The sequence below is a fragment of the Dendrobates tinctorius genome, unplaced genomic scaffold (assembly GCF_039654945.1).
Source record: "Dendrobates tinctorius isolate UK_male_01 unplaced genomic scaffold, ASM3965494v1 ptg000196l, whole genome shotgun sequence".
NCBI classification, from domain to species: Eukaryota; Metazoa; Chordata; class Amphibia; order Anura; family Dendrobatidae; genus Dendrobates; species Dendrobates tinctorius.
Window position 1 is genome coordinate 4921652 of NW_027361863.1, and position 72089 is coordinate 4993740.

A 72089-nucleotide genomic window follows, 5' to 3' on the forward strand; every position below is an offset into this window, starting at 1 on the left:
TTGCTTTTAAAGATATGTCAGCTTTTATTTTTTCTTCCTAAAAAATGTTAAAATGTAAGACGAAGCAATAGTCTTAATTAATAGTCTCCTAGTCGTCTGAGCACTGCAGTCAATCACAGGCTGCAGCGGTCCCATTGAATTCCGAATGGAGCAGATCTTCGTGGCAAGCCTGCACCGGATCAATGGGAGTGCTGGATGGTGAGTATATACACGCACACCTATTCCCCCCCCCCCAGTGTCAGACAACCCGTTCCATTCACAGGTGATTGTTATATGTTTATTTTTTGCTTAAGTGTGCTCCCAGGATAAAACGTGATAAGGACGACTCCGCATAACAGGTTTTCCCACATAGATGAGAGCGCGGGCGATGAGTCGGCTACTTTGCTTTAGGTCAGGCACGTGCCGCAGAAGGCGGCTGTTTACTGTGCTAAATGAGGGAGAATTCGCACTTCACCGATTCCTCCTCATTATAAACTACTCGCTGGAGAAAGTCGGTCATTTATCACTAGAATGTCACACTGGATCTCGACTACCAACACATTATATGACAACATTAGGAAAATGTGCAGAACTTGCTGCTAAAAATCCTTAAAATGCCACTGACGAAGGATGAAAAAAAAAAAAAAAAAAAAAAAATTATTCATCTGTGGTCTGATTCATAAAAGTCTTCAAGAAGCAATTCAGCATAAAGGCTGATATACATTATATATATCTCTCTATCTATCTCTATATATTGCAGCTTCCAGTCCTAAGGCTTTATACACACCAGTATGAGAGTTGGGCTCCCTGTCCGTCCTTAGTTACCAGAAATTCAAACCTGGCTTCCACATTGATATTTCATAACCAAGAGGGTTGTTCTAATAAATAAGCTCATACTTACCACCCTATAAGCCCCCCCCCCACGATCAAGTGCAAACGATTCCAAAGCCCCCACCAGTCTCTGTTTACATCACTGCTGCGATGTCGAGACGTACTGACATATAACTGCTGAAAAACATCGCTGGCACAGCCGCGCATCACCGCTGCAAACTGGAAAGAATGGGAACCCATGGGAGGAGGAAGGGCTTATTTGTCACTTTAGCTTATTCGTCCAGTATATGGATGGTGAATTCCGGCCTTTCGCTAAGGTCTCATTCGTGGTACTTAGGGGCAGAGCCCAAACACAAATGTGCATGCAGAGAATGAGAATATTTTGATGCTACAGTATATATCTAAATTGTACTTTTTTTTTCTTTTTTACTTATCAAGAAAACAAAAAACTCGTGGACAACATCCAAAAATAATTTTTAAAAAATGTCTTATTCCTGTGCAGAGTTTTCAGATTCTTTTTCCCTATGGCAAAACTTCCGCTTCGTGTCTATTCAGTGTTATCATTATCATAAGCACCGGGACGACAATCATCGTAGACACGTATGTACTTTTTTTTTCTTAGGATGTGAGAACTAGAAGTCCTGATTATTTACTATGCCATTGTGCCTATGACGAACTTCATAGAAACAAGAAGTGTTGTCATTGGGACAAAATGAATGTTTAAGGTTCCAACTTATTGGACAGGAATAAGCTCCATCATATTAGAAATTGGAAGAAAAAAAAAAAAAAAAAAAAAAAGAATAAAACGCTTTTGTAACATTTTGCTTCTTATCCAGGCCCATCCTGGATGATCTCTGTAGCTTCATTTTTTCCCTTCCAGCTCGACTGGTAAGTGCAGGACACAATTTCAAGCGTCTGTTCTGTAAAATAAACTCTTTATTCTCCACCAGTGGAGCAAAGGGATTTATAAAAAGGTCACCGGTGCATGCCCTGGCCTCTTCCCCGTGCTACAGAGACATGTCTCTCCCCCTGCTGCGCTCAAACACCGCTGCCTTCACCTTCCTTCCCAGGCATCTTCCCGCTGTTTTGCTTCAAGATGCCTTCGTTCTGTAAGAAAAAAAGAAAACAACATGTAAAATACACAAAACACGGCTCCGTTTTTCTAGTGTTACTTACCCTTTTTCCAAAAGGGGCCCTAAACTTATGCTAAATACTAAAAGGCATCGTTTTCTAATATTCCCTTTCATTTTGCCTTGTCTTGCCGTTCTATGTTTGCAGCCAGCAGCGTAAACAATCGACACTCTCGTTCAGGGTGCAAAGCCTGCAGCCAGGCCAATGTTATATATAAAGGTGTAGGAGTTAGAATCGGTCACTTTCCATAAACACTGTATTGGTTTTATTTTTACCCGATGTAAATGCCGCTGTTCTCCTGAATCTGGCTATGATTTTCTTTTGTTCCTGCGCCTCTCCGTTACTGAGATATGGGTCCTTTTATGTCTGTAAATCTGTTTTTTTTTTTTTTTGAGTGCCAAGTGGGAGTGGTCCTTAATTCTGCTCTGTGGGAGTGGTCTTTTTGACCACACCCAGTTAGACAACAAGGCTGGATTTATATAAAGGAAAAAAGTGTGTCATATCTAAAGAACGGAGAGTCACAGAAACAAAAGAAAAACGGCTCCAGATTCAGGAGAACAGCGGCGTTTACACCATTGTCTAGTCATGGCAAGTGACAGGTCCTCTTTAAATGACACTTGTGTACTGAGATTTAGTATCAAGATTTAAAGAACGCAATAGATGTTACCGTGTCCAAGGTTATGTATACAAGAATGAAAATGCAAAATATATATTGGGTCATATTACAAAGTGACCATTTCCTATCTTTGGAGATGTGTTTTATAACGTGTATTGCTGCACACTCTTATGTAATAGCAGAAATAAGTGACAATTTGACTGGGGTAGACCAAAATGTAGAACTAATTCACTAATAAGAACAGATTGCTTTAGCTAAAATCATGCATTATTTGCATTTACCCTACAAAGGTTTATTCTGGAAACGTAAAAGGAACCTGTCACCCGAAAAAATGCTATTACGCTGCAGGTTAATCGCATTATTATGCTGCCCAGCACCTGCACTTACAGCTGCGGGGAGAAAAACTTTATTCTCCCAGGCAGTGTAACCAGTTTTCGTCACCGCTCTGAGTATAGAGAGTTGTGGCTGTAACTGCTACCCTGGTATTAGGGCCAGCTGTCACTCAGGACTGGGGGCGCACTTAGACCAGCCGCTCTCTATACACAGATTGGAGACTGAACCCGCAGCGGCGCCGTTCCTATGACTAATCCAGCACTGCTCCCATGACTAATCCAGCACCGCCCCATAACTGATCCAGCACCACCCCCATAACAGATCCAGCACCGCCCCATGACTGATCCAGCACCAGCACCGCTCCCATGACTAATCCAGCACCACCCCCGCCCCCATAACTGATCCAGCACCGCTCCCATGACTAATCCAGCACCAGCACCGCCCCCATACCTGATCCAGCACCGCTCCCATGACTAATCCAGCACCAGCACCGCCCCCATGACTGATCCAGCACCAGCACCGCCCCATGAGTAATCCAGCACCGCCCCATGACTAATCCAGCACTGCCCCCATGACTGATCCAGCACCGCCCCATGACTGATCCAGCACCGCCCCATGACTGATCCAGCACCAGCACAGCCCCCATGACTGATCCAGCACCAGCACCGCCCCATGACTGATCCAGCACCGCCCCATGACTAATCCAGCACTGCCCCCATGACTGATCCAGCACCAGCACAGCCCCCATGACTGATCCAGCACCAGCATCGCCCCATGAGTAATCCAGCACCGCCCCATGACTAATCCAGCACTGCCCCCATGACTGATCCAGCACCAGCACAGCCCCCATGACTGATCCAGCACCAGCACCGCCCCATGACTAATCCAGCACTGCTCCCATGACTGATCCAGCACCAGCACCGCCCCATGACTAATCCAGCACTGCCCCCATGACTGATCCAGCACCAGCACAGCCCCCATGACTGATCCAGCACCAGCATCGCCCCATGAGTAATCCAGCACCGCCCCATGACTAATCCAGCACTGCCCCCATGACTGATCCAGCACCAGCACAGCCCCCATGACTGATCCAGCACCAGCACCGCCCCATGACTAATCCAGCACTGCCCCCATGACTGATCCAGCACCAGCACCGCCCCATGACTGATCCAACACCAGCACAGCCTCCATGACTGAAACTTGAACACTGCCTGGGAGAATATAGTTCATTTTCTCCCAGCAGTGTGAAGTGCAGACGCCAGGCAGGATAATAACGCTATTAACCTGCAGACTGACCCCATATCTGCAGGTTAATAGCGCTTTTTTCCTGGTGACATGTTCCCTTTAACAAGTGTTGACCTACCAATAGGATAGCTGATTAATATGCAATCAGAAGGGTTTGGTCACCCGGTATCGCCACCGATCAGCTGAAATCTCCTCCAGCAATGGCTGAATATAATGGGTGTACTGGGAGGAACACGGCAGCCTCATAAATCACTTAGCGGCCATTGCAGATTATTGCACTTTATTCCCCCTCCTCAATCTCATATTGATGACCTATCAAAATGAGGTTAACCCTTGCTCCCCATTTTCAGAGAACTTCTGCAAATAATTATTTATTTTAAATAAACACACTGATATTTACCTGCGCTCCCCGGGTCCAGCGCTGCGTCTTGGCCAATACTCAGTGTGTTATTGTCAACTGCGCTGCAGCCAGTGTGCTCTTCCCACGCTGCTCAAAGCCGCTGAGCTCACTAATTGGCTGACAAGATATTAGCGCTGCAGACAAAATATATACTGAAAAACAGTGGTGGAGACTCAGTGTTGGACCTGGGGAAGGTTTTTTTTTTTTTTTTAAAGAAACCCGTGCCATGAAAAAGCGGCTTCCCATAAAACCGTCAATGACCACACAGACGATTTTTCTTTTTAAAATTTCTCTTCCAACATGGACATTGAATATTTTCTAGTTGGACTTTCAGATTTTAAAAAATAACAAAACCGCAGAATACAGGACCAGCAAAGTCCACCACCTCCACTGTTGAACTTCCAAAGGACAAAATGTCACCAGTGGGGGCTGAAAAGTTCCCAGACCAGCATTGAAGCCCTGCTAAGAATGGAGGAACCACCAGGAGAGTTTTTTTTTTTTTTTTTTTTTAAAGCTAAAACGTTGCAGATTCAAAACCCTGATTACACCCGTGAGATCTGAGAACTATTACCGGTTCCTCACCTTCCTAGTACTCTCCTCTATCCGAAGCTGGACTAAAATAATGCTATAAAACGCCAGGGGGATGAATAAGCTGCGTCTCATTCATACGTGCGGATGTTGAGCGCTCCCATATATCCTGCCATGTTTTATTATTACACCGACCTTAGTGCTATAGGAAAACATGTTCTCCATATACTCGATTGTGCTCACCGCATTTGTGAAGATCAGTTCTGCTACTTCTCGGTTCCACTTCACTAAGTGTGAATACATAATTGCTCTCAGGAACATCTTTTGTCGCTCCGTTCTAAATTATTCGTATCGCATTAAAGCAATCTTCAATATTCTTTATTTTTATGGCCAAGTCCCTTACCAGTAGAACTGACGTAACAAGACTAACCATCACTGGTCATACTGCAATGTTCACTTTGGACAGCTTGGACTTCCTACATCTGTCAGCGGTTACATTTGATTAAAGAAAGTTTTAGTCTTCAGCCATTCATTTTATGCAGTCTACAACCTGCTCCAAGCATCAGACTATTTTCTTGTGAGAATGTCTCTCCCAGTAATGCAGGCAGGATTTGAGCTGTGTGTGCACAGGGTGTCTAGTCCAGCCCTCATGTACTAGCACAGCTTCTATCCTGGAGTGATTTCCTCACCATCTATAGGCAGAGTGAGCTGCCTTCCCTAATACCTTGGATACTTTCCTCCTTTCTGAACTGCGGTGTACAACCTCCTCACCCAATCTGCTGCCATTTCTTTGACTGACAGAAAGGAAGGGGAGGGCAGAAGGAGCCAGGTTCAGAGTTCTGATGGATTTCCAGCTGCCCCATACAGGATGTTGAAGTTCCATTACAAATAAAGAATGAGGGAGAAAAGGTTGCAGCTGCAGAAAGCTGCCTCTCAGCCACAAAAATGGCAGCCGAAGTCCCTCATCGTTTGGAAAGCTGTTTCGTATGCACTGGATGAGGCGAATAAAGTCACAGTTAAGGAAACACTGATATTGCTCATTTTCTTTCACCCTGTGAATTCCATGGCGCTGATAATAGGACCTGCCTGTATAAGTACTGAGCCAATAAACAGCCAGCGGCACAGACGTGATGAATAATGAATTAGGAGCACAGCGCTGTCGAGCAATAACCTGCTAGAAAGAATTCACCACTGGTAAAAAGAAAACATATTTCCTCCAAGATAAATACACTTTCGCACAATGTTCATTTCGTCCTTTCATTCCTCGGAAAGTTGAAGCTGTCAAAGATTCACAGCTTCTCGGCATATGTGACAGTCACAATGACAAGTTCATAACAGCAGCCAGGCAAAATAAGGCCAAGAGCACAAAGCGTGCAGTGACTCAGACCGAAAAGAACGCCACCGCCAAGTCAGCGTACGCCGTGCACGCACTCTACGGATCAGAGCGATTATGTGTGTTCTACCGGCACGATACCCAGCGAGACCAGCTGGACTGTCACAAAGGTTCCAAAAAGGGGACAATGGAAACAAGGTATTACCAGTCTGAATGATTGGTAATAACTTGGTAATCAGCGCATGTTCTGCGCCGATCGGCACAATGGGAACTTTTATCACCGTAACGTAATGAAGCGATACCACACCATCCATTCTCTAGGTGGCGGCTGAGTGCTGTGCCCGCATTTTTTCTGACAGTTGCGTAAAGAATGAATGGAGTGGCTGTCAGGTGTTCAACCCCCCACTCCATTTGTGCAGTGAAACTCCATTCTAACGGGGAGAAAAGTTCCCATTCTTCGATCAGGGCCATTGACAGCGTTAGGACCCCTTACAAATCAAACAGTTATCACCTATCCTGTGAATTAGTGATATATGGTTTTCACTGGAGAAAAACGGAAACTTAAGGAAAGCTAGAGGCAATATTGACGCCGACGTAAAAAAAAAAAAAAAAAAAAAAAAAGTTGCAGATTTTTCTGCAAGGAACATTTGCAACTTTCTGTGATTTTGCATTTCTGGGAGTTTAGGAAGAAAAGCAAGAACCAACAGTTTTACCATAATGCACAAAGGAAAACATTGTGAATAAAGGGACAGATCTATACCTGCTTACAGTGGGTACGGAAAGTATTCAGACCCCTTTACATTTTGCACTCTGTTTCATTGCAGCCATTTGGTAAATTCAAAAAAGTTCATTTTTTTTGTTCTCATTAAAGTACACTCTGCACCCCATCTTGACTGAAAAAAAAAACAAATGTAGAAATTTTTGCAAATTGAAAAAGGAGATTTTTGTGTACTCACCGTAAAATCTCTCTTAGCCTTTAATTGGGGGACACAGAACCGTGGGTGTTATGCTGCTGTCCACTAGGAGGCGACACTATGCATAATCTGAAAAAGATTAACTTTGGCTCCTCCTCTGCAGTATACACCCCTGGACGGCGTCAGCCTTCTCCAGTTTTGTGCCAAAGCATAAGGAGGAACGTAACCAAATAACATAACCATGCCTGTAAGAAGGCTACTATGTACGAGCTCAAAGAACAATATGAGAACTCAACAGTAAACAACGGCCCGTAAGGGCAACAGGGTGGGAGCTGTGTCCCCCAATTAAAGGCTAAGAGAAAGATTTTACGGTGAGTACACAAAAATCTCCTTCACTCTGTCGCCTAATTGGGGGACACAGAACCGTGGGACGTCCCAAAGCAGTCCCTGGGTGGGAAGCAGTGGACGAATATTGTGTTGACAGTTCCCTAGACTTGGGGTACCGCCGCCTGCAGAACCAGTCTACCCAGGCTCGCATCCGCTGAGGACTGGGTATGAACACCGTAGTGTTTCGTAAACGTGTGTAGGCTAGTCCAAGTGGCCGCCTTACACACTTGTTGTGCCGAAGCCTGATGCCGAATGGCCCAGGAGGCCCCTACTGCCCGTGTAGAGTGTGCCATGATACCGGCCGGAAGAGGGGAACTGTTAAGTCGGTAGGCCTCATGTATGGTGGACTTGATCCACCTGGCAAGGGTAGCCTTGGAAGCCGGCAACCCCTTGCGACTACCTTCCGGAAGAATGAAGAGGGAATCAGATTTCCGGAAAGGTGCAGTCCTGGACACGTAAATCCGCAATGCTCTGACGAGGTCAAGCGTATGCAGAGCCTTCTCCACTCTATGAACCGGAACCGGGCAAAGGGAAGGCAGTGAAATCTCCTCATTAAGGTGAAAGTTGGACACAACCTTCGGAAGGAAGGATGGTACCGTGCGGAGAACCACCTTGTCCTGGTGAAAGGCTAGGAAAGGCCGTCTGCAGGAAAGTGCTGACAATTCCGACACTCTGCGTAACGAGGTGATCGCCACTAGAAAAAACACTTTCTGAGACAGAATGGAGAGTGGAACTCCTCTAAGAGGTTCGAAGGGTGCAGCTTGCAATGCTGTCAGGACCAGATTGAGGTCCCACGTATCCAGCGGACGTTTGTAGGGAGGAACCAATCGGGAAACTCCCTGGATGAAAGTCCTTACTTGCGGTTTAATAGCAATGCGCTTTTGAAAAAGGACTGAAAGCGCCGACACCTGACTCTTAAGCGAACTTAAGGATAGCTTGGCATCTAGGCCCGATTGAAGAAAACCTAGTACCTTCGGGAGGGAATAAGGGAGTGGGACTTGTCCATGAGATTCGCACCAAGAAAAGAAAGCTCTCCAGGTACGATAATAGAGCTTGGCGGAGGCAGGCTTCCTTGCCCTGATCATAGTTGCAATGACTGCCGGTGAAAAACCTGCCTGGGTTAGAATCCAGGTTTCAAGGGCCATGCCGTCAAATTGAGAGCCCCTGAATTCTGGTGGAAGCACGGACCTTGAGACAGAAGGTCGTGACGGTCGGGTAGACGCCAGGGGGCGTCTGCCGTAAGTTGGACGATGTCGGCGTACCATGTACGTCTGGGCCAGTCTGGCGCGATGAGGATGGTCGGAACTCCCTCTTGCTTGATCTTCCTCACAACCCTGGCGATTAGGGGGAGGGGTGGAAAAATGTTCAGGAGTCGGAACTGGGACCAGTCCTGGACCAGGGCATCCGCTCCGAGCGACCGCGGGTCGTGTGTCCTGGCCATGAAATTGGGGACCTTGGTATTGAGATGGGATGCCATTAGGTCCACCTCCGGGGTTCCCCAGCGTTGACAGATCTGGTAAAAAATCTGGTAAATTGCACTGTCTGTCTGTGGCAGGGGACTGCCCAGGAGACCTGGAATGACGCTGTCTCTCCTTTGAGGGGGACGACCTTGTGCTATAGTGCGACTCAGGTGATCGAGACCTGTGGGTCCGCTTACGTCTGTGAGAGTCGGAAGCAGCATGTTCCTGAGACAAGCTGTCCGTTTGTTGTGTACCATAGAATCATAGAATCGTAGAGTTGGAAGGGACCTCCTGGGCCATCTGGTCCAACCCCCTGCTCAAAGCAGGATTCGCTAAATCATCCCAGTCAGATGTCTGTCCAGCCTCTGTTTGAAGACTTCCATTGAAGGAGAACTCACCACTTCTCGTGGCAGCCTGTTCCACTCATTGATCACTCTGTCAAAAAGTTTTTTCTAATATCTAATCTGTGTCTCCTCCCATTCAGTTTCATCCCATTGCTTCTAGTCTTTCCTTGTGCAAATGAGAATAAAGTTGATCCTTCTACAATGTGACAGCCCTTTAGATATTTGTAGACAGCAATTAAGTCTCCTCTCAGTCTTCTCTTTTACAAACTAAACATTCCCAAATCCTGCAACCTTTCCTCATAAGACAGGGTTTGCAGACCGGTCACCATTCTGGTCGCTCTTTTCTGAACTTGCTCCAGTTTGTTGATGTCTTTTTTAAAATGTGGTGCCCAAAACTGGACACAATATTCCAGATGAGGTCTGACCAAAGAGGAGTAGAGGGAAATAATGACTTCACGTGATCTAGACTGTATGCTTCTGTTAATACATCCTAGAACTGCATTTGCCTTTTTTGCTGCTGCATCACACTGTTGACTCATATTCAGTCTGTGATCTATTAGTATACCCAAGTCTTTTTCACATGTGCTGTCACTTAGCCCTATTCCTCCCATTCTATATATGCTTTTTTCATTTTTATTGCCCAGATGTAGTACTTTGCATTTCTCCCTGTTAAAAACCATTCTGTTAGTTGCTGCCCACTTCTCCAGTTTATTTAAATCTTTTTGAATCCTCTCTCTCTTCTCTAGTATTAGCTATCCCTCCTAGCTTTGTGTCATCAGCAAATTTAATCAGTTTACCCTCAATTCCTTCATCTAAATCGTTGATAAAGATGTTGAACAATACAGGGCCCAGGACAGAGCCCTGTGGTACCCCACTTGAGACATTCTTCCAACTGGATGTGCAGCCATTTACGACCACTCTTTGGGTCCGATCACTAAGCCAGCTATGAATCCACCTAACAGTTGCCTTGTCCATTCCATACTTAGTCATTTTTTCAATAAGGATTGTATGAGAGACTTTGTCAAATGCTTTGCTGAAGTCAAGATATACTATATCTACAGCATTTCCTTGATCCACCCAATCAGTGATACCGTCATAGAAGGAAATTAAGTTAGTCTGACATGACTTATTAGTTACAAACCCATGCTGACTCTGTTTGATCACTTCATTCTTATCCAGGTATTGACTTACATGTTGTTTAATAATTTGTTCAAAGATCTTTCCTGGTATAGAAGTCAGACTCACCGGCCTATAGTTGCCTGGGTCCACCTTCTTCCCCTTTTTGAAGATAGGAACAACATTTGCTCTTCTCCAGTCTTCTGGCACTTCTCCTGTTCTCCAAGAATTTTCAAAGATTATGGAGAGGGGTTCAGAAATTTCTTCTGCTATCTCCTTCAGTACTCTGGGGTGTAATTCATCTGGACCTGGAGACTTGAATTCATTTAGGTTAGCTAAGTGTTTCCTCACTATCTTTCTGTTTATAGATATCCTGGATTCTTCTATTCCCTTAATAGGACAGTGAATAACAGTTGGTGTTACATTTCCTTTCTGAGAGAAAACAGATGCAAAATAGGAATTTAAAAGTTCAGCCTTCTCAACATCCTGTCTTACCATTTCATCATTTTCATCCTGTAAAAATCCTATAGCATCTTTGACTTTTCTTTTACTTTTGACATATCCCCAAAATCCTTTATTATTGCTTTTGACATCTCTTGCAAGCCTCAATTCATTTTCAGCTTTAGATAATCTGATTTGTGCCCTGCAGATTCTGCAGACAGCATTATATTCTTCTTTAGATATGCCTCCCTCTTTCCATTTTATAAACATTTTTTTCTTCCTTTTTAGCATGTGCTTAAGTTCTGTGTTCACCCATCCTGGTTTCCTTAAATGCTTCCTATTCTTCCCTCTTTTCGGAATTGTTAACAACTGTGCTTTGAGAATTTCATTTTTCAAGATTTCCCATCCTTCCTGGACATTTTTGTCTTTAAGGATATCCAGCCATTGGATCCCTCCAATTATCTTTCTGAATCCCTTAAAATCTGCCTTTCTGAAATCTAACCTTGACGTCTGAGTCTTCACAGGTCTTCCGCCTCTAGTTATCCAAAATTCTAAAATAGCATGGTCGCTACCTCCTAGGGTTCCAGCCACTTTTACCTCCTCAACCATTTCCTCCCTGTTTATAAGGATTAGATCCAAGGTAGCAGTTCCCCTTGTTTTCTCCCCTACCTTTTGGAAGATAAAGTTGTCAGCAAGAGAGGATAAGAATTTCCTTGACCTGTTAGTTTTGCCTGAGAGAGATTCCCAACAAATGTCTGGATAGTTGAAATCTCCCATGACAACTATGTCATTTTTTGGAGAACTTGGCCATTTGATGCATAAAGAGTTCATCCATATCTTCAGCTTGCACAGGCGGCCTGTAGTAAATGCCTACAATGGTGTCCTTTCCATTGTTCTGTCCTTGTATTCTTACCCAAACAGTTTCCACAGAACTCCCAGTCTCTGAAGCTTCAATCTCTGTGCAGATATACGCGTTTCTAACATACAATGCGACACCCCCTCCTCGTTTATCAAGTCTGTTTCTTGCAAATAAGTTGTATCCTTCTAGTCTTGTATTCCAATCATGTGTATCGTCCCACCAAGTTTCAGTGATTCCAATGACATCATATTTCTTTTCCTGTGTTAGTAGTTCCAATTCTCCTTGTTTGTTGCCCATGCTTTGTGCATTAGTATAGAAACATTTTAGTTTGTGATTGGTTTCTCTTTCTCCAATATTTTTATTAATTAGATTCTTTCGTCTTTGTTCTTCCTTTCCACTTCTATTAGCAGAGTTCTCAATAGCATTTGTCAGGTGTATGGCTTTTTCTGGTCTTTTGCTTCCCTTCCCATGTTGTTCTAGTTTAAAGCTCTCCTTACAAGTGTAGCAAGGCGACTTCCAAATACATGCTTTCCAGTCTTCGTAAGGTGCACCCCATCTCTAGCAAGTAGTCCATCGTATAAGTAGTTCACTCCGTGATCCAGAAATCCAAATCGTTGCTGACGGCACCATCGACGTAGCCAGTTGTTCACCTGCAGAATCTTATTCCACCTCCTTGTTCCATGGCCATCCACTGGGAGGATGGAAGAGAAGACCACCTGCGCTCCCAGTTCTTTCACTTTCATGGCCAAAGTCTTCAAAGTCTCTGCAGATGGTTTCCAGGTCGTTTCTTGCGGTGTCATTTGTCCCCACATGTAGTAGCAGGAATGGGTAGTCATCTGTAGGTCTGAAGAGTCCTGATATCCTGTCAGACACATCTTTAATTTTTGCACCTGGAAGACAGCACATTTCTCTTGAAGTTATATCCGGTCTGCAGATAGCGGCCTCTGTTCCTCTCAACAGGGAATCCCCCATGACCACCACTCTCCGTTTCTTCTTCACAACATTTTTCTTTCTCCATCCAGGAGGACTCTGAAGGCGTACAAGGTTGCTGTTTGTTGGCAAAGTCTTATCCTGATGTATTTCTTCATCGTTTTCCTGCGTGAGAGCCTGGTACTGGTTTCTGAGCAGTATGGGTGCTGACTGCCTCCTGATCCTCCTGCTTCTCTGGGTCACATGTCTCCATTCCTCTGTTTCTTCAGGTGCACTTCGAATTTCTTCTCTTTCTGTAACATGAAGAGATAATTCTGCTCTGTCCAAGAACTCTTCACCTTCCTTAATGATCTTCAACGGAGCCAACCTCTCTTCGAGATTTTGCAACTTTTCCTCCAACAGGGACACAAGCTTGCATTTGTGGCATGTGAAATTTGGCTTTTCCACTGGTAAGTCTGTGAACATGTAGCAAGAAATGCAGCTCACCAAATGGCTCCTGGCCTCTTCCATCTTGAGATTTATGAGCCAAAATTGATCTCCTCAAGACTCTTCCCCTGGTTTTCCGATTTCCTCTTTTCAGCTGCAACGGCCAAAACCCAGTGATCGTAGAGCTCGCGGAGACTCTTCACTTATCCCAGAAGGCACTGGGAATATGCAAATGATCTCCTCAAGACTCTTCCCCGTCCATAGCCGGGGCCCGACTCTGCAGAGCTTGCAGTAATGTAGCAGTTAGGTTGTCTATGGACTGTGACATAGACTGAGACATCTGAGTTGCCCATTCCGGCGTGGCCTGTGACACTGAAGCGTCAGTAGGGACTCCCTGGGGTTCTGACCCAGAGTTCTGGATGCAGTCCCGGCAGTGCGGATACGTGCTGCCACTAGGGAGCGTGGCTTTGCAGAATGCATAGAAACATTCCTGCCTGGTTCTCTTCCTTGAGCCCGGCATAGTGCACAGAGGCTGGCTATAAGGGATCGTACAGGGGTGGCTACGCAGAGGGAACCCACAGAGAGCCTTATAGGAAGTATAGATTCACAGCTGAGTAATGAGAACCCAGCTGTGAGCTTACCCCACCGGTGTGCCCCTAGGTCCAGCGCCGACAGATCCCAGTTCTGTGCCCCCCCGGAGACCGCTGTGATGCTCCTCTCCTGGATCTCATCCAGAAAAAATGGCCACCGGGACTCTGAGGAGAGGGAGGAGGGGGCGGAGAGCTGAAAAGGGCGCGCTGGGCTGTGTAAAAACGCGCCCTTTCTGCCTCAATCCGCCCCTTCTATGACACTCCAGCGTGTCATTTTGGTCATCCGGGGGGCGGGGAAAAGGCGGCGGCTTCGGCTAGGCCGAAGCCGCTGTCTAAATTAGAGGCCTGATGCCCAGGAGGGCTCCGGAGCGGCGCGGTAGTCCGGGGGGGGCCATTTGTACCAGACCCCCCCAGAATGGTCGACTGGATAGCGGTGGGGGTAGCAGGGGTAGCGGTTTCTGTATGGGGGGCCCCTGAAGCGCTATGGAGCCGCTGCTGTTGCAGAGACAGGGACGCAGAAAAGCCCTGTCTCTGCTGTGCCATCCAGTCCGCACCCTCCTCCGGCCCCAACAGGATCCCTCAGCCGGCCTGGGGTCCCTGGAAGCTGCGGAATGCTGCCTGATCTCCGACCCTACCTGAGGCGTCTCAACCTAATGCCCCCTGCGGGGGATTAGGGAGGGTGCGTCTGTCACCGTCAGGGGGTCTTCATCCTCGCCTCAACCTCAACTCAGACCCCTTAAAGGGGTTGGGGAAGGAGGGGGGTCTCGACCTCGAACCAGGATCCGAAGGACTGGGGAGGGAGCGACATGGGGAATAGCCACCTCGATCTCAACCGGGTACCCCTAATAGGGGACCGAGGAGGGAGCCATGCCGGGAGTCTCGCTGGAGACCCACTTTTCTTCATCTGTATTTCCGGACGAAAAAAGGAAAAAAACGGAAGAAAAAAGGTGTGCCTCCTTGCGACACTAAGCAAAAACTGGAGAAGGCTGACGCCGTCCAGGGGTGTATACTGTAGAGGAGGAGCCAAAGTTAATCTTTTTCAGATTATGCATAGCGTCGCATCCTAGTGGACAGCAGCATAACACCCACGGTTCTGTGTCCCCCAATTAGGCGACAGAGTAAACTGAAATATCACATGGTCATAAGTATTCAGACCCTTTGCTCAGTATTGAGTAGAAGCACCTTTTGAGCTAGTACAGCCATGAGTCTTCTTGGGAATGATGCAACAAGTTTTTCACACCTGGATTTGGGGATCCTCTGCCATTCTTCCTTGCAGATCCTCTCCAGTCTCGTCAGGCTGGATGGTGAACGTTGGTGGACAGCCATTATCAGGTCTCTCCAGAGATGCTCAATTGGGTTTAGGTCAGGGCTCTGGCTGGGCCAGTCAAGAATGGTCGCAGAGTTGTACTGAAGCCACTCCTTTGTTATTTTAGCTGTGTGCTTATAGTCATTGTCTTGTTGGAAGGTGAACCTTCGGCCTAGTCTGAGGTCCAGAGCACTCTGGAAGAGGTTTTCATCCAGGATATCTCTGCACTTGGCCGCATTCATGTTTCCTTTAATTGCAACCAGTCGTCCTGTCCCTGCAGCTGAAAAACACCCCCCATAGCATGATGCTGCCACCACCATGTTTCACTGTTGGGATTGTATTGGGCAGGTGATGAGCAGTGCCTGGTTTTCTCCACACATACCGCTTAGAACGATCACCAAAATTTCTATCTTTCTCTCATCAGACCAGAGAATCTTATTTCTCATAGTCTGGGAGTCCTTCATGTGTTTTTTAGCAAACTCTATGCTGGTTTTCATAGGTCTGGCACTGAGGAGAGGCTTCCATTGGGCCACTCTGCCTTAAAGGCACGTCTGGTGGAGGGCTGCAGTGAGAGTTGACTTTGTGGAACTTTCTCCCATCTCCCTACTGCATCTGTGGAGCTCAGCCACAGTGATCTTGGGGTTCTTCTTTACCTCTCTCACCAAGGCTCTTCTCCCACAATTGCTCAGTTTGGCTGGACGGCCAGGTCTAGGAAGACTTATGGTGGTCCCAAACTTCTTCCATTTAAGGATTATGGAGGCCACTGTGCTCTTAGGAACCTTGAGTACTGCAGAAATTATTTTGTAACCTTGGCCAGATCTGTGCCTTGCCACAATTCGACCTCATGTCTGAGCAAAGGGTCTGAATACTTATGACCATGTGATTTCAGTTTTTCTTTTATAATAAATTTGCAAAAATTTCTACATTTGTTTTTTTTTTTTTTTCAATCAAGATGATGAGAAAAAAATGAACTTTTTTTAATATACCAAATGGCTGCAATGAAACAGAGTGAAAAATTTAAAGGGGTTTGAATACTTTCCGTACCCACTGTATATCTGAAGAGATTTTTTTGTATAGATTATGACTGGCATAAGAAAAGCAACTCTTAGTAAACTCTCCTCAATGTGCCACGACTAGTGCAGGGCCTGGAGGGAGAGGATCATGACACATGGGTTTAAAGACATTGGACTCACACTGTCCGCTTATGTCCAGCACTAGGCATTTGACCTGATGACTACGATTCACCAAGCAACGGCTTGGGCAACGGTTGTCCATTAGTGATGAGCGAACGAGCTGGGATAAGGTGTTATCAGAGCATGCTCGGGTGCTGAGTATATGCAGCGTGCTCGAAAAATATGTTCGCGACCCCGCGGCTCAACAGCCACAACACATGCATGGATTGCCTAACAAATAAATAATAGGTGTGGGTTTCATCCGGTTTCGTCCCACACTCCAAAAAGACATACTAATAGGGAATATAGATTGTGAACCCCAATGGGGACAGTGATGATAATGTCTGTAAAGCGCTGTGGAATTAATGGCACTGTATAAGAGTAAAATAAAATAAATATTACATAATAACGGAATAAACTATGCACCTGTACTTTGTTATAAAACTCTGAGCAGATCTTTGTGCAATTACTTAACGGCTTTACGGTCTTCTATTTTGGACGCGGATCTCCTGAAATGATCCCTATTGTTTTAATGACTGCAGAGTGGCAGAAATGTCACGATCTCGCTAGTAAACCCAGCTCATCTCCAGGCGGAGAAGGAGGAGAGATAAGCACTTGTCCATATGCAGAGAGAAGATTGTGCCACTTAATACAGTTTGACAGCGTCTGCAGCTGTTAACAGGAACATCCAACCAAACAGAAGACTCTGCACAATCTAATTGCTTCCTCTCACCTCTGGCTTCCTCGAGTTTCTTGCGCTCAGCCTCCCTTTCGGCTCGGCTCTGGGTACTTCGCACTCCCAAGGCACTAATCACCAGTCTCCTTGCAAGAACCGCAGACGTTTCAGGACGGTCTTTAGCGGGCTGCAGAAAGTCTAAGTCACGCAAGAACAAAAAGGAAAAAGTACAAGTTTTTTCACAATAACGACATTGTCAGTGCTGCAAATGTCCCCTCCGACGAGCGGATCCTTACCCTCCCCCCCTTCCACCCAGATTTGTAACTCTCGTTCCCGACCAATGCACGACTCCGTCTAATGTCAGGAAATTACAGTAACACTTGAGATAATTGCAGGCAGACTGCTCGTTGGTTAATGAAAAACAGCGCATCGCTAAGGAATGATAATTATGGATCTGGCGATAAAATGAATGATAATTAGGTCAAACCCCGAGCACAAAAGGAGTAATAAAAAGATCAGAAAATTGTAACCAGCTAATTTCTGGAAGGCAAAAAAAAAATAAAAAAAAAAAAAAAAATTAAATAATACGAAATGAATGTTTGGGTCCATAATCGCAAGCAAGTCTTTATTATTCCATTGATTTTGAAAAATTAATAATAAAAAAACAGAAACAAAACTTATTTTGCGAATACAGCCATTATGAAAACATGCATCTCCATGGTAACAGACTACAAACATCCTGCTTCATCTGTAAATCTGATTGTGTTTGTCAGCAGTGGCTGACCTACATCGTCGTGCATGGTTATGCACCTCGTGAAGTAATTTCAAGTTCCTCAGGGGCGGAGCCTTGACATGCAGTGTCAAGGCTCCTCAACCCCTCCCCTTGGCTCCTGAATTAACAAGAGGAGTGGTCTCTTTTTTTGGATGCCCCAGCATCCACTCTTAACAATAAAGAGGGATTGGGTAGTTTTCAGTTGAAAAAGCCCAGGACATTGCAAGTGAAGATATCACCCAATAAGCATTTTATAGCAGCATGAGAGGGGTTAAAACTTGAATTCCACCTTCATGCAATCAACATCACCTCCATAACGCTCAGCACTTTAGAGGACTGAAATCTGTAGACAGACGACCTGTAAGTAGGTGAAAGGGAAATCCTAGAATCAGACTACGAAGGGTTTGTTTGTAGTCTGTTACCATGGAGACACATTAGAAGTTGTATAATCCTAAACAATTGGTAAATTTTTGATCAATTGAACTCTTTGCAGAGTCGATTCAGCTCTTATTTCAGATGTATCATGAAAGTAATAAACTAAAATGGACATTCCCTGAATCAAGACTAATGGGGGACAGAATAGTGGGTGGTGGTCTAAGTCAACATTTACAGGGTATTTGTGCTGTGTTCTGCAACACTAAATAAAATAAAGCAAAAGGATTTACAAAGTAACTTCACATATATAGATTTTAACTAAAGACGCATGTTATAACCTAATGGAAAATTAAACCTCCCAGATAAAAGGTGTATTCGGGTAAGGCGCAGCTATCCCCATAGAGGGGAGTTTTAAGGAGAACCGGTCGCTTGCCATAAACATAGATTTTTTTTTTTTTTAACTGAATCCAGTGTTGTCTTCCATTTCTTCCTGCGCCTCTCCGTTCAGAAGATATTGCCTTGTATATGAATATACTCTTTTTAGCCAACTGGGGGTGAGTAAGGTTGAGGAGTACGTCCACTTGGCTAACAGGGCAAGATTGATGTACTATGAAGAGGGGCCATATCTCAGGAACAGAGGAGTAGTAATAAAAGGAGTAGCACGCCGGATTCAGGAGAAAAGCGGCATTTACACAGGTGAAAAAAAAACAAAACAGTATATACTCGAGTATAAGCCGGCCCGAGTATAAGCCGAAAAATAGATACCAATAAAAGTAAAATTAATTGAGACATCAGTAGGATAAATGTTTTTGAATACCCATATTGAATAAGGAGCCCCATATAATGCTCCATACAGTTCATGATGGGCCCCACAAGATGCTCCATACAAAATACACCCCATATAATGCTGCACAAAGGTTAATAATGGCCCCATAAGATGCTCCCTAGAATAATATGCCCCATATGTTGCTCCATAAAGTTTATGGCTCCATAAGATTCTCCATAGAATATATTGCCCCATAACATGCTCCATAGATTATGCCCCCATATGCTGCTCCATGGATTATGCCCCCATATGCTGCCCCCATAAGATGCTCCACAGAATTTGCCCCCATATGCTGCTCCATAGATTATGCCCCCATAAGATGTACCATAGATTATGCCCCTATATGCTGCTCCATGGATTATGCCCCCATATGCTGCTCCATATATTATGCTCCCATATGCTGCCCCCACAAGATGATCCATATATCATGCCCCCATATGTTGTCCCCATATGCTGCTCCACACATCATGCCCCCATTTGCTGCCCCCATATGATGTTCCATGCATTATGCCCCCATATACTGCCGCGGCTGCAAATAAAAAAATGACACACTCATCTCTCTGTCGCTGGGTGCCAGGTGTCGGTGTAGCTGCTGCCTCAGGACCCGGTACCTGAGACATTCACCTGTCCTGCGTTCAGCGCTGCTGCTCACCGCTGCCACGTCATCTGTCAGTGATGTTTAGGCAGCAGAGGGCAGGGCGCGCAGTAACCACATCACCGCGCTTCCTGCTGTCTGAATGTCACTGACAAGAGGACACATCAGACGGCAGCAAGCACCAATGGACCGGAGACAGGTGGATATAGCATATACTTACCCCGTCATGGCTCAGTCTCTGCAGTCCCGTTCTCCCACTGTCTGCCTTCCTGCCTTCAGTGGTCACGTGGTACCGCTCATTAAACTCATGAATATCCGCATATTCATGAGTTTAATGAGCGGTACCATGTGACCGCTGAAGGAAGGGAGACCGTGGAGAAGCGGGGGGCTGCAGAGACCGAGCCAGGAGGGTATATGACTCGAATATAAGCCGAGACGGGGACTTTCAGCCCAAAAAAAAAAAATGGGCTGAAAATCTCGACTTATATTTGAGTATATACGGTACATACAGCAAGTGACAGGTCCTCTTTAAAGGGCACAAGGGCTTGTCTTACTGCGTCGACCCATATACGAGAAGCATCAACCAAATCACTTTCTCAAATTTTTGATTTACATCCTGGAGGCTGACCGGAGGAATGCAAAATGGGGGAAAAACTATTGTCCTCCAAATAATCTGACGTCTATACATGATGAGGATCATCTTGCCCCAAGGCACAACAGGCAGTAAAGATGCGAGCATTTCATGGTTGCATTAAGGGTATGTGCACACGTAGTTTTTAGTCTCTGCGGATTTTGTAGAGAAAACCGCAGGAAATCCGCAGGACAAAGTGCTGCGGTTTTTCTGCGGTTTATCTGCGGATTATCTGCGGTTTTACACCTCATAATGGATGAGGTGTAAAACCGCAGCGTTTCTGCACCAAACAATTGACATGCTGCGGATTGTAAACCGCAGCAAAACCGCGCTAAAAAAAAACGCAGCATGTGCACAGCTTTTTTTTATTTCCATAGGAAATAAAGGTACTGTACAACGCAGCAAAATCTGCTGCGTTTCTGCAGAGCCAAAAACGCTGCGGAAACGCAGCAGAATCCGCAGCGTGTGCACATACCCTGAAGGTCTTGAAGAGAGCGGGACTGACTAAGAAAGTGACGTTTTTTGCATTCCCCAAGAAGTGGACACCATCAGGTCAAGATCGGTGTTGCATGGAAAAAGCTTTAGTTTTTGAAAGCGAGAGAATGGAGAAAGTTCACGGATGCTGAGCCCCGGGAGAATTCATGCTCATTCCTCAGCGTGATGTTTTTCCCTTTTGCCTACAAGCGCTGCTAAAAGCTCAGACAGTGAACTGACTGCCTGTGACCAACACAATAGAGCCATCATTTCATAAACACCCACAAGGCAAACTAGATGTTCATTCTCATTATATAATGGATTAAATGCTCTCGGGAAATTCTGCAGTCGGTCATGCCGCAGGCCGAGCCAAATATCCTGCAAGACTATGGTCTACACCGCTCTGTTCATCCTTGTTTCGGGCCCGGATCACTATACTCAATCCAGCGCTCATTGACTAAGGGGAGAACGGAGGTCATGATTAACCCCCTATGGCAGGCGATGGCGCAGGGCTACTGCTGAAGCCAGTCGCCTAACAGTCACAGACCGCTGCGATCTAAGGTTTTAAAGAAAAAAAGCTGGGAAACGAGGAATCTTCACACACCTTTTTCCCTCCCAACGCGTTTCACATAGTTTTAATTGTGCAATGAAACAAGGTCAAAAAGAGGGGAGAAAATATAGGGCTTGTTCACATGCAGTGAAAAAAAAATGTTTTATAGTAGCAGCAAAGTGAATGAAGATTCGCACCATGTGAAGAAAGCCTTCCAGGTACGATAGTAAATCCTGGCTGAAGCTGGCTTTCGAGCCCTGATCATGGTTTTAACGACGTCCGGTGAAAAACCTGCTTGGGTCAAAACCCAGGTCTCAATGGCCACGCCGTCAAATTGAGAGCCCCTGAGTTCTGGTGGAAGAACAGGCCTTGTGACAGAAGGTTGGGACGTGTGGGGAGACGCCAGGGAGCGCCTGCTGTGAGTTGCACGACGTCGGCGTACCATGTACGCCTGGGCCAGTCTGGAGCGATCAGGATGGTGGGAACTCCCTCTTGCTTGATCTTCCTCAGGACTCTGGAGATCAGGGGGAGGGGTGGAAAAATGTACAGAAGCTGGAATTGGGTCCAGTCCTGAACCAGGGCATCTGCTCTAAGCGACCGAGGATCGCGCGTCATGGCTATGAAATTGGGAACCTTGGCATTGAGATGGGATGCCATCAGATCCACGAACAGGGTCCCCCAGCGATGGCAGATCTGACGAAAAACTTTGGGATGGAGACACCACTCCCCCGAGTCCATTCCTTGTCTGCTGAGATAGTCGGCTTCCCAGTTGTCCACACCCGGAATGTGGACCGCAGAGAGTACTGACCTCGCATCCTCCGCAGTGTAGGATACGTGTTACTTCGTTCATCGCCTGGATGCTGCGGGTCCTGCCTTGATGGTTCACGTATGCCACCGTCGTGGCATTGTCCGACTGTACTCTGATATGAGAGTCTGCTAGCAAGTGATGAAAGGCTTTCAATGCCAGGAAGATGGCCCGAATTTCCAGGATGTTGATGGGCATGTTCGCTTCCACTGGTGACCACTTGCCTTGCGCTCTGTGATGTAGGTGCACCGTGCCCCAACCCGTAAGGCTTGCGTCGGTGGTCAAAACCATCCATTGACCGGAGAGAAAGGATTTTCCCCTTGCAAGCGAGGTTGGCTTGAGCCACCAGTGCAGGGACCTCCTGTTTTCGATGATAACCGGAACTCCCTGTCGAGGGAGAACAGATTCCTGTCCCAGGACTTGAGGATGGCCAGTTGAAGGGGTCTGAGGTGAAACTGGGCAAATGGTACCGCCTCCATTGCTGCTGCCATCCTGCCAAGTACTCTCATGGCATACCGGAGAGATCGGGGGGACTTGCGGAGGAGAGTGCGAACTCCCAAACAGAGGGCCAGTGCCTTGTCCCTGGGGAGGATCACCAGACCCCTGGAGGTGTCGAATAGCATCCCCAGGAAGGCCATAGACTGACTCGGGGTAGTCGAGGACTTCTGTAAATTTATTAACCATCCCAGGCGACTCAGTGTCGATTGTGATTGAGACGTTGACCTCGCAGTCCTTGAATGTGGGGGCCTTGACGAGAAGGTCGTCCAGGTATGGAACGACTACTATGCCTCTGGAGTGTAGAACCTCCATGGTGGCTGCCATGACTTTTGTAAATGTTCTGGGAGCCGTGGCGAGACCAAACGGGAGGGCCACAAATTGGTAATGGTCTTAGTTGATTGCGAATCTGAGAAATCTCTGGTGGGCGGGAGCAAATCGGTATATGCAGGTATGCGTCCTGTATGTCTATGGAGGCGAGATATTCTCCTTTTTCCATGGACGCAACGATTGACCGGAGGGATTCCATGCGAAAGTCACGAACTCGAACATACTTGTTGAGTTGCTTGAGGTCTAGTATGGGTCGGACACTGCCTCCCTTATTGGGCACAACGAACAGATTGGAGTAGAACCCTCGGAAGCGTTCGTCTGCTGGAACCGGTACTATGACTCCTGCTTGCAGGAGGGAAGAAACCACTTGATGGAAGGCTCGAGCTTTGAGTAGAGGCTTTGGAGGAACGGAGAGAAAGAACCTGTGAGGTGGGCTGGTAGTAAACTCGATCTTGTATCCTGAAGACACTATTTCCTTGACCCACTTGTCTTCTGTAATAGGCAGCCAGACCTGCTGAAAGAGTAGCAGTCGTCCGCCCACAAGTGGGGTGTCTTCCGGAGGGCATGAGTCATGATGAGGGGAAAGTCTGAGCTTTTCCTCCTTTGGATTTTGCCTGGCTTGCTTTTGACTGCCAGTTCTTGTCCGGCCTCTGTGCCGCCCGTGTGTTGTCTCTGCGGGGGGAGCGGTTTCGATTTTGTGCTGGGCGCGAGACGGACCAGCCTGAAGAATTCCGAAAGGATCGGAAACTAGACTGATTATGTCTTTTAAACGTGCGTTTTGGTTTTAGTTGAGGGAGAGAAGTACTTTTACCCCCAGTAGCATTGGATATCAGTGTATCCAGCTTTTCACCGAAAAGACGTCCACCGAAGTACGGGAGATTTGTTAGGGACTTTTTTGAGGCCGCATCCGCCTTCCATTCTCCTAGCCAGAGAATACGCCGGATTGTAATGGCGTTTGATGCTATTCCCGCTACCCCTCTTGCAGAATCCAACGCTGCATGGACCATGTAATCTGCCACTACTGCAATTTGCACCGCCTGGTCCGCCAGCTGAGGATTTGAAGCTTGGAGGCCCTGTTGCAATAGATTAGCCCAGGCCATAATGGCCTTGGCTGCCCAAACTGAAGCAAATGCGGGAGCCAGAGAGGCACCTGCTGCTTCGAAGATTGAACGAGCCATGTGTTTTACCTGTCTCTCTGCTGCGTCCTTGAGGGTTGAGCTGTCCGGCAGTGAGAGAAGTGTTTGTGCTGCCAGCCTAGAGACTGGGGGGTCCACTTCAGGCGGATCTGTCCAATACTTAGTGTCCTTCTGTGGGAAGGGGTACTTTGCTTCCAAGTATTTGCGATTGGCGAATTGTTTCTCAGGCTGCGAACAAAAAGCTTAGAAAGTATTTTTTGAAATTCCGGGTGATTAGGGAAGACCTTAGATGGTTTCTGAACACTCGAAGGAAATCTTGTGTTCTGGTGCTTCCGGGGTTGGATCAGAAATGTCCAGCACCCGAAGGATGGAAGAGATTATATTCTCAACTAGCGCCGTATTGCTAGGGGGACAAGGGACCAGAGTGTTCTCTGTTTCATTATCTGAGTTAGAGTCACATATGCCCTCTGAGTCTTGCGCATCGCTAAGGAGCTCCCTAGCGGGCAAACTAGGGCGGAGGTGTTCTGTGGTCTGGGATCGTTGTGGAGATCGGCATTGTCTTTCTCTATCAGGGGACGGTCTCGGTGACCTGGTGACACTGTCTCTCCCTGGAGGGGGACGACCTAGTGCTATGTGAGGACGCAGATGAACGCGACCTGTGGGTCCGCTTACGTCTCAAACTGTCGGAAGCGGCCTGTCCGTGAGACCGGATGTCCCTTTTCTGGGTAACGTTCATAGCCGAGACATGACCCTGCAGAGCCTGCAGTAATGTGGAGGTCAGGTTATCTATAGACTGTGTCATAGACTGCGACATCTGAGTAGCCCATTCCGGCGCAGTAGCGTTGGTAGGGACTTCTTAGGGTTCTGATCCTGTGTTTTGGGTACAGTCCTGGCAGTGCGGGTACGTGCTGCCGCTGGGGAGAGTAACCTTGCAGGCTGTGCAGACTGCATAAAAGCAGTCTTGTCTGGTCCTTTTCCTTGAGCCTGACATAGTGCCTAGAGGCTGATTAGCAGAGGCCCTACAGGGATATCTACGCAGAGGAAAACGAATAGGGGAGCGTTATAGGTTATATGAACTCACAGCTGAGTACAGAGAACCCAGCTGTGATCTTACCCCACCGGTGTGCCCCCTAGGTCCAGCGTCGATAAATCCCAGTCCTGTGCCCCCCAGAGACCGCTCTGCTGCCTTCAGCTTCAGGTGCAGCAAGATGGCCACCGGAATGCTGAGGTGGAGGGGGAAGGGGGCGGATAGCTGAAAAGGCCGCGCGGAGCTATGTAAAAGTGCGCCCTTCCTGACTCGATCCGCCCCTTCTATGACACTGCAGAGTGTCATTTTCGTCATCCGGTGGGCGGGCTGGGGGGCGGGAATAAGGTGGCAACTTCGGCTAGGCCGAAGCCGCGGCCTAAATTTGATACCTCATGCCCAGAAGGGCTCCAGGACGGCGCTTGGATTCAAACCAGACCCCCCCCGGATTGAATGGTAGGCTAGCGGTGGGGGTCATGAACGCAACCTGGGCCCTGTGGGGGGTCCCTTTGAGGCGCTATGCAGCTGGTGCTGCCGGAGAGACAGGGGCGCAGGGAGCCCTGTCTCTGACAAGTGCCATGCCTGCCTTACCCTCCCCCAGTCCCAACAGGAGACCGCAGCTGGGCTGGGGTCCCTGGACTTGTAAGTGGCCGAATGGTGCCTGGTACAGGCCCTACCTGCGGTGTCTCAACCTAATACCCCCAGAGGGGGATTAGGGAGGGTGCTGCTGTCACCGTCAGGGGGCTTCATCCTATCCTCGACCTCAACCCAGAGCCTAAGGGAACTGGGGAAGGAGGGGGGGTTCTTGACTTCGAACCAGTACCCGAGGGTCTGGGGAAGGAGCGACATGGGGAAGAGCCATCTCGACCTCAACCGGGTACCCCTTAATAGGGGACCGAGGAGGGAGCCATGCCGGGAGTCTCGCTGGAGACCCGCTTTTCTTCACATGTAATCCGTTGAAAAAAAATCAAGGAAAAAACGGAGTAAAAAAAAAAAAAATCTTAGGTGTGCCTCCTTGCGACACTAAGCAAAAACTGGAGAAGGCTGACGCCGTCCAGGGGCGTATACTGCAGAGGAGGAGCCAAAGTTAATCTTTTTCAGATTATGCATAGTGTCGCCTCCTAGTGGACAGCAGCATAACACCCACGGTTCTGTGTCCCCCAATTAGGCGACAGAGTAATGAAAATATTTTAGGCGCAGTTTTTTCCTGGCAACAGTTTGTTTTTTTGCTGCAGAAAAATCTGCTGCAAATTCTCGACGTTTGCACGTAACCATAGGAAGGAACTGCTAGATTTCAGTACCTTGATTGAGCGGTTTGGTGAAGAGCCCGTCCGCGGACCAACCCGGTGAAGCGCCCGTCCTGCAGTCTTTACTGCCTTTTCTCTTCATTTGAATTTTTGTGTTCTTGAACTCGCCAAGGTCGTTCCTCCTAGGAACGGCATTAATGCAAACGAGAACTGCAATCCTGTCTTTATTGATTTCAGGCCTTTATTAATAATGAATGGTCTTTGTGAGGAGCGTAAATATATGTAAATATAGTAATATCTCTGTTTCTGTAGTCTAGGAACATAAAAAAAAAATTAAAAAAAAAAAAAATAAAAAAAAAAAATAAACACGAAATAACGAACGTGAATATTTGAGGACTCGGCAGATTAAGTGGGGGATTTTATAGCTTTTATACACCGAAGCCCCCTAACCCAACAGTGGATAGAATATAAAAGTATACCCTCTCTAGTAAGGTGGCTCAGTGGTTATTACTGTCTTGCAGCGCTGGGGTCCTGGGTTCATATCCCACCATCTACAAGGTGTTTGTATGTTCTCCCCGTGTTTGCATGGGTTTCCTCCAGGTTTTCCGCTTTCCTCCCACACTCCAGAGGTATACAGATAGGGAATCTAGATCGGGAGCCCCAATGGGGACAGTGATACAGACTGTAAAGTGCTGTGGAATGAATGGCGCCATATAAGAAACGCATAATGACAATAGTCTGTGTTTGGTATCGCAGTCCAATCCTATTCACTTGGATAAGGATCAGCCGCAATACCGGACACAATCCAGGGACAGGGGAGGCGCTGTTTAAAGAAAAAAGTTGATTATTGTTTTCAACCCTTAGGAATCTGCATGTTTTTTTTTTTTTTCAATCCAATATTGCATCTACTGGACCAAAATACAGGAATCATTGCACTCAATAAAACCAGAACTTTTTCAACATTTACAATTTTGCAGTTAATTTTTGGAATTTTGGTGTGGACCTTTTTTTTGTCTTTGGATTTTCAGGGGAAACAGACAGTGCAGCAGCGAAATGTAGAGCAATCACTAACGTGCCCACTATCCGCCGATGGGGATCGCAGCGCGGAATTCACCGCTCAAAATGCTCCCTTACAATCTGCGTAGCCGGGGAAAGTCCAATTTGGACCGAAATACTATTTCCATGGCAGAGATTTTCAGTATAGAAAAAGGGGCCAGGTTTCCAGTTTACAAGCAGCCGTATCCGATACCATCTCCTAAGGCAGAGTCTCTCGTAGTCTTACTGCTTTTACTGAAAAGAATCCTTCTATGCTGATTGAGAAACCTTCTCTTCTCTACGTGTACAAGACGTCACCGTGTAAGGATCTGTTCACACAAAGAGCGTTGGTTATGAATTCAATACAAGGTCAGGTTGGACAGAAGAAAAAATAAAAAATCCCAAACAAAAAGTACATCTGCAGATATCTGACCTGTGTGAACCCAGCCTTCTGGTCACAATCTGCAGCGCAGGAGAATTAGCAGATGAATGAAGAATAAAATAAAATGGGAAGTTCATAACTAAAAAAAAAACAAAAAAAAAACAAAAACTGCACAACATAAAAATCTAAAAATAAAAAAATAAAAAGGATAAAAGGATACAGTCAGTAGGAATTAACCGGAGAGGTGATCCATCTCACCTGCACAGGAACGAGCTTTGGCTCTGGACGCTCTGGTTGCTTGGGACAATGGTCGAACTTTCACCAGTGGGTTCTTGCTGTACAATGCGTCACGAGCTGAAGAAAGAAAACGAGGCAGAAATTCAGCAACAATCTCCATCATTCTTGCAATCACAGCTGCTCTTGCCGATATTTCTACATTCCATGGATGTTTTTTACACTTTTCAATTCATACAAGTTTTAAAATTTTGAGCGGGTATAAACAAAAAGAGCAGAACGCTTTGTGCTTGTTCACACAGCTTTTTTTGTTAGCCAACTTTTTTGTATGGGAAAAACATGATTTAAAGCAGCAGCATTTCAAGAATCCCATTCACACGGTGCATTTTTTTTTCCCCTTTAGTATTTTGAGCTGCTCTTTGTATTTTAAAATCACAGCATATCAATTCTTTAAGCATTTTTTTCTGCAGTCTTTTTAACTTTTCAATTTATTGCAAAAAAAAAAAAACAAACACGTAATGTAGGCAGCAGATTTTCGTGGTAATTCAGTGTTTTTTAGTGCAGGGAAAAGAGGCACTGTGTGAACTTCTGCATTGGACTAATATTACATAGTTAGTGGTCTTCCATTGACAAGGAGGATTACTGTACCTGTGATAGGACTTGCAAACACACCAAGGGCGTGAGTATCGTCCACCCACTTGATGTCGAAGCCTTTCTTCCTGTGGCAAAAGTATAATGAACAAATGATCAAAGGCACAAGTCACACACAAAGCTGCAGGCGGGAAAGGAGAACCATAAGCTGTTAAACCAGGCTGAACACCATGGACCCTAAGGCCGAGTTCACACGTGGCGGTTTTTTCACGTTTCCGCGGCGGTTTTAACCGCGCGATTTTGCCGCGAAAAATAAGCATCCCATGCATTCCTATGGGATTCCGCAATGCTGTGCTAATGCTGCGGTTTTTACCGCGGCGGAATCGCTTCGCGGTAAAAAACGCAGCATGCTCATTAATTTGCGGAATCGCGGCGATCCCGCACCCATAGGAATGCATTGTTCCGCTTACTTCCCGCATTTGGCTGTGCACAACATGCGGAAAATAAGCAGAACAATTGCGGATGGTACCCACGGTCCGGAGGAGAGGAGACTGTCCTCCGGGCTTTGGGTACCATATCCCTGTAAAAAATAGAATTTAAAATAAAAAATATTGTTATTCTTACTCTCCGACGTCCTGCGCAGCCGTTCCCAGTAATCCTTTGCGAAAATGCCCGCGATGACGTCCGTTCTCGCGGGATCGCGAAGTCTCGCGGTCATTCGCGCGACGTCATCGTGAATTATCGCGAGACATCGCGATCCCGCGAGAACGGACGTCATCGCGGGCATTTTCGCAAAGGATTACTGGGAACGGCTGCGCAGGACGTCGGAGAGTAAGAATAACAGTATTTTTTATTTTTTTTTTTTACATTCTTTTATTACTGATGCTGTATAGGCGGCCTCAGTAGTAAAAAGTTGTTCACACTTGTCAAACACTATGTTTGACGAGTGTGACCAACCTGTCAATCAGTTCTCCAAGCGATGCTACAGATCGCTTGGAAAACGCTAGCATTTTGCAAACTAAATACGCTTGCAAAATGCTAGTTTTTCCGCGGGAAAATCGCGGGAATTTAAAACGCGATTTTCCCGCGGAATGGAATTCCGGAATTCTCGCGGTAATTTCCGCGAGAGTTCCGGTACGTGTGCACTTAGCCTTACAGTCTGTCCAGTGTCCTGACACTGTGGGGGGCTCCCAAAGCATGGCTGCTAAAGAACAAGTGTTGGGGTCACAGGGGCCAAGAGGTGACGGGGTCACAGGTGACGGGGGTGGGGGGGGGTCTCCGTGCAAATGCAGATGGGGATTCAAAATGCAAGTGACTCTTTGGGTAAGTCAGTATGTTACGTAGACTCTGCGAGATAAATCCGCAGCATAAATCTCACTCCTGTCCTAATAGTTTGCTGAAATGTATCAGCTCGGAGACCATGTATTGATGGCCTTATTAATTGCATAAAAACTCTAGGGCTCTGTTCACATGTCGGACTTAAAAGGGTTTTCTAGTTTCAAGAAACCTCTGTACCAAGGTGCAAATAGTTTTAAAAATCAAACTGTGCTTTTCTCCCAGTCCCCTGGTCCAGTGCTGAGTCTCCACACTACTCCCGGAGTCTTTTATTGTCTGCAGCGCTGATCTCACATCAAATAAGCTCTACAGGAGCAGGAGTGACAGCCGCTGAGCTCAAGTATTGGCTGCAGACATAAACATCAGGAGTGATGACAGAGACTCAGAGCTGGACCTAGGGAAGGTGAGAGAAGGACTTTTTTTTTCCAAAACAAACTGGAGGACAGGGATTTTCTGAAATCAGGAAACAAATTTAAATCCACAGCGGAAAACAGAGGCGGACACCCAGGTTTCTGCCATGAATTTGCTCAGGATGTGCATGAGCATTAACCCTTGTGTTAACCAATGAGGCCAATCCTTGGCTTTACTGTGCAGAATCTGAAAATGTAACATCCGTGTTTTTTCCATGTGTTTCAACAGTTTTGCAATAACAGTTGCAGAGATGCAGACATCAATCTCATTTGATGCAGATCGTAGACTGTTTAGACTGATGTGTGATATTTTACTAAAAGAAAAGCACAAAAAAAAAAAAAAAAAAAAGCAATAGTGTGATAGGAAAACTTCGCCAAATTCAAACATCTTGTGCCATTTCGATGAATTTGCTGCAAAGTCCACCAGTGAGAACAAAAAATTATTTTTAAAAAATATTTTGTAAAATTCCTTGTAACAGCTGTTGAAGCGGTCAAACTGGTCGTCCCATTAACTTTCCCAGAAACGGATGTATTTCAGAAAAAAAAAAAATAAAAACAAAGTGTGTGATCCATTGCATAAAGTAATACATCAAATCTAGAGAGTAACACGAGCAGACAGGACTCACTGGTAACTGGCAAAGGCGCGGAGTAAATCCTCGGTCTTAAATTCTGCAGGGAAGTCGTAGATCTCAATCACATGTGACAGTTCTAGATCATCTATAGCCGACTCTTGAGGCTCGTAGTCGAAAGATCTGGACTTCTTGGGGCTGCCGTGTTCTCTCTCACTGAACATCAGCTAGAAGAAAGGCAAAAGACGCAGTCATATCCTAATTGTATACCAGGAAACGGCTCTACATTACGTACTGGACATTTAAGCGGGCAGGTAACGCGCTTCTGTGAAAGGCGATTCATCAAAAAGTCAAACTCAACCTTTAGGGTTGAATGCTCCAAATCTTTCACTTCAAATAGCTAAAGTATAACACATTAAAATTCTGTCCGTCAGCAGCCACCACTTGGGGGCGCTCACTGCATACACAATTCTACAGTCACCATTAGGGGGAGCTCACTGCATACTTAATTCCACAGTCACCATTAGTGGGAGTTCGATGCATACATATTTCTAGAGTCACCACTAGGGGGAGCTCACTGCATACATATTTCTACAGTCACCATTAGGGGGAGCACTGGATATATTTCTACAAGGGGAGTGCACTGCATACACAATTCTACAGCCACAAATAAGGAGAGCTCATTGCATACATATTTCTACAGTCAATATTAGGGGGTGCTCACTGCGCTCATATTTATACAGTCTCCACTAGGGGGAGCTCACTGCATACATATTTCTACAGCCACCACTAGAGGGGGCTTACTACATACAGATTTATACAGCCATCACTATGGGGGAGCTCACTTTATACAAATGTGTAAAGCCAGCACTAGAGGGAGCTCACTTCATTTAACAGTCACCATTAGGAGGAGCTCACTGCATCCACACTTATACAACCAACACTATGGGAAGCTTTCTGCATACAGAGTTATACAGCCGCCACTAGAGGGATCTCACAGCATACAGAGTTATACAGCCACCACTAGAGGGAGCTAACTACATACAGGATTATACAATCACTAAAAGGGCAAGTTCACTGCATACAGATTTATACAGCCACCACTAGAGGGAGCTCACTGCATATAAATGTATATAGCCACCACTAGGGGGAGCTCACTACATACAGATTTATACAATCACCACTAGGGGGAGTTCACTGCATACAGCACTCATACCAAATGTCTTTCAGTAAGTTTCCTTTTGTGGCAGCTGCAGACATTTAGAATTTTAAACTTTACCCTTATGGAGTTCTGTATCACCAGCTACAAAAGACAGCTAAAAATGCAGTTAATTTTATTAACCCCTGGCAGTCAGAAAGAATACGTCCATCTCCTGGCAGCACATCTGTTAACAGGAGTCATTTGTCAATCAGAATTTTACCTCTTCCATATGGTGAGGATCAACACACTCGCCATCATCATCAAAGAGAGAATCCCAGCTCTCTTCCTCAGTAGCACTTGCTCCACATGGAGTCATTTTATCGGTGGTTTCCAAAGAGGCCACACAAGGGTCCGTCACAGAGTTTAGTTGCCCTCCCAGGACAAAGTCAGTGCCAGTCAATGAATTAGGTTGCTTTAGGTCATCTGAACAGACTGTGCCTTTATTAGGGGACAAAATTGGCTCAGCATGATCCACCTTCGGACAAGGGCCTGCTTGCTCTGAAGGGGACTCGGGAGGCTCTGCATCCTCTCCTGCTGAAACAGAGTTCACACCATCCACAGTGGGCAACTTCTCCACCATCTCTAGGCTCGTAAAGGCAAGATCAAGGACCTCCATGCCCTCTGCCTCTGTTCCGGTGGCATAACAATCTGCATTTACCAGTGCAGATCCCTGCTCTGCCATCACCTTTACCTCTACAGTCACAAGTCCGTGCGGCAGCTCTGCCTCTGCACCCTCCATCGTCTGCACCTCTTCAGTACTATGATCTATATCACTTTCAAAACCTGCAGAGATACACCTCCTCTCCGTTTCTGCAGAACCTGAATACTGGAACACGTCAATGGTCTCACCCTCATGTGCCCCATCAGCCCCCCTGACACCTTGAGGTCTTATCTGGGCTGTATTGCCATTCACTAGTGATACAGGGGTATGCACGCCATCTAATTCGGCTCTGGCGCTCTTAGACGGGCATGCTTTGCAATCAGCTGCGCTGCAGGGCTCAGTGGCGAGGACAATGGCTCCGCTCTCCTCCTGTAAGACAAGTTCTGCTGTAACAGGAGAGGGATCTAATTTACTTTCTGTAATATTTTTTTGCCTTTCATACACGAGTGCATCACCCGTGTTATCGGCGCTGCTTTCTAAGACTGTGAGCGGGCCAGATGGGTCTTTAATAGTGTCACTTACAGAGATTAGTTCGGCACCGTCTGCGGCGGAAAATAAGACGCCACTTTGGTGTACAGTCGTGCTGTCTATATTCTCTACTTTGCATTCCCAGCTGTTATCTACAGTATTAGAAGGTAAACCTAAATTGGACTGATTACATACACACTTTAAGTCTTGTCTTAACTGCTCTGTGGTGCGGAATAACTTCGCTAAGCTTGATGGGAGCATGCCCTTGTTTCTTCTTAGAGTGTCTACGTAGCTTTCTGACTTCCAAAATCTTTCTTTATTTCTGGCCCTATCCTGTTCTACGAAGCTCCCATCTGACTTCCTTCTCCTTCTAAAGCTGTGCTGTTTTTCCTGAGGATCATTGGAAAAATCATCCCAGGCTCGAGAGCGCCGAATCATTTCGGATGAAGAGCGTTGGTGAACGACAGGTGAGGAACCATGGTGAACGGCAGCAGTGGAATCAATGCGTGAAGTAGTCAAGGGTTTTTCATCCAAGCCTGATGTCACCGGTGTCTCATTGAGGCTCAGTTTATTAAAAGATTCACATAAGGCATAATTTTTGGCCTTTTCTGTCACAATGCAATCTGTTCCTTGGTCTCTGTGCTCAGACTGCTTCCTTACAGGTGACCCAGAGGATTTGCCATGCTGATGGCCTCTATACTCTCGGCCAGAAGATCCCCCACTGCCACTGTCGCTTGTGGGTCTGGAACAGTTTGGAATCTTATCAGAGGAGAATCCTGTTTGTTCGGTGGTGTGTTCACCGCTATCGTTTCCATCATTTGCTGGAGGTCGCATAGCTTTTGGGACGTACAAGGCTTTATCGGGTCTTCTGTGTCGAGGTCGACATTGATCCATTTTATCCTGGATGTCCTGATTTATCTGTTGTAGGGAAAAAAAAAAAAAAAAAAAATATATAAAACAACGTAAATTTCAAATTCTAATGTTATTTATTTTTTTTGAACAATTATACATACTAAATTTTTGTAAGTCTGTGAAGAGGGCCGATCACATTTTCAGCCTTTAGGATCAGTGTTAGTTTTACGGTTATTGCTTAATGTTTGTCCTTTATTTTACTATATTTTTAAGTATACAGTTTAAAAATACATTAATTAAAAGTCAAGTTGGCACAAGGTTTTCTTTTTTAATTTTTGGCGTTTTCAAATTGAAAAAAAAAAAGATATATGTTCCCAGTCATAATCTTCCTAAACTGTATGTTACGCCTGCACCTTACAGTCTTCTAAGTGCCACCTTGCTCACCGTGTGTTTCGCTCTGCTGCACCCAGTACCTGACCATCTCTCTGAGTTGCCTTGTGCTGGTTTTGAGTCATGGGGGGGCACAGCCAAACTCTGCAGGAAATTGTATCCACTCCCTCCTGCTAAGATGTGCTTCCCCCAGCCTATTACGGTACCTGCTAGCGGTATGATATATCAGGCGATTGCACCTTTCATTCCTCACCCAAACGTCGATTCTTAGCGTGCTAACACCTCTTTTAAACATATCTCCATAGTTTGTCTCTCGTTATTGACCCGGCTTGTTTACCTACTCTGTTTGACTTCTCCATACCTGACTCCAGCTTTGTTCTGTGTACCTGCGCTGCAAGGTCCTGACTTCAGACCGTCTGACAACGCTTTTGTCTCTCCCTCCTGTACATGCGCCTCCGGTCAGCTGCTGCAGTCCCAGGGACTGCCCCAGGGCGGTACCTGGTGTCTACCGGCAGCCCAGCCTATCCTCATCATCAGAGGGCCGAGTGAAGACCCGGTAGTCACCCCTGCAGCTGCTGAGAGTCAGTGACCGTATGATCGTTTGTGAACGTGCACGCTAGGCGCGTCACTGTATTCCCGCTTGCCACTTTGATTCTCAGCGGCTTGTTAATAATGCAATGTGCATCAATAACAGGACACTGGGGGCAGTTTAACACCTTAACGACATCTGACATATTATTACGCCAATGTCTGTATCCCTGCCTTTGATGTAGGCTCCAGCGGTGAGCACACATCTTTCCCGGGACACGTCAGCTGTTTTGAATCGCGATCCACCCGCGGCTAATAACCAGTTAAATGCTGCTGTCAAACGCTGACAGCGGCATTTAAATGGCGCATCGGGCCGGAAATACGTATTCTATGGCTGTCAATGCCGGATTGCTGTGAGCGCAACCCAGTGGTCAGCGCTCATAGCAAGTCAGTAATTCAGCTACATAGAGGCACTTAGATAAAAAAGAACCTAGGCATGTTTGGGGTCTATGAACTTGTAATGACCTGGAGAATCACAATGGAAGCTCAGTTTTAGCATTTGGCGAACCTTGTAAAATAGCCAAAGAAAAAACAAGTGTGTGATTGCACTTTTGTTGCAATTTCACCTCACTTGGAATTTTTCCCCCCATTTTCTAGTACCCAATTTAGTAAAACCAACGGTGTCATTCAAAAGTACAACTCGTCCCGCAAAAAATAAGCCCTCACATGGCCATATTGACGGAAAAATAAAAAAACGTTATGGCTCTGGGAAGGAGGGGAGCGACAAAACGGGGGGTTAATAGCAAAAAAAAAAAGGGCGTGACTGGTTCCCTTTAAATGGATTTTAGGATTTATGCTGTATAGGAGCCAGAACAGAAAACAGCTCTGAAAACTTAGCTCCCAATCTGGCAAACTTATTACTTGTTGGGTGATGGTAACAGTGCAGTCAGAATTCTCCACTGCTGGCTGACTCTTGACTACAAGTAGGCGATTTGCATACATGTGGTCACAAGCTGACTAGACGTGCACGGCCTTGCTCAACACTATTGTATTGGGCGTGGCTGGAAAAGTCTAGTTGGAATGTGGCTGAAAGTATGCAAATTGCATACGTCCTGGCGCCAATAAATCCTCACAGCGCACGCTGGTCACACAGAGTGACTGCAGCCTTGAGCCCCACGTCTAACCAACCCATTTAAGTTGCACGACCCTGATGGGGGGGGGGGGGGTACATTCGGCACCCAGAGAACTCTCCTTCCCCAGGGTCCCGATAAAAAAAAAAAAAAAAGTATGTTCAGTATCACAGCCGTGCACCAATGGAGTAAAGCTCAATTCTGGAAAATACTATAGATCCATTACTTTTACCCCCTAAACCTATATCCACTTTAGAATTATTTCCGTTACATTGTGGATCATACAAGCTATGCAAGTGGAGAGAAAAAACTGCCATAGGGATCATCTGTGCGAGTTGTGAAAAGCGCGCGGCTCGAGGCAATGGTTAAGTTAGATAAATGAGCGGTACGTTACTACAGAACACATCTCTGCAGCTTGGTAATTAACTTCATTATACAGGAGGATAAACGTATATACGTGTCTCAGTGCGGGGTCAGGGGATCCTACAGGGTCAACTGCAAAATAGTCCAACTAAGAAAAATAAAAATTCTAACAATTATATTGTAATACGAGATGAAGCACTCCGGTCCTTCTGAAAATGGCTGCACAAAGCTACAATTCAATTGATTGGAAGCCACAAAAATAACATCTAACAAATGCAGCTTCCCCAGGCCATCCATGGGGATCAGGCAAAGCTTTAAAGGGTCATTCCCAATTATGAAAGTTGCCTAAGTAGTCAACTAAAACAGTAGTAAAGTGGATCTATCAGCTAGGACTGTACTCCAGTAGTTCTAATATTCACTATAGTGGAGCTTCCGCTCCATACAAGACAGGGATTGACCCCGTTCCAAGCTGCGAGATCCCATTGATCAGCAAAATTTGTCATATCATGAAGATAAGGGAAAACTTTTTAACTTTTTTTTATTTATTTTTTTTGAAGGGGACAATACTCCTTTAAGTGTTCTTCTCATTCCAGTGCTGGATTCACTGCTCAGTAAAGTGGTACAATATGCTCCATTCTGCTGCTGCTTCTGAACAGGTACTATATAGAGACCGGAGAGTGGGAATCTCTCGTGTCTGTACGTGTTTTGTATAAGGTAGTGCTTAGCGTCTAGTTTACAGATGGCAGAGGGGAAAACTGCTGCAAAATATACATCATAATGGCCAGTGCTATTCCTCATGTAAAGCACACGACAGGTTATTCTGAAAAAAACAACACATAAAAGCGACGATATACACATAAAAATTGTTTCTAGATGCAGCAAAAATCTATCTGCTTCCCCTGACTTCAATTTTGTAGTATTTTTATCATTACAAGGGGACCCGAGTGCAAACAGTACCTTTAATTGCTCAATTTTAAAAAGGTAGTAAGTGTATACGGAGGCATTTAGGAAAAGCTGTTTGCAATATTAACGATCATATATGACCTGAGTGAGCAGCCGGATTCCTGGGCACCGGCGTAAAGGCATCACTCCTAACCTTGGCTTTATATTTGGTGTGACACGTACAGGGGCTGATACACAGAAACAGACTTCTTGCTTTTAGCACAAGAAAGCAGTTCCCGTCTGTCAGGGGAGCCGCTATCTTCTGATGTGCTGTACAGAGAAAAGAGCAATAAAGCTGCATTCTGGAGAACATAAAACGCCACACTAAATAAAGCGCAGATCTCCTGCACTACAGAGGAAAGGAGGCCCAGCGCAGAGCAGAAAAAAGGCGTAGAGCAGAAAAAAGGAGGCGCAGCAGAAAGGAGGCACAGCGCAGAGCAGAAAAAAGGCGTAGAGCAGAAAAAAGGAGGCGCAGCGCAGAGCAGGAAAAAGGCGTAGAGCAGAAAAAAGGAGGCTCAGCAGAAAGGAGGCGCAGCGCAGAGCAGAAAAAAGGCGTAGAGCAGAAAAAAGGAGGCGCAGCAGAAAGGAGGCACAGCGCAGCGCAGAGCAGGAAAAAGGCGTAGAGCAGAAAAAAGGAGGCTCAGCAGAAAGGAGGCGCAGCGCAGAACAGAAAAGTCGTAGAGCAGAAAAAAGGAGGCGCAGCGAAGAGCAGAAAAAAAATAGGCGAAGAGCAGCAGAAAGGAGGCGCAGCGCAGAGCAGCAGAAAGGAGGCGCAGCGCAGCAGAAAGGAGGCGCAGCAGAAAGGAGGCGCAGCGCAGAGCAAAAGAAAGGAGGCGCAGCAGAAAGGAGGTGCAGCGCAGAAGGAGGAACAGAGCATAGCAGACCACCATGGACAGTACGGGTAATGGGGCCAAGCAATGAGACGACATCAACCAGACGCCATAAATACTCCCTCCTGATAATATTGCCACTGCTTATATCTTTATGTACCGAGACAGCCACGTGGTTTTATTACAAGGGCTTTAATTACCCATTTCTGACACTCTGTGTCCTCCAAGGTTTACATGTACGTCCGAATATCCAAAAAGGAAGGTGCATTCAGCTATGAAAGAGAATAAGCTCGTGTTCACATGGGAAATTAAAAGTTTATCAGGGTTCGATTTATGCCTGTGTAAACGCAAAGAACGAAAGTCCATTTAAAGGGACTCAGTCACCCTCAAAAATGCCTTTTAAGTGGTCTAGTGCTGTGTTGTGTATGTCTGAGCCCCTATAATAACTGCACTGTACCTGTTACTGGTACGCTGCCTGAGAAAATCACTTTTAATTCAAAAGTAAAAACAGAAGGCGGTCACACACCTATTCATGACAACTGGGGCATACTGCAAAACCAGACACAGACAATAATGGCGCTGTTTCTTGGAAAAATAAAAATACCCCTCCGCTGTGCATGGTCTAATTTGGGCAAAGGTCACCTATTGTGAATGGGTGGATCCTGTGTTATCCACTGTATATAGAGGTGTTATCAGTCATTGTACATTAAGAGGAGGGGGAAGGAGATGAGCTGTGATATCACCTATTGTGAACGGTGTATCCTGTGTTATCTACTGTATCTAGAGGTGTTATCGGTCATTGTACAGGAGGAGGTGAGCTGTGACATTAACTATTGTGAATGGTGGATACTGTGTTATCTACTGTATATAGAGGTGTTATCAGTGCAATGTCATCTGTTAACAGTGACTTCCAGAATATTTTCTGGAAATGTATGTCTAGAATTAGGCCTAGTGGTCAATGTGAATACTTTAAGATTTCTGATTTTCTTTCTTTAACGTGTATCGTGATATGGAAAAATTATATATCGTTTTGAATATATTTAACATAAAAACATGATTTCAATAATAGATCATTTTCGGATACAGTGCTCCCTTAATGTTCCCATTTAGAAAAAAAAAAAAACAGTGAAATAAAATATTCTGATGGAGATGGCAATGCAGATGTTCCTTTCTGGAAACCACAGCCGAGCATCCTGGTAATTATTTCATCCCAAGACTGGGACATGGTAGCAAATCCTATCTGCGGAAAAGAATCTGTGCGGAATAGATTTTACCTATGTAATTAGCAGAGTTATAATGAGACTACACAAGTCAGCTCCGACATCGATCTCCCACTCCGGGCCTGGAGAATGCAAATTCTGCACACAGCATTGGCCGCCATAGGAGCTGTCACATATTAATTATCCCAGGCATACGCGGAGAATACATGCGGAATTATAACAACCGCCATATGGAGATGCGGTAATAAAGACCACTTACAAAGAATTTTCACCTACAAAAGGGAAAAATCAGCAGTGACCCACTAATCCCTTTCATTCATGCTGCAATATACAAACAAGGTTAGTTTGGGTTCTGTTTTAACCCTTTCCCCCACCAAGACATAATATATCAAGGGTGGTGGAGACACTATGACGTGCTATTATGCCAAGGCGATTACACGGGCACTGCTACGGTGGTAGGACGGCTGCCACTGCCGGGATCGGATTAGACGGTAATCACGGCCGTAAAAGCTCTCAGTGCCGTGGTCAAAAGCCTGAGAACCAGGACAAGCTAAGGAGGGAACGTTATTGATATCCTGGGGCTGAGTTCTGTAAAATCGGCATTATTTGCCCTAAAAGGTTACGGTGTATGAATTATTTCTATGCTGAATATGCTGGGAATTAGTCCAACCGGTAATTCGGTTTCCAGGAGTCTCATGTTAGCACCATAAGGAGGTAGTCTTTTGTATCTCTGACAGGGAAAGGAACACGCAAGCGGTTGAAACAACCCTCTCTCCACCACCCACCTTCCAAGCACCACGCCAAGATGGGTGCAACTCTATTTTATTACGGTTTCCACTACATACGTTGCTTTCACATAGACTGTAAATCTAAGGGGAGGGGATGTAATGGGTGCGGTCATGATGGACTCCTGGAAACCTAATTACCAGTAGGACTAATTCTTACTTTCCAGGACTTGTCTCCTGACAGCACCATCAGGAGAATATCAGAGAATACATTCAGGGAGGGACCAGTGCTTGGAGGACTTTCCTCCCAAAGGCCATCTTTTGGCCTGATAAAATATTCAACTTATAATGTCTGCAAAAGGCGTTAAGGCTTTTCCACGTTTCTGCTCTGCAGATTTGGTTCACCGAGGCCCCCGCTCATTCTGCCCATTATGTCTTTACTGCTCTTCCTACTACCAAATCGGTCAGACTGATTACCGACTTAATCCATCTTGCCAAGGTTAGTTTTGACATCTTCTTCCCCTTATTCTTCCTTACAAACTGAACAAACAGATTGGAATCTATCTCCACTTTTTGTGGCCTCAAGGTTTTGGAGGACTGTTCTTATTTTTAGAGAATGGCAGACAAGTTCCCAACTATCGTTATAGTTTTGGCAATAGAAACGCAAGACGATTTCTTGTCTAATATGAAATATCATTACCACTGGGATAAGGCCCCCCCACTTCCTTGGCGTCATTGTCTTCCTGTTTTAGTTCTCAGATTGAGAAAGGTATTCCTTCCTCTGCCTCCTTTGGGGCCGCTCTATATACACGTTTTCCCTTTACTTGTATAATCCGGTTTCTGGTGGGATCCGGTCCTTTTCTGGAAACCCTTTATCATCCGAGGCTCTCTCTAGCATGTCGTCCACTACAGGGCCAAATACTTGGAGCCCGGAAAAGGCAATGGAACACAGCTTGTCTTTTGAGTGGATATCCCCTGACCACATCTTAAGCCAAATAGCCCATCTTACAGCATTGGAGAGCGCCCCTTTCCTTGCTGCGAATCAGATTGATTCAGCGGAGGTGTTGGCCATAAACTCCGTTGCCATTTTGAGTAAGGGAATGTATTCCAGGACCTCGTCTTTGGTGTCTTCTTTCTATGGTGACCCTCTAGCTCATCTATCCATGGGTACGTGGATCATGATACAGAGGTAGCAGTTATATTAGCTTTAAGGTTGTGTGCCCACGTTGCGTTTTTTTTTTAGCATTTTTTATGCGTTTTTCGGGGTCAGACCGCATCAAAAACGCTTAAAAGAAGCATCCCATTCATTTTAATGCATTTTGGCCTTTTTGTGCCAATGGATGTGTTTTTTACCACTAAGGAAACGCTTAGCAGTAAAAAAATGCAGCATGTTCATTAATTTCCACTTAGGTCCGCGTTTTTGGCTATTTCCTATAGTCCAAAAGACGCGCGGCAAAAAAAGCATCAAAAACGCACGTATTCTGGGAAGGAGACCCGTTTCCTGAGCGTTTAAAAACGCTACTGTGGGCACATAGCCTAATAATTGCTGCCAAAGACTCCCAAGTTCTCTTGAGTGGCCCATCTGCCTTCCTGTCCATAGGATCACTTAAGCATGATAAATCCTCAAAAGTAATAGATGTTTCTTTGGCCACTCTGGCTATAGGGATGTCGATCTTGGGGACTTCCTACCATAATTTCATCTCTTCTGACTCGAATGGAAGATGAGAACTGATAATCAGTCTCTTCTCTTAAGTCTTTCCATTCCTTTAAGATCATAGCATGTATGTGTTTATTGACTGCGAATACTCTATTCCTTCGGAACCTTAACCTCCGAAACATCTCATCCTGTATTGAGGGGGATTGGTAGGTCTCCTCAACTTTCATTGTATTCCTCACTGTCTGCAGGAGCGTATCAGTATCTTCCAAACAGAAAAAGTATTTCTTTTTCTCCTCTGGTAAGGCTGGGGTTCACCTTCCTTTTGTTGAGGGTCAGCATAATACAAGTCGTCTTCTTCTGAATTCTACTCCATATCCCATCGCGGTCTTTGTTGCCTAGGCGCAGTCTGGGAGGACTGTGGGCAAACTAGCCCCGTTACAGAATTTTGAACCTCTTCTCCGACCATGGCCCTCTTCTCGGTCATGAAGGAGGAATATTCTTCCCTTACCACTTTAGCAATACACTCTGGACATAACCGTTTCCTATATGTGTCAGGAAGTTTCATGCTGCATGTGGCCCTTTCTTCATAGAATCGTAGAGTTGGAAGGGACCTCCTAGAGCCATCTTCTTAGAAACAGAAGGGGTCATAGATCTTTTAGGAACATCTTTATCCTAAAGGGATAAAAGTCATATATAATATAGTATAGATACCAGGTGGAAAAAAAACTCAGTAAGTCTGATTAAACTTCAATATCACTCTTGTCCCAAGGATTCAGTAGGGGTATCACAACGGCCAGTGTTTTGTTCTTCCATTGCTGACTGTCTCACTGCACAGGTAACTCGGCTCCCCCCCTCGTAGTGCAATAAATAGTACCACATCACCTGGCTTTCATTTGAATCGTCAAAAAGCGCCTCCACCTATAATTCGGTGGATCTTAGCGCACTTTTTTTATTTTTTTAAATCTCGGAAGTGCAGTCCACACTGGAACGCACACCGGGCACTAGAGGCTTACAGCTCATCCCCCTGTAACCATAAATGCTCTCTGCATGCCGGCATTTTGGCTGCATACTCCTGCCGCGCGAGCAGAGTTGGAGAAATGTGAGCCGAGAGCCCCCCATGACAAGGAAGTGCCTCAAACCAGGAGCCCAAAGCTCTACTGGCCAGGCTGAGGGCCAGCGATGTGTTCAGCGATGTGTCTGCCTCTGGATTCTGCTGCAGGAGGAAGGAGAGAGAGAGAGATGGACCCCTCTGATCTTCCTTTCTGCACCCAGCAATAAGGAGCTCCTGCTCGACTGACAGGTAACTTCTGCGCCACGAGCGCTCCTCCTTTGCGTCTGTCCCCAATAGGAACAGAGAAAAACACTGGTGGGTGGTAGAGGGAGGGTCTTTTATCCTCTTGTGTGTTCCTTTCCCTACCAAGGATAACTATGCTAAGGACTACCACCTGATGGTGCTGTCAGAAGAGACGTCCTGAAAATCTATTACATATCGAATCCCACAATCAATCGCGCCGCATAGGAAGTACGCCGATCGCCATATTGGAATACCCAAGTGATGGGTATTCCAATATGGCACCTGCTGACAGTACCAGGCCCTTCCGCAGTAGCGGGACACCCACGCAGGACCCCCCGCCGCTGCTTGCCCACCCACCTGTGTGCAGTCACAGCCGGCAGGAAAGACCGCGGCTTGTGGCCTGTGCTGGAGATGGGGTGCGGGCGCCCTCTGGTGGCGTCGCACCCCATCTCCAGCACAAGCCGCAAACCACCATCTTTCCTGCTGGCTGTGACTGCACGGAGGTGGGTGGGCAAGCAGCGGCGGGACACACCCCACACTCACTGCCCTCCCGATGCGATAGCATCGGGCCCACATCTAGCATTATATTTTCACCTACTGATCCCGAGTTGCTTTTCCATCCCATTGGCCGTGTTCTCTGCTGATCTCCCCTTCTGGTGTGGACGCCTCTTAAAAGCTGTAGCCAATCGCTGCAGACACTGATTGGCTGCAGTGGTCACATGCTGACTACAATAAAAGAGGTGAGGAAACTGGAAGAGAACAGCTACTGGGAGAGAGGAGCAGCAGAGGAACCGGTTAGTATCTATAGTCTAATATTTTAATCTTTTTAGAAAACTAAGGGGCAGAAAACCCCTTACATGGTCTACCTTAACTATACGCCATCAATATATTGATATTAGAAAACTACTTTTAAAGAGTTAAAGAAAACCTGTCACAAGGTCTAAAGTGGCTATTTTTTGCTCTTATTTTATTCCTGTTGCTCCCTTGATTATTTTATTGATTAATTTACTATACGGTTCTAAAGCTATGACCTTTCTTATTTAGTGCTAATTTTTCTCATCTCTACCATGGTGGCCTGGCTCACAAGATCCTCCGGGGCGTGTCTTTAGGATGTCCTACACTATCACGCGGTGAGCACTGCCCCCTTGGTAAACACCATAAACATTTGCAGTAATAAAAAGTGGCCAACATCTCTGGAGCCATATAGTGGATTTTAAAAAGATAAAATAAAAAACACGGCATACTCAGAGGAGCAGAGAATAAAATGACAGCAAAAACTGGTTACATTTGACCTGGTGAAAGGTACTTTATTAAAAAAAAAAACAAAAAAAAAAACAAAAAACTTTATTTCCAATATTTTTCCTGCAATTTACTGAAAAGGGTTAAAATCCCAGTAAAGCACAGCTTTGGAGGTCTTCATTGTCTTTTTTTACAATAGATGTTAGAAGTAGAAAGCATCTGCTGCCTATGCAATACTGTTTTCTGCATAAAAAAATAAGTAACAATAAGAGTAATTAAAGTGCGGCTTGCTTGTTATTTTGCAGCGATACCTTTGTTTTCTTCCTTCCTCACTTTATGGCTTTCATAGAGTGTGAACCTAGCGCTGAATGATCAATGTGAGGGATCGGTACATTGCCGATTTCCGTTATAAGGCTGCAAACACGTGTCTGGCGTTCCACAGCCACATACAGTTGTGCTCAAAAGTTTACATACCCTGGGCAGAATTTTTGCTTTCTTGGCCTTTTTTTCAGAGAATATGAATGATAACACCAAACCTTTTTCTCCACTCATGATTAGTGGTTGGGTGAAGCCATTTATTGTCAAACTACTGTATTTTCTCTTTTTAAATCATAATGACAACTCAAAACATCCAAATGACTCTGATCAAAAGTTTACATACCCCATTTCTTAATACCTCTAACATCAATGACGGCTTGAAGTCTTTTGTGGTAGTTGTGGATGAGGTTCTTTATTTTCTCAGATGGTAAAGCTGCCCACTCTTCTTGGCAAAAAGCCTCCAGTTCCTGTAAATTCCTGGACTGTCTAGCATGAACCGGGGTATGTAAACTTTTGAGCACAACACTATGCCTTCTGAGGAAGCCCACGCGAAACACGAGTTGGGGCTGCGTGGTCTGTTGGCACACAACGACTTATATGGGTAAGATCCCTTTAAATGACTCTGATATTTGTTTATTTGACGATGGGTGTCTCAGTACAATTGCAGTAATAGTGGCAGGTTTTTTCCCCCAACGTGGAGTGTTTACAATGAAGTTCTACTTACTATATTGGCCATACTGCCGTAGGACTATGTAACACGCAGTGTTACAGCATAATGTCGTCCACAGGAGGTTGACGTCCCGGTCCATATATAATTTGTGTTTGCCTAGGACATTGCTTTGCTCGTGTCCTTCATTTTTGGAATTTCTTTGTCCATGTCATTTTCTCTTATTTCATTATGATGTTATGATATAACTTAATAAAAGACTTCTGTGTAAATTTTAAACGGGTTATTTTCACTCCTTTTTCTCGTTGTTTGCATTCATGTCTTGGAGTATACCAGTTGCCTTCAATTTTTTTTTTTAAGGGCCGTGTGACCTTTAACCCCTTCATCCCCAAGGGTGGTTTGCACGTTCATGACCGAGACAATTTTTACAATTCTGACCACTGTCCCTTTATGAGGTTATAACTCTGGAACGCTTCAACGGATCTAGGCGATTCTGAGACTGTTTTCTCGTGACACATTGTACTTCACTTTAGTGGTAACATTTTTTCGCTATAACTTGCGTTTAGTTATGAAAAAAACAAATATGGCGAAAATTTAGCAATTTTCAAACTTTGAATTTTTATGCCCTTAAAACAGAGAAATATGTGACAAAATAGTTACTAAATAACATTTCCCACATGTCTACTTTACATCAGCACAATTTGGGAAACATTTTTTTTTTTGTTAGGAAGTTATAAGGGTTAAAAGTTGACCAGCGATTTCTAATTTTTACAACAAAACTTACAGAACCATTTCTTTTGAAGTCACTTTGAGGGGTCTAAATGGCAGAAAAGACCCAAAAGTGACACCATTCTAAAAACTGCACCCCTGAAGCTACTCAAAACTACATTCAAGAAGATTATTAACCCTTTAGGTGCTTCACAGGAGCAGAAGCAACGTGGAAGGAAAAAAATGAACATTTAACTTTTTAGTCACAAGAATAATATTTTAGCAACAATTTTTTTATTTTCCCAAGGGTAACAGGAGAAATTGGACCCCAAAAGTTGTTGTCCAATTTGTCCTGAGTACGCTGAGACCAAATATGTGTGGGGGGGAACCACTGTTTGGGCACATGGCAGGGCTCAGAAGGGAAGGAGTCCCGTTTGACTTTTTCAACCTAAAATTGGCTGGAATTGAGATCGGACGCCATGTCGCGTTTGACGAGCGTCTGATGTGTCTAAACAGTGGAAACCCCCCAGAAATGACCCCATTTTGGAAACTAGACCCCCTAAGGAACTTATCTAGATGTGTGGTGACCACTTTGAACCCCCAAGGGCTTCACAGAAGTTTATAACGCCCGGTCGTGAAAATAAATCATTTTTTCCACAAACATGATCATTTAGTCCCCAATATTTTGTTTTCCCAAGGGTAACAGGAAAAATTGGACCCCAATGGTTGTTGTGAAATTTGTCCTTAGTACGCCGATACCCAATATGTGGGGGGGAACCACTGTTTGGGCACACGTCGGGGCTCGAAAGGGAAGTATTGACGTTTTGGAAAGCAGACTTTGATGGAATGGTCTGCGGGCGTCATGTTCCATTTGCAGAGCCCTTGATGTTCCTAAACAGTAGAAACCCCCCATAAGTGACCCCATTTTGGAAACTAGACCCCTAAGGAACTTATCTAGATGTGTGGTGAGCACTTTGAACCCCCAAGTGTTTCACTAAAGATTATAATTCCCAGGCGTGAAAATATAAAATCCTGTTTTGTTTCCACATAAATGATCATTTAGTCCCCAATTTTTAATTTTCCCAAGAGTAACAGGAGAAATTGGACCCCAAAAGTTGTTGTCCAATTTGTCCTGAGTACCCCGATACCCCACATGTGGGAGAAAACTGCTTAGGCACACGTCGGGGCTCGAAAGGGAAGTAGTGATGTTTTGGAATGCAGACTTTGATGGGTCTGCTGGCGTCATGTTCCGTTTGCAGAGCCCCTGATGTGCCTAAACAGGAAAAAAACCCACATGTGACATCGTTTTGGATGCTAGACCCCCAAAGAACAAATCTAGATGTGCCCCCAACTAATCTAATGTAAATTAGTAGTGCACGGAGGTGTGGTACAATTTGAAGCAATCCTTCATACACAGGCCAGGTTTTTCGGGGCAGGTGTCGCATTGATAAGTGGTGTTCCTGCGTATTCCTTTTTTGTAACACACTCGACACCTTTTTTGCGGCTTACCTTTTCTTGGGGTTGGCGGGGCCACCCCCGCAAAATGCTGACCTGGTACAATACGAGCACCTTCAGTTCCAGAAGTTCTGGGGCCTGCTCCTTCCTGAGCACCAAACATCAGGGCCTTAACCACTACCTCCTGGAACTGAAGGTACGACGTATCGCTGGGGCATGCACATTGTGACAGCAGGAATGCTTTGAGCATTGCCATTTGGACGATGTGCACGGCCAGCTTTTTATACCACACCTTGGCCGCCTTCCTCAATGCATTGTACGGTTGGAGGAGTTGATCAACGCCCCCCATGTTTTTGTTGTACCCCACTACACATGTCTGTTTGCGGACCTGTGTAGAGGTACCCCGTACAGTGCAGAGGGTACTGCCATCACCGTGTATGGTGGTCAAGAGATGGACATCTCTCTTGTCCTTGTACTTGACCACCAGCAGGTGGTCGCTACATTGGGCCCTGCTCTCACCTTTTCGGAGCATCTGCCCAAGTAGCGTCTTCGGCCTCTCTGATTTTTGCGGACAGTACCGCAGGCTGTGGTACGTCACTCAGAGAGGGATTTGTAGAATGGGATGCTGGTATAAAAGTTATCAGTGTAGAGGTGATAACCTTTAACCAGCAGTGGATGCTCCAAATCCCACACAATTTTCCCACTCACTCCCAGGAAAGGAGGACACTCGGGGGGTTCAATCCAGGTGTCCTTCCCTTTGTAAACTCTAAACCTGTGGATGTACCCTGAGGTACTCTCACACAGCTTATAGAGTTTGATTCCGTACCTGGCCCTCTTACTGGGCAGGTATTGACGGAATCGCAGCCTTCCCTTGAAGTGAACCAAGGACTCATCCACGCAGATGTCCCTTTGGGGTACGTACACTTCAGCAAACTTTTTGTTGAAGTGTTTGATGACCGGCCGAATTTTGAAAAGATGGTCAAAGTTGGGGTCATCTCGTGCGAGACACTGTGCATTATCAGAATAATGCAGAAACTTGTGGATGGCCTCAAAACACATCCGGGCCATGACCATTCGGAACACTGGAGTGTTGTATAAAATATCAACACTCCAATATTGCCAAATTTCCGGCTTCTTCAGTATCCCCATATGGAGGACCAGGCCCCAAAACTGCGTCATTTCAACTGCGTCTACAGGAGACCAGTTTGAAAATGTTGAACGCGGGTTTTGCTCCAAAAATTGATGAGCGTACAAATTAGTTTGCTCCACCATGAGGTTAACAAAATCCTCAGAGAAAAAGACTTTAAAAAAGTCAATTTCTGTGAGGCCGGTGGTGTCAAACTTGATTCCTGATTCTGCCATAAAAGGAAGGAAAAAAAGCGAGCACGAGTGTTGATCGGTGAAGTGCGTCACCGATCAACGCTAGGCGGCTGCGCACGGAGGTGGCGCAAAAGTGGGGTGGAGGGGGGGATTAGGGTGGAGGGATGGGGGGTGAAGATAGATTGGGCAGGGGATCAGGAACACTTACGGTTGGCGATTTTTTTTCTTCTTTCTTTTCTGCAGGGATTGTGATGCTACAAGTTGTGGCACCACAATACCCAGCACAGGAGCTCTTGCTGCGTCCGATCTCTCTGCAGGAATCCTCAGCTAGAGTGAGGACCCCTGCAGACAGGTCAGAGGCAGGTCAGGGGCAGGTCACATCGCTGCTGTGATCTGTCATTGGTGGGATCGAATGATTACATCGATCCACCAATCCCTGATGTGCCTGGTGACCATGGCAACTGACTAGAATCGGAGCTCACAGCTCCGATTACTAGGCAGGTCATGTCCAGGTCACCAGCAGGGCACAGAGCGGTCACATGGTGACCGCAGCTGTGCCCTGTGGTTGGCGCGATCGCCGATCTAATCGATCGTGCCAGCCAGCTCCTGCAGGCCCTGCTGGGCCTGCATCAGGCTCCAGCCTAGGATCTGTGCTAATAAAGCACCGATCCGGGCCGGTACTGGCAGGGCACAGCAGCGATATAGCGCCGTTGTGCACTGCGATTGGCGCGATCGATTAGATCGGCTAACGCGCCAATCCGGGTGCTTTTTGCCGGTGCCTGGCAACGCCAGGCACCGGCTCTAGGATCGAGTACATCGGTACTCCGATCCTAGCCTAGGACATCATTGTTTCAGCCAAGCTGATACAATGAGAAATGCTGGGAATGGCTGTTCAGAATTGAACAGCCAATCACAGCGCTCTGGATGCCGGGGGGGGGGGGGGGGGGGCGAGATCGCAGCCCGGGAGGCCGACGCCATCTTCTGTAAGGTGAGATGGCGTCGGAATTTTAATGCGATCACCGCGACTTAAGTCGCGGTATCGCATTAAAGGGCCCAACGTATTATCCCGTCCACGGTCATACGGGCCCGGGTACCGTGGACGGGATAGTACGTCGGATGTCAGAAAGGGTTTAAATTTAGTTGTATAATACCCATTTGTGTTATAATATTGCTGTTTAATGTATATGCTCATGTGCCTGCTGGGCGCAGGTCAGGGGACCCGAGGCCAATTCGGACATGGCGGTCTGCACTCGAACAGTCATTGTTGGGCACAAGAAGCCGGCATAAGGCTGGGAGGTACAATGCGAGGCCAATCCAAATATCATTCTCCGCACTCAAACTGTTAATGTCGGACACATAAAGCCGACAAAGTGAACCTGTCAGTAGTATTTTGCTATGTAAACTAGAGACATTGACAGGTCAGCGCCGTTATACTGATTAAAATGATACCTGGGGTGAAGAAATCTGTCTTGTGGTTCTTGTGTAGAAGTTTTGAGCTAATGAGATTCCCGTGATTCGGGGCAACCTGTAGGCAGAGTCTTATCTTCCTGCTCTAAGCCAGAAAAACCAAGGAAAGTCCTGCCCACTGGCCGCTCCAAAACACAGTCTGTCACTATGATGATGAACAGGTTTGTGCTTCGGGGACGGGATGTGGGCAGGTCTTTCCATGTCGAGTGCATTTGCCTATATAGTCTTCGGATGTAACTGATAAATGATTTACATCCAGTCAGTTGAAGGGGTTTGTCCAGACTTGGTGCTCAAGTCTGCGCACTTGTGAATCCTCACACTGTACACAGCGATGATTAACAATGCATACTTCCGGCCACATTCCGACTAGACGTCTATGGCCTCACCCATTTCACTTGGATTGAGTAAAGCCGCGTATGTCTAGTTGGCATGCAACCCAATGCCCCAAGCCTGGACAACCCCTTTAAGCCTAATGAAGATGATGGAATGTGGTGCACCAGTCTAGCGTCAATAGATCAGAAAACAACATCGACTCCATTCATCATTTTTTTTTTTTTAATCACTTTTCATTTTAAAAAGTCACAACTGATGGATCAGCCAAAAACATCTGCAAACCCAAAACTCCATCCACAATGACAAACATGGAAAAAAAAACAGGAGACCGGATAAAAATAGGTTTTAAAAAAAGGCACAAGTTAATAGAAAACAAAGTAAAAAGTCAAAAACTACACAAAATTTTTTTACACAAATTCAATAGTGAATTGGACCCTACATGCTGCATTTTCTGATACAGCTCTAGGACCAAAGTAGTGAAAAACACCTGATGTACTCGGATGAATTAGGACAGTCCCATAGAAATCTTTGGGATCGGTTCTAGAATTATTTTCCCTTCTGGCATTTCTGATCCATGTCGAGAACAAATAAAAACAAACAGATGGAGATAGAGATTATATATATATATATATATATATATATATATATATATATATATATATATATACACACACAGCTCTGGCAAACATTAAGAGACCACCACATCAAAACCCCGTCATGGTCAGCCCAATCTCCGGACCAGAACCCCAGTGAAAACCTCTGGAATGTAATCAAGAGGAAGATGGATAGTCACAAGCCATCAAACAAAGAAGAACTGCTTACATTTTTGCACCAGAAGCAGTGTGAAAGACTGGTGGAAAGCATGCCAAGATGCCTGAAAGCTGTGATTAAAAATCATGGTTATTCCACAAAATATTGATTTCTGAACTCTTCCTGAGTTAAAACATTAGTATAGTTGTTTCTAAATAATTAATAACTTGTTTTCTTTGCACTGAGGTCTGCAAGCACTGTTTGTTTTTTTTATTTTGACCAAAGGAGCCGTAAACGAAATTTTTTTTAAAATGTTTTAATTTGCTTTTCTTGCTCCATTTCCGGTCATGTGCTTATGCCATCCTCCTGATGGTTTCCTTTCGCAGGCTCCAGCATTGACGTCACTCGAGAGGCTGTCCTTCTGAAGTCCGCACATACGTGCCCTGTGGAGACAGTCTTTTGGTTGACGGCACTATGGCGCTACGTCCAAGGCTGGGGGCCGAAAAGGTCATGAACGTGATGCTGGTCACACTCTGTTTTGTAATATCTGCAGTATATAGTGAAAATCTTGGTCTCCAGTGAAGCTCAGCCTGTGGATGAACTTCATAGGAGCACCAAGATGGCTGCCAAGGGGGCTTTCAGTAGGGCCCCAGTTGCAAAGGTAACCCATCGGTGCGCCACAAGGGTGGGGAGGGGAGGGCAATGGGAGCTGGTGCATGCGAGGGGGTGCCACAGTTGACTTTGCTTTGGGGGTTAAAGGGAACCTGTCAGGAATGATATCACTGTCCAGGTCCTAGTGGGACAATTAAAATTAGACTTGTGCTGTAGCAATTTATTGTGCCAGCGCTGGGAAATCAAGCTTTTAAACCACTTGCAAATTAGCCATGATGTGCACTGGGGGTGGGGTGTCAATACATATGGAGGATATAACCACGCCTCCAATGCACTTCCTGGCTAATTTGCATGTGGTTTTAAAGTTTGATTTCTCAGCTCTGATACATCGGATTACTACAAGACTGGCATCAATTTTGTTGTTGTACAGTGCACTATTCAAGGATCCATATTGTTAAATGTCCGGTTTACAAGTCCTGTGCGGGGAGGAATATTCCATCCGAAAAATACAGTTACAATTTAACACAATATGACTGAATGAAGCCTCATCTAAGTGCTCTTTTGACAAACAATGCAACTTTATCACTTGGACACAAAAAAAAAAGGTATTGGAATTTAGATACAAACCATATAATAAAATTGCAAAATTCTCAATTATCCAAAACCCCTGTCACATTTAGAGCTACAAATTCACAGTCGATAGTCATAAGATAAAAGTAATAATTCAGATTACCGTACATACAATTACCTTAAAGCTCAGCTGCCCAACAATTATATTTTATAATAAGGGTCATCTCGATAATAGAGGCTAAAGAGAAAATACAACCATATGTTGCACGTATGACACGGCAGCGGATCAGCTTGTGACACCGATATAATAAGTAGCTGGTCTATTACTACCGCCCAGGAGAGGTCATACAGTACAAGTCACTGACCTGCATATCCAGAAGTTATGAGTCTCCTCCAATATTAAGATTTTTGTTTTTTTAAGCTCCTGATGCGCTCGCCACTCTGCAAGGGAACAAATAATAAAAGTAAAATAACAGAAATATTTAAGGCTCAAAGCGAATGTGCCGTCAGTAGTGATGAGGGAACATGCTCGGGTGCTGCATGTGTGACGCCACAGAGGTACTGCACCTCCTCCTGAGGTGTGGGTACCCCACCATCCAGGTAAGTTGGAGGCTCCTGACCACGCTCCAACACTCACACCCCACACAACAGAGTAGTTCAGCAAAGCCACATTGCGGCTCTTTGCTTAGAGAGTAGCAGAGCACCTTTGGTGGTTCCCTGCTTAGAACACTAAACATGCTGTGAGGTGGGTGGAGTTGAGAATACATAAAAGAGCGGGAAGGTTTAGGATTACAGGTCAGTCTGGGAGATGAAGCCACTCAGAGAGGAGTGAGGAAAGAAGATCCCTGAGAGAGGGATGGAGGAAGGAGGTGCTGCAGCAGACCTGAGTGACCTGGGTCTGCTGGCACGGGAAAGGAAAGAAGGAGAAAGACATTGAACTGAAACCTGATCTTCCATAAGAGAGAGAGATTAGTACGGAACGAAGGAGTAAAAGGGAACAGAGGACGTGGGTTAGGAGAGAACCCTGCCTAGAAGTTCTAAGCGCAAGGCCGTGGCCCGGTCCCCGAGGTTGTATGGATGCTAATGGTTCTGCAGCAGACACCGGTGGAGTAGTGGGCTGTAAATGCAATACTCCCATCTAAGACTTGGGGCACAACAGCAACTTGGATAGTGAGCCGGGACTCAGGAGTGAGGAGTCCCCGAAGCAGGCTACAGCTGTCTGCCGTACAAGTAGAGTTCTTGGTAACATCTGTCAGGAGGCACTCCAGTGTAACTCAGTACTAGGAGATCTTCACACTAAGGCTGAGTTCACACGTGGCGTTTTTTTTCGCGTTTCCGCGGCGGTTTTAACCGCGCGATTTTAACGCAAAAACGTGAAAAATAAGCATCCCGTGCATTCCTATGGGATTCCGCAATGCTGTGCTAATGCTGCGGTATTTACCGCGGCGGAATCGCTTTGCGGTAAAAAACGCAGCATGCTCATTATTTTGCGGAATCGCAGCGATCCCGCACCCATAGGAATGTATTGTTCCGCTTACTTCCCGCATGTGGCTGTGCACACCATGCGGAAAGTAAGCAGAACATTTGCGGATGGTACCCACGGCCCGGAGGAGAGGAGACTGTCCTCCGGGCTTTGGGTACCATATCCCTGTAAAAAATAGAATTTAAAATAAAAAATATTGTTATTCTTACCTTCCGGCGTCCCGCGCAGCCTTCCCGCCTCTCTCCACGCTCTCGTTCCCAGTAATCCTTTGCGAAAATGCCCGCGATGACGTCCGTTCTCGCGGGATTGCGAAGTCTTGCGGTCATTCGTGCGGCGTCATCGAGAATTACCGCGAGACGTCGCGATCCCACGAGAACGGACGCCATCGCGGGCATTTTCGCAAAGGATTACTGGGAACGGATGCGCGGGACATCGGAAGGTAAGAATAACAGTATTTTTTTTTTTTACATCCTATCTTTTACTACTGATGCTGCATAGGCGGCCTCAGTAGTAAAAAGTTGGTCACACTCGTCAAACACTATGTTTGACGAGTGTGACCAACTTGTCAATCAGTTCTCCAAGCGATGCTATAGAACGCTTGGAAAACGCTAGCATTCTGCAAGCTAATTACGCTTGCAAAATGCTAGTTTTTCCGTGGGAAAATCGCGGGAATTTAAAATGTGATTTTCCCGCGGAATGGAATTCCGGAATTCTCGCGGTAATTTCCGCGAGAGTTCCGTTACGTGTGCACATAGCCTTAAAGGCGCTATAGAGGAGACGTTCAGAAAGGTACATGTTGGCGGAGCGTTGGAAGGGAGCATTCCATCTGACCTGGAGGTTGACCGAGTCCCTGACCCGGAGGACACAGCACGGAGGCAGGCACCTGTGTGTACTACAGACTGTGAGTAAAGCTTTGGAACTACAAGCCCTGGTGTCCTCCATTCATTCTTGCGCCAACGCACCCAGCACCGCTACATCTGGTTACCAGCTTCTACACCGCTTGTGCCTCTCCTCTTCCCCTACATCTACACTGCCCTGGGGCTACAGCTCCACCTGTGGGGAACTTCACCATCTTGGCTGCAACACACCACCAGCCCCAGAGGATCTGCATGCAGCGTCGTCCTAACATCTCACTTGCCGAACACCACAGGTGGCGTCAAGAACTATTCCATTCACTACATTCTACCATTCAATTTCCCCCATTAATTGGGCGCCCAGGGCCACAGACCGGGTCACCGCTGCTGTGACACATCCCGCCGACACCGGCCCGGTACCCCACAGCCATGGGAGGGCGACCCACATGTCTTGCAGCTGTTTGACAGACCCAACACATGCATGGATTTCTAACAAACAGTCAATCCCTGCATGTATTGCGTCTAACAGCCATTAGACATGCAGCCGTGGGGTCTCGAACATATTATTGGAGCATGACGATTAAAAGATCGATGGTCTGCTTGTGAAAATAAAAAAAAAAAAATTGCAACAGGTATTACTCTGATCTGTATTCTGCCCCATTATAAGTCAATCTGTCCAAAAAAAAAATAAAAATAATATAGGAAACTGTATTTGACTTGCGATGAGCGAATGTGCTGGGATAAGGTGTTATCTGAGCATGCTCGGGTGCTAACTGAGTGTCTTCGTCGTGCTTGAATAATATGTTTCAGTCCCCGTGGCTGCATGTCTCACGGCTGTTAGACAACAAATGCGGGGATTGTCTGTTTCTTAGGCAATCCCTGCATGTGTTGTGGTTGTCGAACAGCCGAGGTGACTCGAACATATTTTTCGAGTGCGCCGAAGTCTCTGTCAGCACCCAAGCATGCTCAGATAACACTTTATCCGTGCACGTTCGCTCATCACTATAGATGACCTTTTTATTTATTAATTTGTTCATGTAAAATTTAAATAAAAAACAACAAACACATGGGACGACTAAGGCCTGTTTCACACTTACATTTTTCCAGTCAGTTGCCAGCCGCCAAAAGGGTGGAGAACGGATCCATGTCTGTCGAAACACCAACGGGAGCCACCGGACCGTTGGTTTGACGGGATCCGCCGATCTAGGAGTGTTAAAGGAACTGCAGTCCTGAAAAAAAAGTACCGCCGATGTAGCGGGGCCACGAGAAGAGAGCTGGTATGAGCCGCGAGAAAAGAGCGGGGAACTCGCGGGCATGATCCGGGAGCCGCGGGAAGAGAGGATCGGGAGCCGCGAGAAGAGAGTGGGCATGATCCGGGAGCAGGCATCTCACGATCATGATGAGAGATTTTAGCGCCTCACGGGACAGTAGTTAAGGGTTATAATGCTTCCCGGAGTGAAAATAGCGAACCGTCACTGCAAAAAAACGTTGCAGGGTCCGTCTCATCCGCCCGGGAGCCGCTAAAATCTTGGCGGATCCGTACAATAACGTAAGTCTATGGGTGTAAAAAATGGATCCGCCCCTTTTAAAAAAAAAAAAATTGGCGGATCTTGACTGACGGGAAAAAACTGACGTGTGAAACAGGCCTTGGCGTCATTTTTTTTTCCTCTGCCCCCGCTCATCGGAACCTGCTCTTGGACTGCGGTGACATGTTTTCTACAACCAAAAACAAGCTGTCTGCCTCTTGTCCGTGACTAGGTCTCGTTTTTTTTTTTTTTTTTTTAAATTTTATTTCTTTTTTACTGGCTAAAAAAAATAAAAAGGCTAAACCTCGGATTAGTCGCAGTCACATGGGACTTGCAATGAAGTCTTTACAGAAAATCCCTGACATAGCGCTGGGTGTCGGGCGACGCCGAGGGCTCCACTAACCATTGCTGCCGACACTTGGGGCGGCTTGAGACCGAACTGAGTCTCCCAAGATGGAGTACAGACCTGAGCCCGACAGCCTCATAGACATGAATGATGCACAGGGGGGCGCTCTACCCTGAGAGACGGGGTCAGGGAAGGTCGGATCGGGGACCTGAAGATAAATGTCATTTCCCTCAGCACCAAAATCCCCCTCAAACACTACAAGCCTCCCATAGGCAGGAATGGGCCGGTGTTATAAGGTCGATTCACTGGGTGAGGGGTGCTGAGACTTGTAGTCCTACAGCAGCTACAGAGCAGGTACCAAGTGACAGTTGGGAGTCCAACAGAAATCTAGCAGGGCAGGATGGCACTTGTAGTCCCTCACCAGCTTCACACCAGTAACCATCACACAATATCCCGGGGCTACAGCTCGGACACTACAAGTCCCAGCAGCCATAGAGCTTACAATACCTATCTGCTGAGATTTGTAGTCCTACAGCAGCTACAGAGCAGGTACCAAGTGACAGTTGGGAGTCCAACAGAAATCTAGCAGGGCAGGATGGCACTTGTAGTCCTCCTCCACAGCTTCACACAGTCTCCCTCAGGACACTAGAAGTCTCAGCAGCGCCAGAGCTTGTTATCATACGTAGCTGCTGAGACTTGTACATCCACCACAGCAGGACGTTCTCTGCACTAGAGCACAGAGCCAGTATATCCCAGTACAGCCCAGTCCCCGGGCAGAGCACTCACATCACAACCATCTCCCTCCGCCGAAGCCTCTAAAGTGTCGCTGACTAGCTGTAACTGCTTCTGGTCACGTGACGCGCTGCCGTCCTCGGGCTACGGGGCGGCGGCTGGGACAAACTTCCCTCGTTACGTTATACTACTGAACTGACTGGAAATGGCCCGCAGGAAGCAAAATCCTGATATCAGAGAAGCAGGAGCAGAAAGTGCAGCTATATTCTGTGTATTGTAGGAGGTTTGGCCGCAGTGCTCCTATAAGGGCCTATAGCGGCCTAGTAAATAAGACCGAGGCCTGTGAGTAATCCTCCATGTTATTGACACACAACAAATAAAAAACAATATGCCACACAGAAAAAGAAAAACCCCCGAGGGACAGTTATGTCAGGAGTAAGCTATATGCATTAATATATCCTGGGTTATGCCCCACTGGTGTCATAAAGCAATTGTTGCATTGTATGGAGCAACGTGCAAATGGCCAATATGTAGAGATATACTGTAGGTGACTAATGCTGGCAGGTGCTGGGGTATAAGGCTGTGTGCACACGCTGCGGATTAGGTGCAGATTCATCCGCGCAGATTTTGTAAAATCCGCAGGTGAAACCGCAGGTCAAAAGACCTGCGGTTTTACCTGCGGATTGCTCTGCAGTTTTGCCCTGCGGTTTTTCATCTCCTCAATGGAGGAGATGGCAAACCGCAGGAGAATCCGCAGAAAGAATTGACATGTCAATTCTTTCTGCGGATTGAAAACCGCAGATAATCCGCGCGGAAAATTCCGCACCATCTGCACTGCGGTTTTTGATTCCCATAGGGAATCATTGTACTGTACACCGCAGCAGAAACTGCTGCGGGTCCGCAGCGGCCAAAACCGCTGCGGAACCGCAGCAAAATCCGCAGCGTGTGCACACAGCCTAACACCTCCTCCTACTGCAGGAATGGAGGCTCATCATAAAATGGTGGTCATGACACAAAATGATCACTGCAGAGGAACTAAGAGGTGTGAATACAAAGCACTAGGCAGAGTGCCCACATACATGCATAGTAACATAGTTTTGAAGGCTGAAGGAAGAACTTATGTCCATATAGTTCAGCCTATTTTTAGTGCAGCTGTTCTGCATTGTTGATCCTGGGGAAGGCAAAAAACCCACAGAGTAGAAGCCAATTTTCTCCATAGGGAAAAAAATTCCTTCCCCTAAGCTGGGTCAACCATCTACCTATAATATTCTGTTATTCATAACCTTCTATACTGTTACTCACAAGAAAAGCCTCCATTCCTTTCTTAAATTCATTCAGTGAGTTGGCCATCACCACTTCCTCAGGAAGAGAATTCCAGAGCCTCACTGCTCTTACCGTGAAGAACCCTCTTCTATGCTGGTGCAGAAATGGTCTTTCCTCCAAACGAAGAGAATGCCCCCTTGTTCTTGTCACAGTCCTTGGTACAAACAGTTCATTGGAGAGATCTCTGTATTGCCCTCTGATATACTTGTACATATATATTAGGTCTCCCCTAAGTCTTCTCTTTTCTAGAGTAAATAGACCTAATTTTGATAACCTTTCTGGGTATTGTAGTGAACCAACTCCATTTATCATTTTAGTAGCCCGCCTTTGAACCCTTTCAAGTTCAGTAATGTCTTTCTTGAGCACCAGCGTCCAAAATTGCACACAATACTCCAAGTGTGGTCTGACGAGTGATATGTACAGAGGGAAAATTATGTTTTCATCTCGTGACACATAACACTAGGCAGAGTGCCCACATACAGTACCTAGCATTCTGTAAAGTGCCCTCATACATAGCACTCTGTAGAGTGCCCACATACATAACACTAGGTAGAGTGCCCACATACATAGCATTCTGTAGAGTGCCCACATACACAGCACTAGGCAGAGTGCTCACATACATAACACTAGGCAGAGTGCCCACATACATAGCATTCTGTAGAGTGCCCACATACATAGCACTCTGTAGAGTGCCCACAAACATAGCACTGGCCAGAGTGCCCCAGACATAGCACTAGCCAGAGTGCCCACATACATAGCACTAGGCAGAGTGCCCACATACATAACACTAGGCAGAGTGCCCACATACATAACACTAGGCAGAGTGCTCACATACATAGCATTCTGTAGAGTGCCCCCATACATAGCACTCTGTAGAGTGCCCACATACATAACACTAGCCAGAGTGCCACAGACATAGCACTAGCCAGAGTGCCCACATACATAGCACTAGGCAGAGTGCCCACATATATAGAACTCTGTAGAGTGCCCACATACATAGCACTAGCCATAGTGCCCACATACATAGCACTAGGCAGAGTGCCCACATACATAGCACTCTGTAGAGTGCCCACATACATAACACTAGCCAGAGTGCCACAGACATAGCACTAGCCAGAGTGCCCACATACATAGCACTAGGCAGAGTGCCCACATACATAGCACTCTAGAGTGCCCACATACATAACAGTAGCCAGAGTGCCACAGACATAGCACTGGCCAGAGTGCCCACATACATAGCACTAGGCAGAGTGCCCACATACATAGCACTAGGCAGAGTGCCCACATACATAACACTAGCCAGTGACCACATGCATAGCACTAGGCAGAGTGCCCACATACATAATACTAGGCAGAGTGCCTACATACATAGCACTAGGCAGAGTGCCCACATACATAACACAAGCCAGAGTGCCACAGACATAGCACTAGCCAGAGTGCCCACATACATAGCACTAGGCAGAGTGCCCACATACATAGCACTCTAGAGTGCCCACATACATAACAGTAGCCAGAGTGCCACAGACATAGCACTGGCCAGAGTGCCCACATACATAGCACTAGGCAGAGTGCCCACATACATAGCACTAGGCAGAGTGCCCACATACATAACACTAGCCAGTGACCACATGCATAGCACTAGGCAGAGTGCCCACATACATAATACTAGGCAGAGTGCCTACATACATAGCACTAGGCAGAGTGCCCACATACATAACACAAGCCAGAGTGCCACAGACATAGCACTAGCCAGAGTGACCACATACATAGCACTAGGCAGAGTGCCCACATACATAGAACTCTGTAGAGTGCCCACATACATAGCACTAGCCATAGTGCCCACATACATAGCACTAGGCAGAGTGCCCACATACATAGCACTCTGTAGAGTGCCCACATACATAACAGTAGCCAGAGTGCCACAGACATAGCACTGGCCAGAGTGCCCACATACATAGCACTAGGCAGAGTGCCCACATACATAACACTAGCCAGAGTGCCCACATACATAGCACTAGGCAGAGTGCCCACATACATATTAGGTTTTTAAGTGTCTTAAGGAAAGTATCAAATTTTATTTTATAAAAAGTTCATAATAATTTTTTATTAATACACAGATACCAGTTAGAGTGCAGAGAAGGAGACTAACCCCAAAATGACTAACACCTTCCCTCTGGTGCCTGCTGTCCCTCTCTGGTAAGCTCGACAGTCTGCTCTATGGTTCACTGAGTGCTTGATTGTAGTGAACATTGATTGCGTCCAGCGCTACTTCCACTGTGATCCTCTTGCACTTAATACTGTCTGGTCTGACTTACTTTAATTCACTTTATCGATTTACGGTTCACTGGGCGCTTTATTCTAGTGAACGTTTAGTGCGTTCAGCGCTATCTTTACTCTGATTTTTTTGTATTTAACATCATCTGGTCTGACCTGTTTTAGCTTACCTTACTAATATTGATTACACATTAGGTATGTTATTTACCTGAGAGGCACGGTGGCATTTTGGGGTTAGTCTCCTTCTCTGCACTCTAACTGGTATCTGTGTATTAATAATAAAATATTATGAACGTTTTATAAAATAAACTTTGATACTTTCCTTTCAGACACTTTGGCCCTTTTTCTCTTGGTATGGATACATAGCACTCTGTAGAGTGCCCCCATACATAGCACTCTGTAGAGTGCCCCCATACATAGCACTACGAAGAGTGCACATATACAAAGCACAGCTACAGTATGACGCCTGTGGGGTCGTAGTGCCCCCCATTGTTAGTACCAGCCAGGGTGCCCACATAGATAGTGAAAGCAAGAATGTCCCAAGGGAACTGGATGAGACCCAAAACCATAGCACTAGGCAGAGTGCCCACATACATAGCACTAGGCAGAGTGCCCACATACATAGCTCTAGGTAGAGTGCCCACATACATAGCACTAGCCAGAGTGCCCACATACATAACACTAGCCAGAGTGCCCACATACATAGCATTCTGTAGAGTGCCCACATACATAGCATTCTGTAGAGTGCCCACATACATAGCACTCTGTAGAGTGCCCACATTCATTTAGACACTGTTCACATGTTCAGGTTTTAAATACATTAGATAGGGACTGTTCCATTAAGGGTTACCTTGACATGGTGGAGCAGCTTGGTATACATTTTTTTTGCAAAAAAAGTATCGACTAAATACCCTGTATTTGTTGTCATCTTTTCACCAGCACTTGCTGATTATTGTTATATGTTTTACTGCAGGGTATTTCTGCACATTTGTCATTCTGTGTCTTTTTTTTGTATTTCAGTCAGTGGGTGGTGTGAACACTGTCCGACCGACTTGTACACATTTGTGCATGTCACATGTGTTTTTAATCCATTTTCTCCTTGCTTATGCTTGGCTTGAGAGACCCCACCCCTCTCTTGTGTAACATGCACATAAAAAGCTGTCTTACACCAAGTGCCCATACTATGAAGCGCCTGTCTGGGTTCTGTTCATTTAGACACTGTTCACATGTTCAGGTTTTAAATACATTAGATAGGGACCGTTCCATTAAGGGTTACCATGACGTGGTGGAGCAGCCTGGTATACATTTTTTTGCAAAAAAAGTATCGACTAAATACCCTGTATTTGTTGTCATCTTTTCACCAGCACTTGCTGATTAGAGTTATATGTTTTACTGCAAGGTATTTCTGCACATTTGTCATTCTGTGTCTTCTTTTTGTATTTCAGTCAGTGTGTGGTGTGAACAGTGTCCGACCGACTTGTTCACATTTGTGCATGTCACATGTGCTTTTAATACATAGCACTAGGCAGAGTTCCCACGTACATAGCATTAGGCAGAGTGCCTACATACATAACACTAGGCAGAGTGCCCCCATACATAGCACTAGCCAGAGTGCCCACATACATAGCACTCTGTAGAGTGCCCACATACATAGCACTACGAAGAGTGCACATATACAAAGCACAGCTGCAGTATGACGCCTGTGGGGTCGTAGTGCCCCCCATGTTAGTGCCAGCCAGAGTGCCCACATAGATAGTGAAAGCAAGAATGTCCCAAGGGAACAGGATGAGACCCACAAAAATAGCACTAGGAAGAGTTCCCACATACATGGCACTAGGCAGAGTGCCCACATACATAGCACTCTGTAGAGTGCCCACATACATAGCACTAGGCAGAGTGCCCACATATATAGCACTAGGCAGGGTGCCCACATACATAGCACTCTGTAGAGTGCCCACATACATAGCACTAGCCATAGTGCCCACATACATAGCACTAGGCAGAGTGCCCACATACATATCATTCTGTAGAGTGCCCACATACATAGCACTCTGTAGAGTGCCCACATACACACCACTCTGTAGCGTGCCCACATACATAGCACTCTGTAGCGTGCCCACATACATAGCACTCTGTAGAGTGCCCACATAGCACTACGAAGAGTGCACATATGCAAAGCACAGCTACAGTATGACGCCTGTGGGGTCATAGTGCCCCCATATTAGTGCCAGCCAGGGTGCCAACATAAATAGTGAAAGCCAGAATGTCCCAAGGGAACTGGATGAGACCCACATACATAGCACGAGGCAGAGTGCCCACATACATAGCACTAGGCAGAGTGCCCACATACATAGCACTAGGAAGAGTGCCCACATATAAAGCATTAGTCAGAGTGCCCACATACATAGCACTCTGTAGAGTGCCCACATACAAAGCATTCTGTAGAGTGCCCACATACATAGCACTCTGTTGATTGCCCACATACATAGCACTAGCCAGAGTGCCCACCTACATAACACTAGCCAGAGTGCCCACATACATAGCACTATGTAGAGTACCCACATACATGGCACTAGGCAGAGTGCCCACATACATAGCAATAGGCAGAGTGCCCACATACATAGCACTCTGTAGAGTGCCCACATACATAGCACTCTGTAGAGTGCCCACATACATAGCACTAGGCAGAGTGCCCACATACATAGCACTAGGCAGAGTGCCCACATACATAGCACTAGGCAGGGTGCCCACATACATAGCACTCTGTAGAGTGCCCACATACATAACACTAGCCAGAGTGCCACAGACATAGCACTAGCCAGAGTGCCCACATACATGGCACTAGGCAGAGTGCCCACATACATAGAACTCTTTAGAGTGCCCACATACATAGCACTAGCCATAGTGCCCACATACATAGCACTAGGCAGAGTGCCCACATACATATCATTCTGTAGAGTGCCCACATACACAGCACTCTGTAGAGTGCCCACATACACAGCACTCTGTAGAGTGCCCACATACATAGCACTCTGTAGAGTGCCCACATACATAGAACTCTGTAGAGTGCCCACATACATAGCACTACGAAGAGTGCACATATGCAAAGCACAGCTGCAGTATGACGCCTGTGGGGTCATAGTGCCCCCCATGTTAGTGCCAGCCAGGGTGCCCACATAAATAGTGAAAGCCAGAATGTCCCAAGGGAACTGGATGAGACCCACATACATAGCACTAGGCAGAGTGCCCAGATACATAGCACTAGGCAGAGTGCCCACATATATAGCACTAGGCAGAGTGCCCACATATATAGCACTAGTCAGAGTGCCCACATACATAGCACTCTGTAGAGTGCCCACATACATAGCATTCTGTAGAGTGCCCACATACATAGCACTCTGTAGAGTGCCCACATACATAGCACTAGCCAGAGTGCCCACATACATAACACTAGCCAGAGTGCCCACATATATAGCACTATGTAGAGTACCCACATCCATGGCACTAGGCAGAGTGCCCACATACATAGCACTTGGCAGAGTGCCCACATAGCACTACGAAGAGTGCACATATGCAAAGCACAGCCACAGTATGACGCCTGTGGGGTCATAGTGCCCCCATGTTAGTGCCAGCCAGGGGGCCCACATAAATAGTGAAAGCCAGAATGTCCCAAGGGAACTGGATGAGACCCACATACATAGCACGAGGCAGAGTGCCCACATACATAGCACTAGGCAGAGTGCCCACATACATAGCACTAGGAAGAGTGCCCACATATATAGCACTAGTCAGAGTGCCCACATACATAGCACTCTGTAGAGTGCCCACATACAAAGCATTCTGTAGAGTGCCCACATACATAGCACTCTGTTGAGTGCCCACATACATAGCACTAGCCAGAGTGCCCACATACATAACACTAGCCAGAGTGCCCACATACATAGCACTATGTAGAGTACCCACATACATGGCACTAGGCAGAGTGCCCACATACATAGCAATAGGCAGAGTGCCCACATACATAGCACTCTGTAGAGTGCCCACATACATAGCACTCTGTAGAGTGCCCACATACATAGCACTAGGCAGAGTGCCCACATACATAGCACTAGGCAGAGTGCCCACATACAGTGGGGCAAAAAAGTATTTAGTCAGTCAGCAATAGTGCAAGTTCCACCACTTAAAAAGATGAGAGGCGTCTGTAATTTACATCATAGGTAGACCTCAACTATGGGAGACAAACTGAGAAAAAAAAATCCAGAAAATCACATTGTCTGTTTTTTTTTCATTTTATTTACATATTATGGTGGAAAATAAGTATTTGGTCAGAAACAAAATTTCATCTCAATACTTTGTGATATATCCTTTGTTGGCAATGACAGAGGTCAAACGTTTTCTGTAAGTCTTCACAAGGTTGCCACACACTGTTGTTGGTATGTTGGCCCATTCCTCCATGCAGATCTCCTCTAGAGCAGTGATGTTTTTGGCTTTTCGCTTGGCAACACGGACTTTCAACTCCCTCCAAAGGTTTTCTATAGGGTTGAGATCTGGAGACTGGCTAGGCCACTCCAGGACCTTGAAATGCTTCTTACGAAGCCACTCCTTCGTTGCCCTGGCAGTGTGCTTTGGATCATTGTCATGTTGAAAGACCCAGCCACGTTTCATCTTCAATGCCCTTGCTGATGGAAGGAGGTTTGCACTCAAAATCTCACGATACATGGCCCCATTCATTCTTTCATGTACCCGGATCAGTCGTCCTGGCCCCTTTGCAGAGAAACAGCCCCAAAGCATGATGTTTCCACCACCATGCTTTACAGTAGGTATGGTGTTTGATGGATGCAACTCAGTATTCTTTTTCCTCCAAACACGACAAGTTGTGTTTCTACCAAACAGTTCCAGTTTGGTTTCATCAGACCATAGGACATTCTCCCTAAACTCCTCTGGATCATCCAAATGCTCTCTAGCAAACTTCAGACGGGCCCGGACATGTACAGGCTTAAGCAGTGGGACACGTCTGGCACTGCAGGATCTGAGTCCATGGTGGCATAGTGTGTTACTTATGGTAGGCCTTGTTACATTGGTCCCAGCTCTCTTCAGTTCATTCACTAGGTCCCCCCGCGTGGTTCTGGGATTTTTGCTCACCGTTCTTGTGATCATTCTGACCCCACGGGGTGGGATTTTGCGTGGAGCACCAGATCGAGGGAGATTATCAGTGGTCTTGTATGTCTTCCATTTTCTAATTATTGCTCCCACAGTTGATTTCTTCACTCCAAGCTGGTTGGCTATTGCAGATTCAGTCTTCCCAGCCTGGTGCAGGGCTACAATTTTGTTTCTGGTGTCCTTTGACAGCTCTTTGGTCTTCACCATAGTGGAGTTTGGAGTCAGACTGTTTGAGGGTGTGCACAGGTGTCTTTTTATACTGATAACAAGTTTAAACAGGTGCCATTACTACAGGTAATGAGTGGAGGAAAGAGGAGACTCATAAAGAAGAAGTTACAGGTCTGTGAGAGCCAGAAATCTTGATTGCTTGTTTCTGACCAAATACTTATTTTCCACCATAATATGCAAATAAAATGAAAAAAAAACAGACAATGTGATTTTCTGGATTTTTTTTTCTCAGTTTGTCTCCCATAGTTGAGGTCTACCTATGATGTAAATTACAGACGCCTCTCATCTTTTTAAGTGGTGGAACTTGCACTGTTGCTGACTGACTAAATACTTTTTTTCCCCACTGTACATAGCACTAGGCAGGGTGCCCACATACGTAGCACTCTGTAGAGTGCCTACATACATAGCACTAGCCATAGTGCCCACATACATAGCACTAGGCAGAGTGCCCACATACATAGCACTCTGTAGAGTGCCCACATACATAACACTAGCCAGAGTGCCACAGACATAGCACTAGCCAGAATGCCCACATACATGGCACTAGGCAGAGTGCCCACATACATAGAACTCTTTAGAGTGCCCACATACATAGCACTAGCCATAGTGCCCACATATATAGCACTAGGCAGACTGCCCACATACATATCATTCTGTAGAGTGCCCACATACATAGCACTCTGTAGAGTGCCCACATACACAGCACTCTGTAGAGTGCCCACATACATAGCACTCTGTAGAGTGCCCACATACATAGCACTCTGTAGAGTGCCCACATACATAGCACTACGAAGAGTGCACATATGCAAAGCACAGCTGCAGTATGACGCCTGTGGGGTCATAGTGCCCCCCATGTTAGTGCCAGCCAGGGTGCCCACATAAATAGTGAAAGCCAGAATGTCCCAAGGGAACTGGATGAGACCCACATACATAGCACTAGGCAGAGTGCCCAGATACATAGCACTAGGCAGAGTGCCCACATATATAGCACTAGTCAGAGTGCCCACATATATAGCACTAGTCAGAGTGCCCACATACATAGCACTCTGTAGAGTGCCCACATACATAGCATTCTGTAGAGTGCCCACATACATAGCACTCTGTAGAGTGCCCACATACATAGCACTAGCCAGAGTGCCCACATACATAACACTAGCCAGAGTGCCCACATACATACCACTATGTAGAGTACCCACATACATGGCACTAGGCAGAGTGCCCACATACATAGCACTAGGCAGAGTGCCCACATACATAGCACTCTGTAGAGTGCCCACATACATAGCACTCTGTAGAGTGCCCACATACATAGCACTAGGCAGAGTGCCCACATATATAGCACTAGGCAGGATGCCCACATACATAACACTCTGTAGAGTGCCCACATACATAGCACTAGCCATAGTGCCCACATACATAGCATTAGGCAGAGTGCCCACATACATATCATTCTGTAGAGTGCCCACATACATAGCACTCTGTAGAATGCCCACATACACAGCACTCTGTAGAGTGCCCACATACATAGCACTCTGTAGAGTGCCCACATACATAGCACTCTGTAGAGTGCCCACATAGCACTACGAAGAGTGCATATATGCAAAGCACAGCTGCAGTATGACGCCTGTGGGGTCATAGTGCCCCCATGTTAGTGCCAGCCAGGGTGCCCACATAAATAGTGAAAGCCAGAATGTCCCAAGGGAACTGGATGAGACCCACATACATAGCACTAGACAGAGTGCCCACATACATAGCACTAGGCAGAATGCCCACATACATAGCACTAGGAAGAGTGCCCACATATATAGCACTCTGTAGAGTGCCCACATACATAGCATTCTGTAGAGTGCCCACATACATAGCACTCTGTAGAGTGCCCACATACATAGCACTAGCCAGAGTGCCCACATACATAACACTAGCCAGAGTGCCCACATACATAGCACTAGCCAGAGTGCCCACATACATAGCATTCTGTAGAGTGCCCACATACATAGCACTCTGTAGAGTGCCCACATTCATTTAGACACTGTTCACATGTTCAGGTTTTAAATACATTAGATAGGGACTGTTCCATTAAGGGTTACGTTGACGTGGTGGAGCAGCTTGGTATACATTTTTTTGCAAAAAAACGTATCGACTAAATACCCTGTATTTGTTGTCATCTTTTCACCAGCACTTGCTGATTATTGTTATATGTTTTACTGCAGGGTATTTCTGCATACTTGTCATTCTGTGTCTTCTTTTTGTATTTCAGTCAGTGGGTGGTGTGAACACTGTCCGACCGACTTGTTCACATTTGTGCATGTCACATGTGTTTTTAATCCATTTTCTCCTTGCTTATGCTTGGTTTGAGAGACCCCACCCCTCTCTTGTGTAACATGCACATAAAAAGCTGTCTTACACCAAGTGCCCATGCTATGAAGCGCCTGTCTGGGCTCTGTTCATTTAGACACTGTTCACATGTTCAGGTTTTAAATACATTAGATAGGGACTGTTCCATTAAGGGTTACCTTGACGTGGTGGAGCAGCTTGTTATACATTTTTTTGCAAAAAAAGTATCGACTAAATACCCTGTATTTGTTGTCATCTTTTCACCAGCACTTGCTGATTATTGTTATATGTTTTGCTGCAAGGTATTTCTGCACATTTGTCATTCTGTGTCTTCTTTTTGTATTTCAGTCAGTGTGTGGTGTGAACAGTGTCCGACCGACTTGTTCACATTTGTGCATGTCACATGTGCTTTTAATACATAGCACTAGGCAGAGTGCCCACATACATAGCATTCGGCAGAGTGCCCACATACATAACACAAGGCAGAGTGCCCACATACATAGCACTCTGTAGAGTGCCCACATACATAGTACTAGGCAGAGTGCCCACATACATAGCACTACGAAGAGTGCACATATACAAAGCACAGCTGCAGTATGACGCCTGTGGGGTCATAGTGCCCCCCCATGTTAGTGCCAGCCAGGGTGCCCACATAGATAGTGAAAGCAAGAATGTCCCAAGGGAACAGGATGAGACCCACAAAAATAGCACTAGGAAGAGTGCCCACATACATGCACTAGGCAGAGTGCCCACATACATAGCACTGTGTAGAGTGCCCACACACACAGCACTAGGCAGAGTGCCCACATATATAGCACTAGGCAGGGTGCCCACATACATAGCACTCTGTAGAGTGCCCACATACATAGCACTAGCCATAGTGCCCACATACATAGCACTAGGCAGAGTGCCCACATACATATCATTCTGCAGAGTGCCCACATACATAGCACTCTGTAGACTGCCCACATACATAGCACTCTGTAGACTGCCCACATACACAGCACTCTGTAGCGTGCCCACATACATAGCACTCTGTAGCGTGCCCACATACATAGCACTCTGTAGAGTGCCCACATACATAGCACTCTGTAGAGTGCCCACATAGCACTGCAAAGAGTGCACATATGCAAAGCACAGCTGCAGTATGACGCCTGTGGGGTCATAGTGCCCCCATGTTAGTGCCAGCCAGGGTGCCCACATAAATAGTGAAAGCCAGAATGTCCCAAGGGAACTGGATGAGACCCACATACATAGCACTAGGCAGAGTGCCCACATACATAGCACTAGGCAGAGTGCCCACATACATAGCACTAGTCAGAGTGCCCACATATATAGCACTAGTCAGAGTGCCCACATACATAGCACTCTGTAGAGTGCCCACATACATAGCATTCTGTAGAGTGCCCACATACATAGCACTCTGTACAGTGCCCAACATACATAGCACTAGCCATAGTGCCCACATACATAGCACTAGGCAGAGTGCCCACATACATATCATTCTGTAGAGTGCCCACATACATAGCACTCTGTAGAGTGCCCACATACACAGCACTCTGTAGAGTGCCCACATACATAGCACTCTGTAGAGTGCCCAAATACATAGCACTCTGTAGAGTGCCCACATACATAGCACTAGGCAAAGTGCCCACATACATAGCACTAGGCAGAGTGCCCACATACATAGCACTACGCAGGGTGCCCACATACATAGCACTCTGTAGAGTGCCTACATACATAGCACTAGCCATAGTGCCCACATACATAGCACTAGGCAGAGTGCCCACATACATAGCACTCTGTCGAGTGCCCACATACATAACACTAGCCAGAGTGCCACAGACATAGCTCTAGCCAGAGTGCCCACATACATAGCACTAGGCAGAGTGCCCACATACATAGAACTCTGTAGAGTGCCCACATACATAGCACTAGCCATAGTGCCCACATACATAGCACTAGGCAGAGTGCCCACATACATATCATTCTGTAGAGTGCCCACATACATAGCACTCTGTAGAGTGCCCACATACATAGCACTCTGTAGAGTGCCCACATACATAGCACTACGAAGAGTGCACATATGCAAAGCACAGCTGCAGTATGACGCCTGTGGGGTCATAGTGCCCCCCATGTTAGTGCCAACCAGGGTGCCCACATAAATAGTGAAAGCCAGAATGTCCCAAGGGAACTGGATGAGACCCACATACATAGCACTAGGCAGAGTGCCCACATACATAGCACTAGGCAGAGTGCCCACATACATAGCACTAGGAAGAGTGCCCACATATATAGCACTAGTCAGAGTGCCCACATACATAGCACTCTGTAGAGTGCCCACATACATAGCATTCTGTAGAGTGCCCATATACATAGCACTCTGTAGAGTGCCCACATACATAGCAGAAGCCAGAGTGCCCACATACATAACACTAGAAATGAAGAAAAATTACCAAATGATGTGAACGGACCACAATAAATGAATGTGTATATGGACAAATTAACAAAGACCAAAATAAAATATAATGACAAAAATAGTATTTATTATAATTTCAGACACAATATGCAACTACAATAAAAAAAATATAAAAAACATATAAAAATTGTTGTAGTATAACAACCAGCACCCATAGATATATTAATAATCTAATAGCGTATTATATAAGTCTCACCACTGTACACAAAGGGTTTTTAATATCAAATGTAAATTCAGCACTTATGGTAAAGTCCCCAAAATATAACAACAGAAAAAGGTGCAAAGAAAAATATATGTATAAATAAGTAATAAAGATGACAATTGTGACTGCGACCAAATATATAATGTGATATAAACACGTATATGTTAGTAAAATACACAAATTTTGAACTACTAAATAATGAAGTGAAGACTCACAAAAAAGTGCTAAACTAGGCAATAAATGGGGAACTTGAAAATATGAGATGAAATAGGATATAAAACCCTTTCAAAAAAATAACACCCAGCGTACTCAGTGCGTGATAAATAGGAAATCCAGCACTCTTATAATATAGAAAGATAACCCAATGTGTTACAATAGACTGCCATATGACAATAATTATAAAGAGCAAGCCAGCTCAAGGAAAAAACTAATACAATTCACGATGCAGTGAATGAAATAGCCGGCGCTCAATAGTAAAACATAATGCAGTACAACGCCCTATAGCGCTATGAGGTAAAAATGGGCCAACATAGATTGGCAGTTACTCATGGAGCAATGTGCATAATGTCTAGCTCCCAAAAGGGAAAGCATATAGCGAAACACAGCAAAACATAT

General features: G+C 45.9%; 1 protein-coding gene across 3 annotated transcripts; it reads right to left on the bottom strand.

Annotated features, from left to right (window-relative positions):
* Positions 1 to 1728: 1728 nt before the first annotated feature.
* Positions 1729 to 57750, bottom strand: R3HCC1L (R3H domain and coiled-coil containing 1 like). Of its 3 annotated transcripts, none has more exons than XM_073552825.1 (8): positions 57529 to 57750; positions 52899 to 52974; positions 32255 to 34081; positions 30891 to 31060; positions 28577 to 28647; positions 27953 to 28048; positions 17075 to 17215; positions 1729 to 1917 (listed from the first exon to the last, which is right to left on the bottom strand). In XM_073552825.1, the coding sequence occupies exons 2-8, from the start codon at positions 52902 to 52904 to the stop codon at positions 1865 to 1867; spliced, it is 2364 nt and encodes a 787-aa protein (XP_073408926.1). In that variant the 5' UTR covers positions 52905 to 52974; positions 57529 to 57750; the 3' UTR covers positions 1729 to 1864. The 3 variants fall into 3 exon arrangements, with proteins under 3 accessions (XP_073408926.1, XP_073408928.1, XP_073408927.1); XM_073552827.1 differs by having other exon boundaries at positions 33359 to 34081; positions 57529 to 57738; XM_073552826.1 differs by lacking the exon at positions 57529 to 57750 and adding an exon at positions 57250 to 57520.
* Positions 57751 to 72089: the final 14339 nt, after the last annotated feature.

Excerpts from the sequence above, each read along its gene's own strand:
- R3HCC1L (XM_073552825.1), bottom strand. Across the intron at positions 28,648-30,890 it reads CGCGCCTTTGCCAGTTACCA|GAAGAAAGGCTTCGACATCA; the intron begins GTGAGTCCTGTC and ends CTTTTGCCACAG. Across the intron at positions 28,049-28,576 it reads GTTTGCAAGTCCTATCACAG|CTCGTGACGCATTGTACAGC; the intron begins GTACAGTAATCC and ends TTCTTTCTTCAG.